Source organism: Urocitellus parryii, chromosome 8, assembly GCF_045843805.1.
Source record: "Urocitellus parryii isolate mUroPar1 chromosome 8, mUroPar1.hap1, whole genome shotgun sequence".
NCBI classification, from domain to species: domain Eukaryota; kingdom Metazoa; phylum Chordata; class Mammalia; order Rodentia; family Sciuridae; genus Urocitellus; species Urocitellus parryii.
This window is the reverse complement of record NC_135538.1, coordinates 61,512,464-61,573,411: the sequence shown is the minus strand read 5'-3', so window position 1 is coordinate 61,573,411 and position 60,948 is coordinate 61,512,464. Positions and strand designations below refer to the sequence as shown.

At 35.6% G+C, this 60,948-nt stretch overlaps 2 protein-coding genes across 6 annotated transcripts; one reads left to right on the top strand and one right to left on the bottom strand.

Annotated features, from left to right (window-relative positions):
- Positions 1-2,398: 2,398 nt before the first annotated feature.
- Positions 2,399-13,178, top strand: LOC113192382 (thiosulfate sulfurtransferase/rhodanese-like domain-containing protein 3). Its single transcript, XM_026402524.2, has 4 exons — positions 2,399-2,808; positions 11,501-11,674; positions 11,761-11,920; positions 12,505-13,178. Exons 1-4 carry the CDS (start codon positions 2,544-2,546, stop codon positions 12,575-12,577), a joined length of 672 nt encoding a protein of 223 aa, XP_026258309.1. The 5' UTR covers positions 2,399-2,543; the 3' UTR covers positions 12,578-13,178.
- Ccnc (cyclin C) lies at positions 2,737-42,763 on the bottom strand. 5 transcript variants are annotated; one of them, XM_026402521.2, is made up of 13 exons: positions 42,521-42,758; positions 38,586-38,692; positions 37,720-37,804; positions 37,478-37,547; positions 34,539-34,590; positions 27,743-27,798; positions 26,876-26,911; positions 26,118-26,209; positions 25,465-25,532; positions 22,545-22,624; positions 21,534-21,652; positions 3,460-3,546; positions 2,737-2,821 (listed from the first exon to the last, which is right to left on the bottom strand). In XM_026402521.2, exons 1-12 carry the CDS (start codon positions 42,550-42,552, stop codon positions 3,477-3,479), a joined length of 867 nt encoding a protein of 288 aa, XP_026258306.1. In that variant the 5' UTR covers positions 42,553-42,758; the 3' UTR covers positions 2,737-2,821; positions 3,460-3,476. The 5 variants fall into 5 exon arrangements, with proteins under 5 accessions (XP_026258306.1, XP_077657865.1, XP_026258305.1 ...); XM_077801739.1 differs by lacking the exons at positions 2,737-2,821; positions 3,460-3,546 and adding exons at positions 4,226-4,434; positions 5,289-5,361 and having other exon boundaries at positions 42,521-42,763; XM_026402520.2 differs by lacking the exons at positions 2,737-2,821; positions 3,460-3,546 and adding exons at positions 4,350-4,434; positions 5,225-5,361 and having other exon boundaries at positions 42,521-42,761.
- Between the last annotated feature and the right edge of the window lie 18,185 nt (positions 42,764-60,948).

The following is a 60,948-nucleotide window of genomic DNA, read 5'->3' as shown; positions in this document are numbered from 1 at the left end:
GGGAAGCCGGTGGTGGCAGTTGGGCTCTGAAGGTTTTTCCTGAGGAGCTGTTTTGTTTGGCATGTGTGGTTCTAAAAATAAAGTTCATTTCTTTTGACAAGTGGCTCCTGAATTGTGCCTAGCCAGACTGTGGAATGAAATACTTTCTAAGTTAGAGGCCATCTCTCTCTCTCTCTCTCTCTCTCTCTCTCTCTCTCTCTCCTCAAGGGAGATGGAACCCAGGGGCACCCTACTGAACTATATCCCCTGTCCTTTTAATTTTTTCTTTTGAGACAGGGTCCTTCTAAGTTGCCCAGGCTGGCCTTGGACTTGCAATCTTCCTGCCTCAGTGTCCCAAATTGCTGGGATTATAGGTATGTACCACCACACCCCGAACGTTCTTTATTGCAAAAATAATACATGCTATTTTAACTAAGTATAAAGTTATGCATCTTTTCCTTCCTATACTCCCATTTCCTCTCTTAAGAGGTAATATATTTCCTTTCTTCTGTACTATGTTCTGTATAGTTTCAAAAGCTTTCTTTGTGTTTACAATATATATTTGTACCATATTTTTCTATGGCAACCTTTTGTGAAAAGAGAATATACATCCAGATTACAGTCTACATCTGTTCTACAACTTGATTTTTTTTTCACTTGACAGTAGGCATTGGACAGAATTCTACATTAACCTCATTCTTTTGACTAGTTGCTTAGGACTCTAGTGCATGGGTGTATCATTTTATTTGAATCAGTCCCTTGCTTGTGTACATGTATCTTTGCCTACTTGTGGAAATGTTTTCACTAGATAAGCTATTAGTAGTGGAAATGCTGAGTCAATACATGTTCACTTTAAGTTTTGGTAAATATTCTTTTGAAAAAGTCACATGAAAGGCTATACGTCTTCTAATTCTTAATTGTTATAAGGGGCTTGAGTAAATTTAGGGAAAAAATAGGAAAAAACACAAATCTCTTAAAAATCCCTTCCATTTCAATAGCCTTTCACTTGCACACATTAAGACAAAAAATGAGTTTGAGAATTAATGATTCATAACAATTCAGCATTAGAGAACTTAAAACTACTTCTCTCCCTTTAATCCCACTTTAAACCTGAAAGAATAACTGAGACTTGTAGGGGAGGAAGATTATCAAAATTCTCTCTTGACAAGGTCTTTTTGCTCTAAGGACTCTTAAATAAGCCAGGTTTGGACTGTGGTACATATAGGGCATATTAATCTTTCAGAAAAAAATTATATAGAAAAATATTTATCAATTATTTATGGACCCTGAAAAAGAATTGTTTAGTAGTATTTCTCTTGCAAAAGCATAAATCAGATTAAATTGACTCATTGAGGCCAAGTACACTGTTTCCATATTGTGTTCACACTACCCGTGGTTTGTGAAAAATAGTCACATTAGGGATGCTCCAAATACATGCATCCACAGTGTATGAGGACATCTTAGTTCAAAGTTAGTTCAAAAAATAAATTCCACAGACTATGGTTTTGGAAAAACATAATTGTGAATGAAATTATGAATATAAAAATGTGGTTTATTAATTATTGAATTATTGAAAACTGAATAAAAGGGCATGCTTAATGAAATAATTCCTTGGACATACATTTTAATGTTACTTAGAATTAATATCTTGTCTTTAAATTATGAATCAATTTTCAGATAAATATAGCTTTTTATTATGCTTGGGAACTAAATTGAGAATAAACTTAAGGTAATGAGAAACTTTTGTAATAGGTTGAATAATGTCCCCACCTACTCCAAAGATGTCCATGTTCTAATCCCTGGAAACTGTGACAGTGTAAAAGAGAATTTACAGACGTTATTAAAGTATCTTGTAAGAGGGAGATTATCTTACATTATGTCATTGTCAGAATGTAAAGGTCCTTCTAAGAGAGAGATATGAAGGTCAGAGGAAGAAGAGATTTGACAACAGAAGCAGGGATCAGAGAGAGATTTAAAGGTCCTATGATGCTGGCTTTGAAGATGGTGAAGGATCATGAACAAAGGAATGAGGCATCCACTAGAAGACAGAAAAGGCAGGAAGTTCTTCCCTAGAGTCTTCCAAAGGAATGCAGGCTTGTGGGCACACTGATTTTATCGTAAGTGTGACTACTGATCTCCAGAACTGTACATAATAAATTTGTGTTTATAACCAGTAAATTTGTAGTAATTTGTCATTGTAGCAACGTGAACTGTTATACTTTACAAAGTTGAACCTAACCCTGACAAAGCTATGATCATATATAGTCAGATATAACCAATACTTGGGGGGGGGGGGAGGATAACACTATGAGATCATTTTAATACTGACCTTAGCTAAACCAGGTATTTAAGTTAAGAAAAATTAGGAAAAAAATCATGTAGTCTGCTTTAAATTAATCCAATGTATGAAAAATCATGTTATAAGTTGCAGTTTATTTACTTTAAATCTTCATATTTAAGCTTTGTCATATTTTTCTACTTTCCACTTTTAAACTATTTTTCATTAAAAAAAGAAAAGAAAAGCAAAAACAAAAAAGAAAGCATAAAACTTAGTTTCTTTTCAAATGATTGAAAGCGGCACGGTTAGGTCAGCAATTACGACTTCCGGCACTACTGCGTTCTGCCGTCCGGCACTACTGCGTTCTGCCGGCCGTTGGCTGGAGGGCGCTCGAGAGCCGGGAGCGGCGCGCCTGGGGCGGGAGGGGGCGACGAAAGGAGGAGGAAGTGGTCAGCAGCGCGGCGGGCGCCAGCGGGCGAGGATGCTGCCCTGGCTGCTGTTCCGGACTGCGCGCAGGGCTGTCCTCGGGTCCGTGGAGACTGAGCTCTGCGGTGAGCTTGACCCCTGGAAAAAGGGAGAACTCCTAATTTCGGATGTCAGGGAAGGATGGCATTAACGAGGGTACTCGATTCTTTAGATTTTTGCCATTATTACTCTTTGGCAAATCTGGGTACCCACTAGCACTTCTTGTGCCTTCAGATCCAAGCCTATGCGGGCCTGGAACTGCTCAGGGAACTCAGGGAGACTGGTAAACACGGCACCAGGATGCTAGTCGGGAGGGCATTTATAATGGTAGAGTTACTTGTTTGATCAATGAAGGTTAATTCGCGACCCAAAGGAGCCAGCAAGATGGCCAGTCCCAGCCTTGCAAGTTACAGGTTGTGACCTACTAGAGAGGAGTGCTCATTGCTGGATGAAACAGCCACCCAGGATTATGACGTATTAAACCATAAAAATACCTCCCTGGTCGTAGATACAGAAGCAGAAGACATTGAAGGTGGTTAGTGGAGAGGTTGGGTCCAGAACTCGGAGCAGGACTTGAGTCCATTTTTTTCGTTTTTGCTTTACATACTGCCTCTCCATCAGCATCCATTCTTTTATCTGGGGATACAGCTGCAGGGGCCCACTGCCCTCCCACTCCTTCTTAACATTCTCTGGAGTTTAAGATGGACTTTTCTAAGCAAGTTGTTGTTTCCTTTTACCTTTATTCAGCAATCATTTATTGAGCCCCTAATCTCCCAGGCCTTCTGCTGGGGACACAGCCTCTGCAGCTCAGGAGTTCACCATTTCTGAGAGAAACAGACATAAGTAAACAATCATCATATACCGCCCACCCTAGTTAAACTGCTATGGAAAGAACAAATCTACCCATGTTGGAGAAAATATTAAAGAGTCTTTTTCATTTAAAAAAATGCTAATATTATATGATTATATTCTCATTTACACAAACCAAAAAAAGTACAGTGTAAGTCCCTCTTTATACATCCCTCTTTATACACCCCCCTATCCTAATCGCTGCCTCAGATCCTTCTAAACACTTTTTTTTTTGGTGGTGCTGGGATTGAACCCAGGGACTTGTGCATGCAAGGCAAGCACTCTACTGAGCTATAGCCCCAGACGCCTTCTAAACATTTTTTGATGAATAGACGTAAAGGTACATATGAAATTATGTAATAGTATGGATATACTTAGTTTACTTAACCATTTATTGATGAATATTGTGATTTCCAGTGCTTTGCTATCATATAAATAATTCTTCAGTAATTATCATTGTGTCTGCCACTTTGTGTATATGAACAAGTGCTTTACTAGAATAGATACTTAGAAGTAGAATTGTGAGGTAATGAACAACATTTAATTGGGTCTTAAGAGAGAGGAAGAGTGTCCCATGTAGAAATGAGGGAAAAAAATAAACCCTTAAGAAATAACAGTGTGTGTAAATCCTGAAGGAAAAGCAAAAATAAGCATTTATTTTGTTTGTCCTGTGTGTATTATCTTTTTGTCACTATGACCAATATACTTGACAAGAACAACTTAGAGTAGGAAAAGTTTATTTTGGCTTCTGATTTCAGAGGTCTCAGTCCATGGTCTGCTGGCTTCCTTGCTCTAGGCCCGATGTTAGGCAGAACATAATGGCAGAAGGGCTTGGTGGAGGAAAACTGTTCAGCTCTTCTTTCCTAGAAGCAGAGAAAGAGCCAGAGAGGAGCCAGAGACAAACTACAATCCCTAAGGGGACTCTTCCAGTGACCTACTTTCTCCAGTCACACCCTATCTGCTTACATTTATCACCCAGTAGCCTATTTAAATTATGAATCCATTATATGGATTAATCCACTAATCAGTTTACAGCTCATAATCTGTTCATTTCATAATCTTATCTATTTCATTTCACGTACGAACATTCCTGCATTGCCACAAGAGCTTTTGGGGGGAGACATCTCATATGGAAACTATAACACATCCTGGATATACATTCACCTCATTTAAATCTCACAACAACTTGTTGAAGGGCATCATAGACTATATTAAGGAGCATAGTCTGCATACTGTAATGTACACTATAAGGAGTATCCAGGTGAAATTAGATTGTACCGGTGTGAAAACAGCAAAATTATAAATTATTCAAAGTTTAGGCTAAAAAAGTAAACATCAGATATAGTCAGTATCACTTTTTTTTTTTTTTTGGTGGTGGGGTAGGGGAACAAACCCAGGGACTTGAGCATGCTAAGTACATACTCTACCTGGTCTCTTTAGTATTACTCTTAAAAATCCCTCAAGAACCACATATCACTTCTTGGCAAATCCCAAACTGCCAGTGTTTCTTCAGTGTAGGAAGAGATTAGTGTCTCTTGGTTGAGTAATAGGTCAAGTGGTTGATTTACAAGTATAGGATATGTTGTACAAAACAAAACCCCCAAAATATTGGTTCACTGATTTAAGTGACTACAGTTGAGTAGAGGCTTATACCATGAGAGGCTTGGGGGAGCTGAGACTCATGATGGGAACATGCTTTCGTTAGGCTTTTGCTCACTGAGTGGAATTGGCAGGAAATCCAGTCTCCAATGATTATTTCCTCCTTCCACTGCCTTCCCACAGGTATAAAGCTGAATTATAGAAAATTAAATGTCAGTTTAATGACTCTACAAGAAAAACATAACTGATCTCATTCACAAGTTATTTCATGTGATTGTTTCCAAATAGCTAAATACCAAAATTGAGTTAAACATAATTTATAAAAGTAGCATAGTTTTCAGGATGAATCTAACTAATGTGTATAACTATAAAGCTCTTCTAAACAAAATAGCATAGTTTTCTACTTCCTAACAATAAACAGTAGAAAAAGTATAAATTCAGCCTGCCAACTCACAAAACAGATAGTTGAATGAGAAATAATTTGATTCCAGGTGTTTTTAGATCTAATCTTGCAGACAAAAATGAACCAAATTTTAAAAATGTAAAGATAGGAAACATGTATTTTTAAAACTTATTTAATGTGTTAAAATACATATAAAATATGCCATTTTAACTTTTTTTTGTACCAAGGATTTAACTCAGGGACACCCACTGAGCACATCCTTACCCCTTTTTATTTTTTATGTTTTTTAGACACGGTCTCATTAAATTGCCTAGGACCTTGCTAAGTTGGTGAGGCTGGCTTTGAATTTGTGATGCTCCTTCCTCAGCCTCCGGAGCTGCTGAGAAAACAGGGATGTACCATTGGGCCTGGCTTAACCACTTTTGAGTGTACAATTTGGTAGTATTAATTACATCCACAATATTGTACCACATCACCACTTTCTATTTTTCTTATTTGTGGTGTTGGGGATGGAGCCCAGGACCTAGTTCATGCTAGGCAAGTGCTCTGCCCCTGAGCTCAGCCCTGCCCCACCATCACCATTTTCTATTTCCAGAATTTTATCATGGCAAACAGAAATTTTGTTCTAGGAAGCAATAACATCCTTATCCTTCCCCCTCCAACTCCTGGTAGCCTTCAACTAGTGTCTTTGAATTTGTCTATGAATATATTTTCATATAAATGAAAAAATATATTTGTCCTTTTGTGTCTGGACTGTTTCACTGGGTAACTTCATTCCTTCTTAATGGCTGAATAATATCCCATTATATGTATATGACATATTTTATTTGCCCATTTGTTCATGAACACTCAGGTTGTTTCCATCTTTGGCTATTGTGCATAATGCTATGAGCATTCATGTTCAAGTAATTGAGTCTCTGTCTTCGATTCTTTTTAGTATATAGTTAGGAGTGGAATTAATAGAAACCTGTGAATTTTGTTTATTTGGTTTTTCGATAATGGGGATTGAACCCAGAGTCTCACGCATGCTAGGCAAGCACTGGGTACTGAGCTATGTCCCCAGTCTTTTATTTTGAGACAGGTTCTTGCTAATTGCCCAGGCTGGCCTCATATTTACAATCCTCCTAGCTCAGGATCCCAAGTAGCTGGGATTATAGGCATGCACCATCTCACCTGGCCTGAAAAAACCTGTATTTTAAAACAATTATAGATATCTGTCCTTTTTTCCATCACTTTGCCATCAAGAATGTCAAAGAAAATGGAGACGTGTCTGGTATTTACAGACAGCTTTTTGGCAACTTACTTTTGGCTTTTCTTAACTACTGTACTTAATAAATACAACTGTTAAGCATCCTTTTGGCTTCTGAAAAAAAAAAATCCCAAGACATTTAGGGCATTGTGAACTAAGAAAGTTTGGGAACCTGAAGTTTACCCACAGTTTTCCAACTAGTTTTTTCCATTTAATTCTATATTTTGGGCAATTTACATTAATATACCATTGTAGAATGTACCACTTGTAATATAACAATTTCCTTATAGATGGATGTCTAACTTATTTCTACTTTTTCAACATTATATAGAGTTCTGCCAATGAACATATTTAAACATATCTCCATTTGTGTTTATTCATACTAATATTAAGATCAATTCCTAAAAGTAAGATCATGAGGCAAAAAAGATGCAAACTTTAAATATTACTGCTAAATTTCCCTTCAAAAGTTTGTTAACATTATATACTCCTAATAACGTCTGAGAGTACTCAGTTCCTCACACCCTCACCAGTACTGCATATTATCAGTCCTCTTACTTTTTTATGAGCCTGATACAATTACAAAGTTTTGTGTAACTCTCGTATTTCCTTGGTTAGTAGTGCAGTTAGACAACTTTTCTCATTTCATTGGCCATTTGTATTTCTCATGTCAATTCCCTGTTCACTTTATTTTCACCATTTTTCTATTGATTTTTGTCCTTTTCTTAGGTATTTTTGTGTGAGCTCATTAATTTGTCCTTTTTTTAAAAAATCTTTTCTGGGGTTTTGTGTTTGTTTTGATATTGGGGAATGACCCAGGGGTCCTTTACCACTAACCTACATCTTCAGTCCTTTTTAATTTTCTTTTGAGACAGGGTCCCACTAAGTTGCTTAGGGCCTCACTGAGTTGCTGAGATTTTAGGTGTGGGTCACCATGTCTAGCATTTTTTATCTTTGCTATGTTACAAATTGTTAAGGTCTGTAAATAAGTCAAAAATAACACCTGGTATTTTGCCAGAGAAATGTTAGAGTTCGTAAACAAGTCTGGATGGTGCCTGGCAAAATGTCAGAGGGAGTGGTTTGAGAAGTAACAAAAGTGAGCCATTAAGTGTGGAGATTCCTTATTGGTTGATTGATGTATCTAGTTTATGCTAATTAAGATAAGCTGTGCAAAATGTATAAATAGCTCTGTTGCCCTACAATAAACGGCTCCTATTCCTGCTGTATCAACGTACACGGGTTATTCGTCACCCCCCGGCTATTCTGCTGCAGCCGGACTGCGGCAACAAATATTTTCTTCCTGCCTGCCTCTTGTTTTAAATTCTCTGTACTTTCCGGACTGCGGCAACAAATATTTTCTTCCTGCCTGCCTCTTGTTTCAAATTCTCTGTACTTTCCCATATGTAAATTTAGCATTTTTGTTAGAACAAATCTTTATGATTTCTGATCTTTGTGTCATGTTTAGAATGGCCTTCCTGTCCCAATATTTAAATTATTCATAGATGCCAGCATAGTGGCACACACTTGTAATCCCATCCACCCAGAAGGCTGAGGCAGGAGGATTGTAAATTCGAGGCAATCTAATAATTTCCTGCTTTAAAATAAAAAATGAAAAGTACTGGGGATGTATCTCAATGGTAAAACACCCCTGGGTTCAATCCCCCCAATAAATTATTCATTCTTGTCTTCAATTAGTATTTCTAAGATATTAGCTTATAGATACAAAAGGAATGAGATAATAGGTTGCTTAAAGTTTTCTCCTAGTTAGTTGTCCTACATATTTATTAAATAAAATATCATTTCCCTGCTAATTCGAAATATCACTGTTCACAAATACAGAATTCTCAGTAAGTTATATTGTGGGTCTCTTTCTGGACTTAGAACTTCACACCTTTTTCCTACAACAGGTCTATAATATTTAAATCAATTTCACTTTATATTTAACACTTAAAATTTGAATCATTATTTCTTCTACCCCTGAAGCATTATTTACTTTTCTTATAAATAGTCAGTTTTTGTGAAATACAAATATTAACAATGTCTTGGTTATTTTATTTTTAAAATATTTTTAAACCTATACAAAAGGTTGTAGACAGACACAATACCTTTATTTTATTTATTTGTTTATATTTGGTGCTGAGGATCAAACACAGTGCCTCAACAAATGCAAGGCAAGTGCTCTACCAACTGAGCTACAAGCCGAGCCCTAAAAGACCCATACAAAAGTTGGAAAAGTAAAACAGTTCCCTTTATTCTTACCCAACTTCTCCTAATGTAATCATCTAATAGTATAGTTACTAAAATCAGGAAATTAATATTTACAAAAATACTAATTCACAGACCTTATTTGAATTTCATCAATTTCCCGTTTATATTCCTTTTTTTTTTTTTTTTTAAGTACTAGATTTGAACCTAGGAGTGCTTTACCACTAAGCTATGGTGCCTAGCCCTTCTTCTTTTGAGACAGGTTCTCACTAAGTCACTGAGGGCCTCACTAAATTGCTGAGGCTGGGCTCAAATTTGGCAATCCTCCTGCTTCGGCTTCTCATGTTGCTGGGATTACAGGCATGTGCCACTGCACCTAGTCATTTTTATAGTCCCAGTCCAATTCAGGATTTACATTACATTGTAATGTTTTCTTAGCCTCCTCCCATCTGTGATGGTTCCACAGTCTTTGTCAGGATAGTGACACTTTTTAGGAGTACTAGTTATTTTGTAAACCAAGTTTGTTCTGATTAGACTCCAGGCATGCATTTTTGGCAAGAATACTAAGCAAATGATGCTGTGCTTTTTTCAGTGCATCATGTGAGTTCCAGGAAGTGCCTGTTATCAACAAGGCTTATTACTAATGAACTTTGTCTTTTTTTTTTTTTTTTTAAATTTTAATATTTATTTTCTAGTTCTCGGCGGACACAACATCTTTGTTGGTATGTGGTGCTAAGGATCGAACCCGGGCCGCACGCATGCCAGGCAAGCGCGCTACCGCTTGAGCCACATCCCCAGCCCCTGAACTTTGTCTTTGAATAACTGATGACAGCGGGATCTTTCAACTCTTCCCTTTATAACTAGCATATATCTTATGGGGAGATATTATTCTATTTCTCATCATACTTTCACCCACTAAGTCTTGTATTCATCAGTGGTTTTTACCTGCAACAAACATTACTGGAGCATCTGTAGTGATTTTCTATTTCCATTATTCATTCTACTTTTGTCAGTTGGAATTCTAATATATGATCATTCCTTCTCCTGATTTATTTAAATATACTTATTAATATCAATGTGGACTACCACATGATATGAGTTACTGTTCAATACCATTATATTACTATTTACTTAGCAGTAGCAGTACCATCAGGTATCTACAAGTGTAGTTTAAAATGTACAGTCCTTAGGGGTTGGGTTTGTGGCTCTGTGGTAGAGCACTTACCTAGCATGTGTGAGGCACTGGGTTCGATTCTTAGCACCACATATAAATAAATAAAAGATCCATTGACAACTAAACAATATTTTTTTAAAAAATGTACTGTCCTTACATCTAATATATGGCTTACTATATTTGCTTACAAAGGGAAATGAGATTAAAATTCTCTTAATATTGTAACTTGGATTAGAATAAGATTTTCAAGTTACTTCCATAATTCAGTTACCAAAAGCTGCAGGTGTATTTATAAGCTCCTGCCAATTGAAGGGCTTGGAGAGAGAATACGGAGAGAAAATGCTAGCATCAAGCATTCAGGGAAAAGGAGAGCTGCATCCTGCCGCTCAGAGATAGGATGAAAGCATTAAGTGTAAAAAATATTTTTCTATATTCTGCTCACAACACTTTTACCACCAAACATGGATTTTTCTACACCAAGCAATTCTTCAACTCCCTGTGGAGCAACTGGGTATCTTACAACTTAATTCTGAACTAACTACCCAAAGATACTGAAAACACAATAGATTAAGGGCTCAGTCCCATAACACTGCTCTCACTTCAGACGAAGTGGCAATTAAAGGCCTCCCACAGTTGTGACAACTGGCTGTAAATGAAGGATTCCCACTACCCCTTCTCAGATTGAGTAATTTGCTTGAATGGATCAGCAAACTCAGGGAAACACATTTATCTGTTTATTTTAGATATTATAATAAAAGGTACAGGTGGATAGCCAGATAAAGAGGTACTTAGTATGATCAGTAGCTCTATGCATAGAACCAGAGTGAAAGACCAAATATTAGAACAAAAGATGCTTCTAGCACTATCATTCAGGAAATTATACGGGTTTTAGGAAGCAGGAGCAGAAAGCAAATAATGTATTTATTACATTACAATCCAAAATGAATAGTTTTTTTTTTTTAAAGAAAAAACACCAACTATAGTTAGATGACTGACAGTAGAGAGGAAACACTTAAGCTACTCTTTCTGGCTGTTAATAGTTAATTTTTTTTGTTGTTGTTGTATTGGGGATTGAACTCAGGGGTACTCCACCAGTGAGCCACATCTCCAGCCCTATTTAGTATTTTATTTAGAGTCAGGGTCTCACTGAGTTGCTCACACCTCACTTTTGCTGAGGCTGGCTTTGAATTCATGATCTTCCTGCCTCAGCCTCCCTAGCGGCTGGGATTATGGGAATGCACCACTGTGCTTAGCATGATGTTACTTTAAAATTGTCCAAATTATTTTATTTTTTTCCAGATTTGAAGTCAATAAAGGAAAACTGTCACAATTTTTGTACTGCTACTTCTAAGGCTGTCACTTATAAGGAACTCAAAAACCTGTTGAATTCCAAAAACATTATGCTAATTGATGTCAGAGAGACATGGGAAATTCTTGAATACGGAAAAATCCCAGGATCTGTCAATATACCATGTAAGTGACATGTGTCTTTAAGAAATATATTTTCTCAATAACTCTGTATCAAAAATTAATTGAAATTCTTCACATATTTTCCCCAGTGAATGAGGTAAGTGAAGCTCTACAGATGAACCCAAGAGACTTCAAAGAGAAGTACCATGAAGTAAAGCCATCCAAATCCGATAGTCTAGTGTTTTCTTGTTTAGCCGGAAGGAGAAGCAAAAAGGCTCTGGACACAGCAATATCTCTGGGCTTTCACAGGTGAGTAAAATGAAGGAAGAAATAGATTCAAGAATGTATATTGTGCCAGGTGTGGTGGCATGTCTCTAATCCCAGCGGCTCAGGAGGCTGAGGCAAGAGGATTATGAGTTCAAAGCCAGCCTCAGCAATGGCGAGGTGCTTAACAATTCAGTGAGATTCTGCCTCTAAATAAAAAACAAAACAGGGCTGGGGGTGTGGCTCAGCGGATGAGTGCCCCTGAGTTCAATCCCTGGTACACACACACACAAAAAAAAAAAAAAAAAACCTCAACATACTGCAATGTTTCACACATTTATTGAAACAGACACTTTGAGGAGTAGATCAATGTTCTAGATAAGTGCCTAGCATGCATAGGCCCTGCATTTGATCCCCTAGCATCAAACAAATTATTTTTCCTTATAATTACTGTCAGTAAGTGCAGGATAGCAAGACAAAGAGCCTCTCTCTTTTCATCTTACTCAAAAGCAACACAATTTTTAAAAATAGTCTGGAGAGTCTAATATTAGTTTCATTACATTTCTGAAATTTCTATCAAACCCTGTTATAAAACAGGAGAGAATGTTCACTCTTTACTGTCTTTTCAGGGCTCAACACTATGCTGGAGGATGGAAGGAATGGGAAACCTATGAATTTTCAGAAAACAAAAAAGGAAATTGAGTTTTGTAATACAAATTGGCTGTTTCCTTGTGCACCTGCAACCTGGAGTACTTCAATGAGCAAAAGAAAAATATATTTCTGGAAGCAGTTGGTTAATTCTAAGGGGTATTATATTTCAACAACTTGTGCAGTCTTTTTCTCATCTGTAAATTGAGAATACCACTCCCCCCATCCACTTTCAAGGGCTACTGAGGATTAAGAATAATGTATATGACTTGCCATGGAAATATGAGTTTGGATTCTAGAAGTTAATTTTTACTAATTCAGGATAGTTCAATATTATTCTAAAAGACCAAGTTACCTGTATTAGATATTACATACCTGTATTGCATGTGACTATTAATGTTAGTATAAGTTTTTTTCATCAGAGAAGCTTTAAACTAAAATACTAGATTAAGAGGCAGACTTGACCTTAACAAAAATAAATAAATAAATAAAAAGAATCTGGGGTCAATTTGGGTATGGTGGTACATGGTCTATAATCCCAGCTACTGGGGATGCTGAGGCAGGTAGATGCCAAATTCAAGGCCAGCGTAGGCTGTTTAGCTAGACCTTACTTTAAAATAAAATTTAAAAAAAAAAAAAAGGCTGTGGACATAGCTTAGTGGTAGGGTAACTTATCTGGAATGTGAGAGGCCCTCGATTTGGTCCCTAGAACCACACAAAAGGCGGGGAGAAAAAACAAATCTAGAGAAGCAGGTAAAATTTGAAAAATGAAAATATCAGTAACACCCAGCAACTCATAGTAGTGTTTTAATTTGCCATTTAAAAATTAATGATTAACATGGGGATAAAAATCAAAACAGTGATTACTTCTGTGGAGGGTAGATTTAACTAGAAAAGGCAAGGAATGAACTTCCAAAGGTGATGGAAATGTTCTGTACCTCCACTGAGGTACTGTATACATAGGTATAAGTATACGTGTTTGACAAAACTCATTGAAGCAAGGACAAAAATGTGTTTTTCTATTAGTAATTATACTTAAAAAAATAATGAAAATATATAAAAATGTCTAAATATAAGTGACTCCCAACACCATGGATGTATATCTTTGGAATATTAAGTCCTATACTTGTTACGTGCTAGTGCACTGATGGCAAATAAACCTGCTTTCTTATTTATGCCTCTTTTGACCCTGTTTTTACTCTCATCCATGTAGTCATTCAGAGCATGTAAGGCTTTAGGACTAACTATAAGGATTTGATCTGTCCTAAATGAGACAGAAAGATTTCAGAATCTGGAGATGTGATACCTTGAACTTTGACAATGTCAGTCTAGTTTCTTATAGACTAAACTCCCTACAAGAATCAGGAAAGTTGGAAAAGGCACATATGCATGTGCACGTGCACGCACACACACACACACACACACACACACACACACACACACACACAAATATATATGGTCAGTTTAAAAGCGTTAATTTTGGAGGCAACAAGGATTTGAAGTTATGATCTCAGGGAGAAGGAAAGTTATTGAGAATGAACCAACACTGGACCCAACAAGGAACGGGAACCTGAGTAAATACACCATGCTTTTAGTTAGAACTATCAACTATAGGTGAGCCAGAAATTGACCAGCCGTCACAAAAGCTTAAGATAAACTTTGAATCCATTAAATCCTGAATGAATTAAGGTGATCTTCCTGATACCCTAAGGACCTATCAGAAGTAGAACTTGTCTGGAGAGAAATATTTTCTAGTGAGAGCAGGGGTTGGCAATAGTTTAGAATATTGTAGGCTCATTGTCATTAGGTTTGTACAGCAACTACTCAACTCTGCTATTGTATCACAACAAAAGCAGCCACAGATAACACATGAATATTTTAAGTGTAATTATATTCTATTAAAAACTTTGTATGGGCCCTTAGGTTTGAATTTTATGTTAAGTTTCATGCGTTGCTAATTATTATTATTATTTAGATAATTTTTCAAACATTTAAAAATAACACATTTTTAGCTCAAGGCCAGACAAAAACTGGTGCCTACAATTAAGTAGGAGCTCATGATTGAAGGAAAAAAAATATAAAGATAATACTTTCCACAGAAGATCTATCATATATTAGAATTTTCAGACAGACTTTAAAATACGATTAATATATTTAATAGCTTAGATAAAAGGAAAAATTTATCAGAGAATGGAGACAAGAAAGTATCAAATAAAATTCTAGAACTTAAAAATACAATAACTGAAATTAAACACCTAACAGATGGTAAATGGATTTAGCAGATCAGACACAGCTTATGACAAGATTAGTGAAAATGAAAAAAAAAATAGAGGTATAGGTATTAATATGGATGACTCTCACAATGTTGAGGAAAAAAACATTAAAGAAACACTGTGCAACATAATTTTAAAACATACAAAATAATATTACTTAGGTATATGGGCATATATAATATGAGTAAATTATGAAAATACCAAATTTAGGATATTTTCATTGAAAGCAGAGGAAGGGGCACATAAGCACTAACAATATTGTTAACACTTTAATCCCAGCTACTTTGGAGGTGAGGCAGGAGGATCTCAAGTTCAAGGCCAACTTACCAAGACCCTGCCTTAAAATACAATTTTTTAAAAGTACTGAAGATGTAGCTCAGTGATAAAGCATTTGCTATCATGCAAGAGGTCCTGGAATTCAACCCAAAATACCAAAAATAGATAAATGAGTAAAACCATTATTGAGGTCTGTGGTATCAAAGGCCTCAAATGTAAAAATATAACATGATTTAATATATCACTCAACAAGTAACTGTTTTATTTCAACCATGGGAGTATATCACTCTTACTTTGATAATACAAGGATAGATTGAAAGTTTTAGAGAAAAGCTAGATTATATATTTAAGTGCCATTATGTACCCTACAGCACTCTTAGAATGGAAGAGAAGGGAGAAATCCTAGAAAAAGTGGCAAAAATTGACAGAATTCTGAGTCAGTGATTCAGGTTTCTTTTATTCACACTGCCTTTCTTACCTGTTTTTGATCTCAGCAGGGTCTCTTAGATTCTGTGGTAATGTATCTTTTTGCTATTTAGAATGTATATGACATGAGAATACTGCATGGAGGTATGATCAGCAGCTACTTTGTGAGGAATTTTACATTATCAAAGAAAATGAAAAACTTGAATGTTATTCTCACCATTTGGTAAAAAATACTGTTCAATATCTATAAGGGCTGCAAAAATAGTGTCATCACCACTTTTCAGTGCTATGGGTTTCTCCAGGAGCAACATAAGGAAGGAAAAAGGAGGAATGTTTAAAGGCATTATAATAGTAGAGTCTGATTCAAGTGTATCAGATAATAGGTGCTGAATATTTAAAACTCTTTTTATAATCATCATTATTATTTCTGTGAGAATCTGTACCATATGGTATCTGGTTATAGGTAGCTGATATTTTGGGTTGTTGTTGGCGTCCACTTAGCATTTATGGGTAGAGAACATAGGTGAAATTTTCAGCTAAATATTCTCTAAGGGGTTACACTGAATGGCAGTGTAACCCCTTAGAGAAAACAGGAAAGTAAACTAAAATTCTGAATATTGAACAATGAGATAACTAGCTTCTTGCTAGTTATCTTGTCTCCAAGATCTCAGACAATTCACCTTCTTCCACCTGAGATAGAAAGCTAGAAGATTCCTACCTGGAAAAACTGATCCATCCCAAAGGAAAACCAGAAAATGATGGTGGAGTGAGAGGATGGCCCATGAAAATGTTTTGTTGATCCTTTACATTACAATGAAGCCCACCACTGAAAAGTCCTACGTGTGTACAGAGACCTTCCAATCATCTTCCTTTGTTCCCCTCTAATATAAAGGATCCTCAGACAAATAAGGCATTCTAACATGAAAGATTATAAACAAATCATATAGGAAAAAAGGAACTTCAGGTAAATGGTGTTAATACAGGGATCAAAGAAAATTTCAAAAGAACCAAAAACCCTAAATATCCTTATAATAACAAAAACACATTGAACTCTCAAACAAGAACAAGGTGTTACATAAAAGACTTAGATATCTAACCATACGAGAGAAAAAAAAAGGGAAGTCCCAATAAATCAGTTCTATGATTATAATGGTGCTACTTTCCCTACAATGTAATCAGTCCAGACTGGAGAATGAAGGGCTCAGGAAAAATATTTCCACATGAGTGATTTTGGGGAATAAAAGAATAGTAACAAATGGTTTTGGGATAAATTAACAGATAAAGTAAAGCAAACATATTATAACCGAGTTAATCAGTCACTAGTTCTAGAAAGACAAAATATTTTAAAAGAAATTTAATCAAAGTAATATAAATGACATTATCTAAGTATGCCTAATATATATTAAATATGAATTTACCAAAAATTGTATAATTACATGATAGGAGAAGTCCCAGTACAGGAACAGGTTTGAAAAGGGGAAGAACAAAGGGAGATGGATGAGAAAGCAAAATCTTCATCTTCTGTAGCAGGAAGTTAGTAGATAATAATATTTACAATTGAAAAAAAAAACTGAATTAAAAAAAAAGAGAGAAGGCTAAGCAGAGGAGGCCATACAGTATCTGGAGCTCAGACACCCAGGTTTTAAAAACAAGAACCTAAGCTCCAGCATTTACATCTTTAACCCTCCTGTTTCTGAATCTCCTCATTTCTAAAGTAAAACTGCTCTGAGAATTGACTTAATAAACAGAGAGAATACAATATACGTACCACACAGTAACTACAATAATGCAATATCAAATGCCTGTCACTTAGAAATATCAAAATAAATAGCAGGGAAGTTAAAGTGTGGAGAGTAGGAATGAAATGTGGGTGAAATGGGACAGGAAATTAACATTTTCCTTATATGGTAAAGAAACTGTCCAATGCAACTGTCCAAATCATTATGTGATATTATGAATATGTAATTTAAAATTTTTTATATTAAAAAATTAAAGAAACATTGAAATTAATTTTTAAAATGTTTTATTTAATCCTATGTATCCAAAATATTATCATTTAAAACGTAATCTTTATAAAACAAATTACTGAAATTTTACATTCTTCTGTTTTGTACTAAGTACTTGAAATATAACATGTATTTTTACATTTACAGCACATCTTGATTCAGATTAGCCACATTTCAAATGTTCAATAGCCATAGGCACTAGTGGCTATCATACTGGACAGTGTATCCTATTTAATAACTGATTTTTTTTAAACCATACATATCTTCAGTGGTTGGTAAATTACAGGAAGAAACAAACAGCCATTACATGCCTCCTGATGGAAGACTACCATCTTATACAGTAGTCTATACCCCAAAAAAGAACCTGAATGTAATCAAGTCTTTAGATTCAATTACCAATTTATATAAAATACATAGGAGAAAACATGTTAAATGGCATGTAAAGGATTTAATCAACAAAATTCATGTCATGAGAAACTTTTAGTAGACAATTAAAACAAAAAAGGGGAATTTTTAAAGTGAGATGAAGAACCCATAAATTTAAAACAACTTAAAGAATTTGTCAATGAATTGCAATGTGTAGTCCTTATTTAAATCCTGACTATAATCAATTAATATTTTTGTGATATTTATGAGATAACTGAAAATTTGAACTGAGTATTTGATAACCATTTTTAATAATTCTATACAGCATGATACTGTACAGTTTTTTAAAAGAACCATTATCTCTTAGGAGTAGGTCCTAAAATATTTATAGATGAAATGAAATACAATATCTGGGATTTGCTTCAAAATAATATGCAAACTGAAGACAGCTTGAAGTTTAGATAAAATGAAATTGGCTATGAATTAATAATTGCTGAAGCTGTGTGATAGGTACATGGACATTCACTATACTGCTCTGTTCTTGTATATTGTTTTAAGTTTTCCACAATAAGAGGCTGCAAACAAAACTGAGGCATATGTATTAATTTTAAAAGTAAACTTTTTAAGATAGGTAAGTTTAAAGGAAAACTTTACAATTAATTATTGTAATAAATAATCACTCTGCCCAGCCATCCCAAACCCAACATTAATTCCTTCAGACCTGAGGAGAGTTTGTTTTCTTATTTTTTACCCTACCATAAGCTTAGGAGATCCATACTGATCTTTGGTACTGATTTTATACATTGTCTCCCTTTCTGGCTCATCTAATACTCTCCCTAAGAAAATAGGACTTAAAGTCTGTTTATAAACCATTTGAAATCACCCCCTTGATAAAATATAGAAGACTTTAATACTTATCAAAGAAGGATTTTCAGAAAATAAAAGGCAAATTCAAAAAGATGAATTCAAGACACTGGTCAATATAGCTGAAGAATTTACTTTTATTCTTGCAGTCTTATACTAGGAAGGAAGTCAACATTTAATAATCCATTGTTCACAATTTATTTATAGAAAATTTTTTAATCCTTAAATTGTACATTAATATCCTATGACTCCAAGTTTTATCACTCTCCTTCAGGTCTGAAGAAAATGATTAATTTATTAAGTTCCACAGACAGCATAGTCCACTGACATAACATTTAATCTGATGGTCCTACACTCATGAAAATTAAGAATAGCCAGTTTCAAACTGGTCTGAAACCTGATTGTATTCCTGGCTCAGGATACCTGCAGTAAATCTGTAAATCCACATGAAGATACAAAATTAAACTAGGGCACGTATCTTATAAAAAAATTTTTTTCACAGATTAAAAATCAACATTAAAAATTTATCAAAATTTCAACCTCATTATGGTATTTTATCCAATTAAACTTTCAAAATGTCTCATTAATTGAATTAATTGCAAATAACTTCATGTATGATTCACTTTTTTAAAAAAGTTTGCCCAGCATTTCAAAATGGTTACGGAATTAATATAGCTTTTAAAATGTCAAAGTATCCTATACATATTGCACTTTTCTGCTAGGCCAGGCTATTATTTTCCATGGCAAGACACCCAAACTACTGAATAAAATACATTTTAAAATCAATAGGTACTTGATTAATTTCCCTGAAATTATCAACATCATTATCAAAATCTTCCAGGATTTTGTAAGATTTTATACAGTTTTTATACAGTTTTAAAGTTTAACTTCCAGAGAGGGGGGCGGGGAACCCTCATATATTGACTGTATGTCCTTTTTTGATCCCTCAATGACCACAGAATTTTAAACAAATTATGTTTCATGTTTTCTGGCTTAATAAAAAGCTACAATGTCTTTCATCCAAATTAAGAAATATACTAATCAAAAGCTATTAATCATGAAATGTCTATGTATGTCTGTCTGTAGGTCCCCATAGAACCTTTCCAAACTTTTATAATTAAGAGATTTTTATCAATTATGTACTAGAATCAAATTAGGTAAAGAAAAACTTATTTTGCAAAAATAAAATCAATTCCCAATATGCTTGACAGAAACAAGCTATTCATTTTCATTTGTATTCCACTGAAGACATTACTGAAATCTGTCCAATGGTTTATTTCCAAGTGGTCCACTACGGAATTCTTCGGAATGTTTTAAGATTGACTGTAGCTAGAGTTCTGACTTCCATTTGGACCCTGCTCTCCTTCACTGTTCAAATGGGGAAGAAAGAGATTTTATACTAATTAAAAGATTCATTTTCAACACCCTGATAAGCCTATTAATTTCTGAATCTGCAGCATAACTCTACAAAGACATTTCTGATTAAGACACAGATGTGGAAAAATTAAAATCCAGAAGACTAACATTTGGTTTTATGTTTTTATTCTTATGCACTTTGTACTCTCACACATTACAAGCAGTATGGAAGTTAGTGTTCATATACACTCAAAAAATTTAAATTAGGGTTATGGATATCATTGTTATTACAGGTATCACTCAACATAGAGATCACAACTTCTGAACAAAAGTCCTACAAAATTAAATCTTACATATAAAATCCTATTTCTACTATTTAGGAAAATAAAAAAATTTTTTTTTTCTAAAAGTCTGCTGTTCAATGGCATAATAAAATCAGATGTAATTACAACAAACCTTGTAAGTCAGAAAAAATTAAGTAATTTCCTGGAAAATGCTACATATTTAAAAAGAACTAAAGCTGAAAATACCAGTAACTGTGGCAATAGGATTATTGCCTTATCTTGTCCACCATCATCTTGCAGCTTCAGGCCCTGCCACTAGTGGAGAATCACTCAGGGAATTTCTGCAAAAAATGCATCCAAAGGTAGCTGTTTGAATGACTGCCTTGAACAGCTCCTTGTTATAAGTACTATTTTTTTTTCCAGACTGTAACATTTCATCAGTAGCAATCTATAAATCTATCTTACTGTTATACAAATTATCTTTCTAAATAAATTATTAAGATGGGTAGCATTTATTTTCCTCCTCACCTTTCTTCCTACCTCAAATAATCTGGCCTGATATATTGTGAGGGCTGAACCAAAGAACTAAACAAACAGATCCTATTAAAAAAAAAAAAAAAAAGAAAAGAAAAAAAAGAAAAACTCTTTAGCACAGGTGATTAATACTTAGAAAAGGTATGTTGTGTGCTGTGGTTCATAGGATCACTTAAAAACCAAAATTCTTATCTTTATCATATCATTTATCAAAATTTTAAAAAACTGCTACTGAAATTCATAAAATAGAATAATAGCCAGTAAGTGGAGAAGAGGAATGTTACTTAGTCAAATTGACTGCAGAATTCCTTATCACTGAATTTCAAATGACTTTGTATAATACTGTTCTGTTTAAATTTATGTATAGTATGTGGCTATATGTTGAGGGATACCTGTAACAGACCTCCACTGCATTTGGAAAAGTTATTAAATAGATCAGATTAATGTATTTTTTAAAATGAGAGTCTCAAATTACAAATTCAAAAAAATAGGATGAATCAAGAAATTTTGATAGAAGTTTTAAGAAAAAGGTACAAAACAAAATCTAAGAAAGAAAAAGATAAATGAGTACTATATATGTATATATATATATAATTAAGTCAATAATTAAAAGTTTACAAAGTACCTGTTTGGAGGTGGTTTTGGTTTCGGCATCTTACTAAGAATAGTTGCCATCTCTTTTCTCTCATCAAAATTCTTCCACTGTTCATATAGTTTTAAAATAACCCTGATTATTTCCAAAATCTACAAGAAAATATTTGAAAAGTTCTCAGTGGCAAAAAAAAAAAAAAAAAAAGAGCAATATTTAGTACCTATAAAGAACAGACATCATATATGAGGCACCCTTCAAAAATGGTAAAAAGATGAGTCTGTGTCCTTGAGAATTCAGGTTAGATAATCCTAACAAAAAATTTGAGAACAGTATTTTCCACCACACTGTTATTTAGGCTTTATAGCCACTTACCTTTCAACATGTATGCCCTATCCATCCTTATCTCATATCTAGTTGATTTCTGTCCTCTTAAGCCAAAACAAACTAGCAAGGTACAAACAGTAAAGGTTGAAATCATGAAGGTATATACCACTATTGAGTATTCCTTTAATATCAATTTTCTCAAACAATTTAAGGGGAAGTATTACACATAAGACATTGTTTTGATTGTTAACTACTCTACATATCAGTTAAGATGACCTAAAACTGCAACTGTTATTATGTCATATCTAGTTGCCAAGTTTAGCTCTTTTTTCTCTACCCACACAGAGTTAAAGTTGGATTAATTGTAATGCTTTCAACACTTGAGCAGAAAAGGTAGAAAATAGGGCTTTGCCACCAATGTGCTGTTTTACAGAAGTTCCTGGTAGTGTTTAGTGATCACTAGGTAGCTTTTTATATAATCCTGGAAGTTAGAGGCTACTCTGCAACAAATCGAGCCAAAAGTTTACCATTCTATTTAACCTAAAGCCAGAAAGATAAATATAACTTAAAAAAACTAATATCAACCTTTCATCAAGCATGTATTTCTTAATATTTAATCAACAATCTTCTTAGCCTGGTGAGCATCATAAGGTTTTAAGCTGAAGGTAAGTAAATAAGACATGAATTTGAAAATGTTGAAATTCAAAAAATTTTAAATACCTTTTCCATATCCACAGAAAGCTCAGCAAACCACTGTCTGGCATCTTTTTGCTGCACAACACAGGCAACATGTAGGCAAGCTGAAATGAAAAGACAATTGCTCATGCTTAACTACAAACATGGTCACATAACTAAAGATTTTCACAAATTTCAAATACATATATTTTCTAAAACTGTTTTTAAACTTTACAAAGCTATATTTAATAGTACTAACTATCTCATCAATTTAATTTGATATAGACAGAAAAATTTACTAAACTACACTAAGGTTCTTGACATCTGCTCCTTTCGGTTTACTACTTGGTGCAGATGCTCTGAAAGGGCACGTTAGAGAGGAAAAATCATCTAATGAGATTAAAACAGGAATCTGAACAGCAGTACAATATAGTCACAAAGGTCAGTTTGACAAAAATAATCAATATACTGATGTTTCAACAATGTTGATTATATTTAAATTAAAAGCAACATTGCCTCTACTATTTTTTTATTTTGGCTTTTTAAAGTCTGATCACAAGATAGATATTATTAAACAACTGAGCACACTGGTGCAGAATTCACTGCTGTAATCAAATAGGGATTAGAAAAAAATGTGACACATCATATACAATTATATACATTACATAAAATTAAAACTAACAAAGATAGTAAAAGAGCTCAAAGACAATGACCTATGTCACAGTTTTGACTGAAACAATTTCTACTGCACAGATTATCTATCCTGATCCCACCCCAGCTTGTTAAAAGTTATATTCCCTGTTCAGGTTACCGTTTGACTTTGCTAAGAATGACATTCTGGGTAAACAGCCACTCAAGCAGATGGTCAAGTAGCTCAGTGGTAAGAGCGCATATAGACCATTTGTGAGCCTTGGATTCCATACCCAATACCACAAAAAGAACAAAAAAACAGCCATTCAAATGTGAACTGATATATTAGTTGTTCCAAGTCAAATGATGCTAGAGTAGGGCTTACGTCCAAAAGGAATTGAGAAATCAAAGGACTAAAATAATAATAAAAACAGTTACTTAAAAGAGTAGGAAATGCCATGAGAGGGGAGCATGTAAATCAGAGATAGAGAAGGCACCATACACCCAGACTGAGGCAATATTGAGAGAGTGGGGAGGTGCGGTGTCACTACAAAGGTGATATCTGAGCCAATCTCAGAGTAAAGGGAGATAATGGCTTATCCATAAGTGATAGAGATGCTTACAGATTTTATTCAGCAACTGGGAGAGATTCTACATTTTAAAAAGCTTATTCTAGCTCAGGGTTTCTCAACCTTGGAACTACTGTCGTTTGGGTTGGATTATTCTTTGAAACTGTCTTGTGCACTCTAGGACGCTAAGCACCACCTCTGGCTTCTACTCACTAGATGACAGTAGTATCCCACCTTGGTATGACAATAAAACCATCTCCAGACATTGATGAATCCTATGGGAGGCAAAATTATTCCCCATTGAGAACCATCAGTGTAGTTCAACAGAATGGAGAATAGATTGGCTCTCTGATCTCTGAGCACAAGAATGCTGGAGACCAATCAGGAAACTGCTGTGGTAAACTAGTTGAAAATGAGAAAATGGTTATAATATTACATAAGGGACAGATAATTGAAAGGAAGGCATGAAAGGTACTGATAACCTGCTGGATGTAGCTACTGAGGGAAATGAAAGAACCTAACTGCTGGGTTTCCAACAAAGGCAAATACCTATTGCTATTTACCAAGCTAGCAAAAACATTAAATGGAAGAGGATATCTGAGAACAAAGCAATGAGCTCCTGATCATGAGTCTGAAGTGCCAGTTAGATGTCAAGTGGAGTTATGTATATGACTGATGGATATAAAGAACTGCTCAGGAGCAAGAGCTCAAATAAAGAAATTGAAATGTTTCAGCATATAAAAGACTACAGAAGCCCTGGGCCTCAGCCAGCAAGTACAAAGATCACAGGTTTGGCAAAGACATGGCATGTGTCCTGTTATCCCTTCCTTCCTAATCTATATATCCCAGCACTTCTTCCCACTGACTGGATACAATTTCAGAATCCTGCCTCCCCAGTTCAGTACTGAATAAGAGCCATCAGTGATACAAAAGAATAAATATAACCTGTCATCCCTGATAAAAGGTGACTTTTAACATCAATATTTAAGGAATACTTGAAAAAAAGAGAAAACAGTAAAAATAATTCCGGAATGATAAAAGAATGGTGTGAGGGGGGAGGGGTTAAGAGGATAGAGTCATAGAAATCAATAGAAGGACAAAAAGGAACAAGTACCTGGATATAGCAGGCATTATTTGGTGCTCTATAAGCTATTAGATTTAACTCTTAAATGACTGAAGTTTTTAGCACTCTGAAGTTTTTACTCTCCTTTTTATAATTAAGGAAATAAACTCAGAAAGTTAAACAATTTCCCCTCAATTATAAAGGAAGCAAAGTTTAAACCTAGGACTACCTAACTCAAAAGACTGTGTTCTAATCCATTACTGCACTCTCTTCCATGGATAATGGAATGGTAGCTAACTTCTCCATCTACCAAGACAGCTAGATGCTCCTTTGTTTAACTCTGAGTACTTAACTGGGCTCAGGAAATGAAAATCTGGTATAGTTATTTTATAAGACTTACAACTAATATTAGCAGGCTTAATTCTGAACTTTTCCCACCAAACAAAAGTACTCATAGACACCGATTAAAATTGTTTTAAATGATTTGTTAAAAACTCACCAAAAAAAGGGGTGGGGGTGGGAGGACTATAACCCTGATTTGTGACAGTTACAGTTCATATTATTGAAAGTTCACATGCAAAGATTAGTCTATTACTTCATGGAAACTTAAAAACCTAAAGTACAATAGGGTGAAATTTATTTTAGGATGACCTAAATAGATTTATAACAATTTAATTAATAAGGGCACATCATGCTTACATACCTAAAGCTATCATGAAAGGAGGATACAGTAGGCAAAGATCCGTTCTGTAGGTATCATTCACAATCCTCCTATAGAAATATAAATCATATTATTACTGAAAGTAGAATTATTTCATCTGATTGTACATTTCCACCCAGAGAGGCACAGATTTCCCATCTTTGTACACACATATTTCCCTTTTCTATTACTGAACACAGCTAGTAAGCTAAAACATTTAAGCAAAAAGATTGACTCAAGAGTGTGACAATGAAGTATGTATTAGTACATTTAATATGTGAATAAAACATATTTTGAACTTTGAGCCCTCCAATAAATTATAAACATGTTCTAATTTTTAAAAAATCAGAAATAAACACTACCAAAAAGTATACTGATTATTTTAAAGATAAATTCATTCTTAAATTTTATGTTAAAAACATAAAATCAAATTTTAACTAGTTAATAAACTGTAAATTTAAGATGCTTATCATTTTAGCACATCATTTTAATCACCATCATAGTTATTAATAAGTTCAACAAGCAGATATTTTGCTTAACATAAAATACCTTGGGACACTAGTTTAATGTCTTCAAAAATATCAAATTTCATATTTAGTTGGCAATCTTCCTATCTAATAACATGTTACACTATTAATAACTTCTGTTCTAATTACCATGCAAGGGGAAGCAACATGTCTTCTTGGCCCATGTCCTGCACATACTGGAGCAAAGGTCTATAAGGATGATACACTATCAAGCAACAATCCTAGAAACAGTTTAAAAAATGTGTATGTATAAAAACAGATTACAACACAAAAACTTTATCATTACCCAACTAATTTTTAATAGTGTATTTCAAAGTGAATTTCTGTAACTCATGCTTGCTTCTCTTTTGTTCTCTTAGCAAGCAGTATAGCAGCCCTAAACTCTACTACAATATGAAGGCAGTGCTCTCTCTGGAATATACCTTGGTATATCGGTTGGCAGTCAGTCAGCATCCATTCATTCCCTTAGAGACTCAAAGTGTCACATCTGCAACACACTGAAACCTCTTATTAGCCTATAAATCCATGATTCCCAATTGGAGGAGAATTCTGCCGAAGACATAATCTATCTTTTAAATTATACCACACACATACACAAGTTGTGCACATAATTTACAGTGGTTTAATGTCCTGACTTGTTTGCTTATAATCCTTTTGTTATAGTTACTATAGAATAACTTTTCCATCCAGACTAGGATATACAAATTATTTTACAGGCTTCAGAGAGAAAATAGGTAATGTTACTAGGTTACTATGATTTCAAAATCACAAATCACTTAGATGACTTTAAAATGTACCTGCCTATAAATAATTTCTGTAAGTAATTTCACTTCATTAAGCTTGAAAATAACTGTTCCTCTATTAAACACAGGAAAAAACATACTTACCATTAGTTCTAAAAGATAGAATTCACATTCTAATATCTGTTTTAAAAAAAGTCAACAAGAAACCTAATTACATAAGTCTGCTTAGTTTATAGTAATTTGTCACACATTTTTACAAAACAGAAAATAAACACAGCTTATATTAGAATATATATAATTAAATTACTTTTTACTATTGCATAATTCATGCAACTATAATTACAAAGCAGTTAAATCCTTATAAGGAAAAGCCAGCCTCTTGTAAGCATTTTGTTTGTTTGGTTTTGGTGCTATAGATTGAACCCAGGGTGTCACACCGCTAATAAGCAAACATTCTATCATTGAGCTGTATCCCTAGCTCACTTCTATTAAAATATCCTTTCTATTCAATAAATGTAAAATGAAATTATCTCCATTTAATTAAAAAAAATACCAAGTAGAATGAACAATTCCCTTTCAAGGTGGAAAATGGCAGACATGCTTATTAAAATGGCAAATATTAACCTTTTAAAAATATAACTTATCAAATATAATTTAATACTGATCCATTATAGTAGTTATCAACCCCAGATGCACATTAGTATCACTCACCTGGAAGTTTTTAAAAAATACTAATACCAGGAACTCTAAGCCTGAAAATTCTGATTTAGTCAGTCTGGAGAGGACCCAACATCGGTATTAAAAGGTTCCCAAGGTAATCCAATGGGCAGAGATGGTTGATAACCACTTCTATGAAATGTTTTTAAAAAGATCAACTATTGATCTTTAATTTAAAATAATGTCTATATTCTTGTGGAATATTATATTTGAAACTGATATTTCTAAAAGGCTAGTAAGTTCAGCTTGTTTATATACAGTTTAACAAATGATTACTTTGTATAATATACTTACATGGTTCATCCTATAAGGAAATTCCTTTGGAAAGGCATATGAAAATCTAGTTTTTACTGCAAAATACAAACAAAGAGAAAAACAGTTTAAATGGAGCAAATGTCAAAGTTAATTAAACCAACATTATTTTAATTGTGTTAAAAGAGTATAGAATTTTAGAGAGTAGGGCTAAATAATTATCAATAAGCACTCTAGGCAATGCTTAAGGACCTAGATTTTTGTTATCAAGGGAGGGGAAAGACTGAGTATCTTTGGGAAGCCCTAAGCCCTCATTTATACTTCTATTACTACAATCAGAGAGCTTTGATTTTAAATTAACATACCAAGAAATGGTTCTGCTGTTCAAAAAAATAAAAGATTGAGAAAAACAATCACTGGCTTTTGTCATTTCTAAAGTCTTGCTAGTTCTAGAATGGTACTGTTGTGTTCTCCAGTGATTTGGCTTAGAGGGAACACAGGGGTTACAAATATGAAGAAAGGGAGAGAAAGAGAAAAGGAAGGGAGGGAGGGAGGGAGGAGAAAAAGAAAAGGAAAAAGGAAGGGAAAGGGGATAGAAAGTTGTAAATATATTTCACCAAAAACCTATCGGCAATGTTCATCTCTGAGACTTAAGGATTTCTTTTTACTCATCTGTACCTTCTGAACTTTTCAAAATAACTAAGGATTTATCAACTAAAAATTGTTACTAAAAAGTCACTAAAAATGCACATGAAAAAACATTGTTAACCACTGATCCCCTATCTCCTCAAAATGGTGTGAGCTGTACACATTTATGTACTATTTGTGAAAAATTGTATTCAAGTCATTATAATGCAACATATTATTCCATCAAGAATCTATTGATAGGGCTGGGGTTGGGGCTCAGCAGTAAAACGCTTGCCTAGCATGCGTGAGGCCCTGGATTTTACCATTAGCACCAACCACATACAAATAAAATAAGGGTACTATGTCCACCTACAATGAAAAAAATATATATATTACAAAAAGAATCTATTGATAGGTTCTAGAATGTTTTGTACAAGTGACCTCACTGAGATTAAAAGGAAATCTACTTATTTTATGTACAATATTTCCAAAAAGATGGCCTCATTGAAATTAAAAGGAAATACTTATTTTATGTACTATATTTACAGAAAGATTTGTTTTGTAAATTAAGTATCCTACAGTTAATTTAGATAGGTAATATCTACCAAAGCATAAAACCTAGAACCATTTAAAATTGACATTAGGAAAATTATATCTTCCCTTTTCCTTTAATTAATTCTAAAAATGAATAATGTTTCTGAGTTTTATAACACCTTCCCTCTACCCCTTTTTGCAAGTACTAGGAATTGAACCCAAGGACAGTCTACCACTGAGCATCCCCAGTCCTTTTCCCCCTGGGATTTTTTATTTTGAGACAGGATTTCACTATATTGCTGAGGCAGGCCTCAAATTGTGATCCTCCTGCCTCAGCCTCTCAAGTTGCTGGGATTATAGGTAGGCACCACTCTGCCTGGCCTGATTTTCTAGCTTCTAATCCTATTCTTCCAATGAATAGAAAAATGAATCCTTCCTCTATTTTATTATCCCTATCATTTGTACATGTTTTATTCATTGATTTGTTCATTGTTCATTCAATTGATCATTCCTACTATTTTACTCCCATCTTTAACCTTTCCTATTTCAGTAAATCTGTCTCATCACTTGATAATATGCTCAAGTTTCCCTAAAAAGAAAACAAACTCTATCTAATTAAATTCCTCTACCTTTTTTTTTTTTTTTAAGAAAGGTTTTACGTATACAGAAAAAGAAATAGTGATTACATGGTACAGAGTTCCCTGTTATGGACTGAATGTCTGTGACCCCTACCCCTGCAAATTCGTATGTTGAAACCTTAATTCCCAGTGTGATGATATTTCAAAGTAAGGCCTTTGGGAAGTAATCAAGTTTATATGTAGGCAGCATAATAGGATTGGTGTTCTTATTTAAAAAAAAAAGGTATCTATAACATGGAATCATGACCATTCAAAGAATTGATCAAGGTTAGCACCATGATCTTGAACTACTAAGACTTGAGAATTTTGAGAAATGTGTTATTAAAGCCATGCAGTCTATGGAATTTTCTAAGCTAAGCAGACTATGATGCCCTGTGGACCAGTTGACCCTAATATTAACACCTTACATCAGTATAGTTCACTTATTTTATAATTAATGACTCAACAACAACACATTAGTATTAATTAAATTCCACAGCTTATTCAGATCTTAGTTTTCACTTAATGTCTTTTTCGGGTCCAGGAACTCATCCAAGATATGTCCATTAATTTTAGTCATCATGTCTCGTTAGACTCAGTTTAATTACAAGACTTTTCCAAACTTTCCTTGTTTTTGATGACTTTGATGGTTTTTAGGAGTACTAGTGAAATATTTAGAAGATCACCCTCTATTTGAATGTGTCTAATGTTTTCCTCATGATGAGGTTAAGGATTTCTTTTGAAAAAAAAAATTATTTTTTTAGTTGTAGTTGGACACAATACCTTTATTTATTTATTTTTATGTGGTGCTGAGGATCGAACCCAGGGCCTCGCACGTGCTAGGCGAGCGCTCTACCGCTGAGCCACAACCCCAGCACAGGTTATGGATTTCTGAAAGAAGACCACAGAAGTACTATTTTCATCACAACACATCAATGGTCCATACCATTAGTGTACTTTATTACTGTTGCTACCATCTTGAGCATGTGGCTGGTATTTTGTCAGATTTCTGCACTATAAAGTTACTTCTTTTCTCAATTTCCATAATACATTATGTTTCCCTTACTTGAGAAAGAAGTGGCTACTTAAATTATTTTAATTTTTCTGAAGGGAATATTTGTCTCTTCCCTCTATTTGATTTATTCAGATTTCTATTTATATCAGTATAAACTCTCCTAGAACCTTGGTCCCTTTTACTGGAAAATGGTTATTAGAAATCAAGATGTGGGTATTAACTGAGCTTACTGCTACTGGGATTTCATTGCATGTAGACCATTTCAACTGATAGAGCCAAGAAATACACCTATTAATCCGTGTATATACATTTATCTATAAATATTTATACATGTAACTATTTGTGTCTATATCAAGGTAAACATTATTTCATACTCATGTTTCCATTTCTGATCTTTACCACATGGACCATTCTGGTCTTCTCCTCTTATGTATCTGCAAATTCTCACTCGGATAGTGAGAAATCTGGCTCTCAACATGTCATACATTTTCAATTCTAGTATGCATGCATAACACTATCAGAATAGGTAACTTCTATGTCTGAGTTACAATTTTATCAGCTAAAATACAATGTGTATGTGCAGATCCTACTGCATTCAGTCTTATAGAATCTATTCATTTCCACAGTAGTTTAGATAAGCATCCACTCTTCACTAAGGTTATTTTGTTTCATATAAAATACAGTAAGATTTTCCTTCTCAGAACCTACAAAATTCTTAATTCCTTGCAATTACCTCCATCTCTAGTGTCTGATAACACTCCCAAAGATATGACTTTCTTTGATTCACAGCTTTCTCTGTACAGCACAAGCCACTATACAAGTCTTTTTCTTAAAATGTGTCAAGTTCTAAATTTCTTCCACTGTTCTTACATTTTAAGAGGATGTTTTACTAATACATTTACATTTAGAATATCCAATGTCAATTTAATTCTTTTCAGAAGTATCTATTTCAGTGGCATTAAATATATTCATATTGTTATATAACCATACCACCATGCATCTCCAGAATTCTTCATTTTGTAAAACTGAAACACTGTGCCCATTAAACAATAATTCCTTATTCTCCACTCTCTCTGGACAGTAGAAACTACCATTCTACTTTTAATCTTTATTATTTTTAATATTCCAAGCCTAATAGAAGTGGGATCAGAGTATTCGTCTTTTTGTGATTGATATTTGACACTTATCATATCTTCAAGGTTCATTCATGTTATAATGCAAACAACTTTAAATTTTGTCTGTCTCATTCTACCCACCTTCATCTTAACTAATTCTGTACGATTTTCCCAATGCACAATTCTGGCATCACATTTAAGTTTAAAAATAAATAAAGCTTTTAAAGATACAACAAATGTCAGGTGTGATGCCATTGGGATTACACACACCTGTAATCTGAGGCAGAAGGCTGAGGCAGGAGGATTGCAAGTTCAAAGCCAACCTCAGGGGACTGGGGTTGTGCCTCAGTGGTAGAGTGCTCACCTAGTATGCACAAGGCACTGGGTTCAATCCTCAGCGCCACATAAATATAAAGATACTGTGTCCATATAAAACTTCAAGAATAAATATTTTTTTAAAAAGCCAACCTCAGCAATTTAATGAGCCCTAAGCACCTTGGCAAGATCATATTTCAAAATAAAAAATAAAGGGGCTGGGCTCAGTGGTTAAGCTTCCCTGGGTTTAATCCCTGATATGGAAGAAAAACAACAACTATCATCAAAACAAAGTGTAGATCCCTTCCTCTATCACTGAAGGTCCTTAACTGATACTAACCAGGTAAGGATTTCCCCCCACTATTTCCTTACTCACCATTTACTGAATGTAACTTGCTAGCAATTTCTATTTTTGAGGAAACTATGCACTGTTCCTAGACTGCTTTTCTCCTACATTTCTGCAGGTTCAAATCCTTTCTTTCTTCTTTAAATTATATTATTTAGATTCATTCCTCTAACACTCAAAACACAGTATTCTCTGTTAACTCCCCTATAACTCCCTTATTTATACCACTTGTATTCTTCTGTATTAATACTTTTACATGCACGCCTTTTTATCTTGTCCTTAAATTCCTTGTATTTATTTTGATACCCACCATTGCACCTGGAAATGTTTCCAGAGATAATGATGCTGTTATTGATGATGACAACTGCTAGTAAAGTTTCTAAGTGTTATAAACTCTGTCCCTCCAAAATTTTTATGTTGAAGCCTAACCCCCAGTACTCAGAATGGGATTACATTTGGAAAAAAGATCTTTTAAAGAGGTGATTAAGGTTAAATGAGGTCATAAGAGTGGGGCTTGTCCCTATATGATGAGGAAGTCACGACTGGGGTGTTTGTGCCCAGAGAAAGGGCCATGTAAGAATAGCCAGAAGGTGACTATCTGTAAACCAAGCCAAGTGATTTCAGGAGAAACCAAACCTGTTGGCACCTTAATTTTGGACTTCCAGCCTTCGGAACCATGAAAAAATTAATTTTCGCTGTTTGAGCCACTGAGTGTGGTATTTTGTTAGGGTAACCACAGCAAAATAATACAATTAAGGCATTGTTCCAAGTTTTATAGATATTAATTCATTTGAGACTCACAACAACCTATAACAAAGATAATATCTTCACATTGCAGATGAAGAAAAAGACTTTGGAGGATTTATCACAGACCAGAGGTAAAAATCTGAAACCCAAGTGGTCTGGGCTTGTGTAATAATACACTATAAAACTTGTGAAATAGTCTACTATAGGATTTACCTATTCATTGATAACCAAACTTTTTATGAATATATTTTCAAGCCTTTCTATGAAAAACAAGTTTCCAAAAAAGCAATGCAATACTTCATCAATGACATATATGGTATATTAAACTTTTTTGCAAAACTAATTACTAATCTTTTACCCTTAAGAATAAAGATATCTCTTCCCTTTTGCAGCCATCGCTTAAGTGGCAGCAGCCAAAATGAAGTTCAATCCTATTGTGACTTCTGACAGAATCAAGAACCATAAAAGGCATTTCAATGCACCTTCCCACATTCACAGGAAGATTACGTCCTCCCCTCTTTCCAAAGACCTGAGACAAAAGTACAATGTTTGATCTACGTCCATCTGAAAGGAGACGAAGTTTAGGTTGTGCAGGGATGCTATAAAAGTTAGCAGATTGGCAAAGTAGTCCAAGTTTACAGGAAGAAATATGTGATAAATACTGAATGGGTGCAGTGGGAAAAGGCTAATGGCAAAACTTTCCATATGGACATTCATCCTAGGATCTCACTGAATTGCTTAGGGCTTCATTAAATTGCTGAGGCTGGCTTTGAACTTGTGATCTTCCTGCATCAGCCTTCCAAGCCACTGGGATTATATGTGTGTGCCACATCACCTAGCCTTGTACCATGTTTTGTGATTTGGAGGCCTGAAAAGATGTAATTCCCAGCAAACATACACATTACAGTTGTTAAAGGAATAGTTTATTCTATCCACAAGAATGAAATAATGGCCAATCCTTAGGAAACCCTAAAATACAATAAATTAGGAAATTTTTTTTTCTTTAATCTTTTTATAAAAGATCCAATGAGTTGATATTTATGGATTAATAATTACTATTTTTTTTTTTTTTTGTACCAGGGATTGAATCCAGGGGCACTTAACCACTGAGCCATATCCCCAGTCCTTTTTTTGTATTTTATTTAGAGACAGGGTCTCACTGAGTTGCTTAGGACCTTGCTAAGTTGCTGAGGCTGGCTTTGAATTTGCAATCCTCCTCCTGACTCAGCCTCCCAAGTGGCTGGGATTATAGGCGTGCACCACTGTGCCCAGTTTACTATTCATTTTTAACATTAAAGAAATGTCCTAGAAATATTAATGTAAGCAAAAACATCTTTTTAAATTTTATTTTTTGACAAATATGTGAGTCATAAAGGCATACTCAGGAGATGTTAATAAACCCAACTCATCTTTCATATATTTTATAAACTAAAAATCTATATACTATGGAGAGTTTGTTTTTTTTTTTTTTTTTTTTTTTTTAGAATTACATCCTTAAAGCAGATTATACTTTTTCACTTACATACAGAAGTAGCAGCAGCAATCAATCTTGTATTTGAGACTACTCCAAATTCCTAGAGAAAGAAAAGTAGATGAGATCAGGTACATATTAACCCAGTAGACCTAAGCAAACCTGAGGTGTATTTAAAACAGTATTTCCAAGCTGTCCCCATGTTATAGTCTGTCCATCTTATACCTACTTGAGGTGCAAAGTATTTTAAATTTCTAAATATATTAACTTTCCTTGAGATCATCACAATTCAAGACAAATTTTTAAATAATTTTATATTTAATCTCAGTAAACATACCAAATAAGAAACCAAGCCCCAAAGTGACAATGCCACTTTTTTTTGCACTTAGGTTTGTTTCCAGGACAACTTTTAGATTCTATACTTAACTGTAAGAATAAATATTAAGTATGCTTTCTATTCAATTGTACCTGCTAACGTACAGAAAGGTCATGCCATTTAGTAATAAATGTCAATTCTCTTAGGCTGGGGTTGTGGCTCAACGGTAGAACACTTGCTTGCCTAGCATGTGTGAGGCACTGGGTTAGATTCTCAGCACCACATAATTAACTAACTAACTAACTAACTAATTAATTAATTATCTTAAAAAAATCAAATTTCTTAAGTAAGATAAACTTGAATATCACTGCCCCCCCGCCCCAGCAAAAAAAACCCCAAAATACCAAACAAGCACCTATCATCCTTTTTGGAATAGAAAAACAAGAATGATATAGTATAAGACTTCCAAGATTAGTTCCCATTTCCTCTTTCAACCTAACATACCACCACCATAAAAACAACTAAAATTTATCAGATGATCTATTTTACATCCATTCTCCCATTTAATTTCAAATAAAACTTACAAGATTCTAAAGCCTTCACTTCATCTTAACACCAAAAAAGTCAAGAATTGGCTTCATATCCAACAAAAGAAACTAAAAACTGTTCAAATTATCTTCAACTCGCATCCTTAGCGTGTATAGGGGGAAATATATGTGTGTCTATTTTTATATTTACATTTAAACTTCAATCCTGGTAAGTGAAAATAAAAAAATTTTAGAGTCTAAAACATCCTCTTAAACACCACTTGTATACAACTGCCATACAACTGGGCAAAATACAGAAAGATTTAATCGTAGTAAAGAGTGAAAAAATGCTGCAACCATATTTGAAAAGATACATTTCCCCCTGTACCACCTACAGGAATAACTAATTTTCTAAAATTCTTAAAGCACAAACTTTTACTCAGTAAGTCATATAACAGACTTCTGCTCAGTAAATCAAATAACAAAAATTGTTGTTTTTACTTTTGTTTTGTGGTACTGGGGGGATTGAACCCAGGACCTTCCACATGCTACAACTAGGTGCTCTACCACTGAGCTACCCCCACAACCAAGTAACAAAAAAGATATTTAACAAATTAAAACCCCAAAATTAATCTACAAGAGTGGAAGTTTATACAGATTTTTATCTTAGCACCCCAGAATGGTTGTGTTTAAGATATATAAAATTAAATATTAGATGGTCATTTCTAAACAAAGTCAAATATTACATAATAATATTTGGGAAAATTACCCAATAATAAAAGGCTTTTTATAAACTTTCTTTTCCATTGAACAACTCAAAAACAAAGTTGATTCTGACACTTGAAAATATCTTTCACAATCAAAAAACCTTATACCTTAAAATGCTTTTGTTAATATTATTTCTAATACCGTTAAGCCTCCACATCCCCAGCCCTTTTTATTTTGAGATAGGCTCCCACTAAGTTGCCAAGGCTGCCTCAAACTTGTGATCCTCCTGCCTCAGCCTTGCGAATTGCTGGGATTACAGGCATGCACCACCTCACCCATCCAATGAGAATTTAGGTAATAGTTGAGAAAGAGAGCATGGATAATCTTAAATAATGGCTAAAACAAAACTCAATCATAATGGGTACAAAAGGAATGCAAACTTACTAGGTTAAAATCACAGTTCTCAAGAACATAATTCCTATTCTAAAAAGCCAGTCAAAAATAGAAATATAATTCAAAAGTTTTGTAATACTAAAGATTACACAGGGCTAGGGTTGTGGCTCAGTGGTAGAGCACTCGCCTGGTATATAAGACACTCAGCACCATATAAAAAGGTTCGATCCTCAGCACCATATAAAAATGAAATAAAGATATTATATTCACCTACAACTAAAAAATAAATATTTTTAAAAAAGGATGACATGGATTATTTATGAAAAACAAGCAGTTTTTGTAAAACCTGCTGCAGTTGCCTGAACTATAGCTTGAAAGCTGAGCTCAAAAATACGTAAAAGTGGGACTGGGGCTACTTTTTAATTCTTGTCTAGCATGTGGAAGCCCTGGATTCAATCTCCAGCCACTACCATGCCCTCACCTACAAGTTCCTATCTTTCTTCTCTCACCTAATTTTTCTACCCTCATTATTCAAACTTTTACTTGTTAGAATCTATACAGCTGTAACATCTCCTAATTCTTGCTTTCCCTTTTGCTTTCTCTATGGCTTGACAGGAAGCCAAACATCAGAAGGCAGAGAAGGAAGATAGTAAGAAGCATATGGGTAAGGAGAAGAGACATTCTCAGGTTATAGTAGACAAGCTATGGCACTTGTCTCTATGACTCAGTCCCCTCTTTGATAAAATGCAGACACTATTACTATATATTCTACAGTTTGTTATGAAGATTAAGTCAGAATTTGTAAAAAAAAAAAAAAAAAAAAAAAAAAAACAACTTACAGAGCCCTTAAAATATAAGAAGTGCTATATAAGAGTTAAGTAAATACATAAAATAAAGATAAGATTTGCATACATTTCGATTTTGTACAAAATATTTTGCATAAATTACCATCTATTATCATCCTTACATAGGCAATGTAAAAACTGGGGAAGATTAACCAATATACTTGAATAACACTTTGACAGAGAACAGAAATTGTTTTATACCTCTACTTTGGATGCCAAAAAGACACATGTCGGAGCCATCAACACAGGATCTATACTTTTCAGAGAATACCTAAAATATGATAAAAAAAAGTTAAGTATTACCCACTTAGAAAACACAGGGGGTGGGGGGAATCACAATTTAACTCTATTGCAAACAACTGATTCATTTATACTGAAGCTCCTCAACATTAGACAGGAGTTACAAATAGATATAACATATTCTTAAAATAAAACAGTCTTACCTGGCATAGAATCTCTTGAAATAGACTGTAGCAGTGGCAATAACTTGCTGTCTTAATTTAAGATGTTCACCTAATGCCTGAATAACTAAAAATAATAAAAGAGTTTTAAATGTACCATCTGCCCTTATTTGTAATAATATTAACCTTAAACAGTAACTTCCACGTGTTTAAATCACAACTACACTCACTTTTAACAAAAGAAAAATTTATACACGTTAATTTGTTTAAAAAAATAGAGCATTATGCATAAACTAAAAAGAGAAATTGTCCCATTGCAAAAGTTGGTCTTGCAGTAAAGAAGCCAAATGGCTGACAATCCTCCTCTTAATTCTAAATATTTTTGATGCTTTTCACATTCACATTATGATAAATATGAAAAAATAAGTTACCTATCAAACTCATTATTACTACCATTTTATATACTTCACCAAAAAAAAATCCATAATGAATCCTCAAAACAACGGAGGATTAGAAAGAATATGTGATAAAAATATACCAAGACATACTACAGGTCTTCTGAGTAAATCCTCTTTCCTTCAAAGCAAAGTTCTAAGGTAAAAATGACAAATACAGGATGCCAATTCCAAGAATCATTTATCCTCAAAGTACTTTGCTTTAGCCAACCTTAAAGTGGGTTGCTTTATAAAAGCTTGGGGAGATTACTAACACTTTCAAATTGTCCAGTGTCTCTGACGTTCACAAAAACTTTATTCAGATCAATAAAAAGATAAATGAGTAAGTTGTAAGAATACATATATAAATAAAAATGTTTAAGTACAGATTATGACAGTTCATCATAAATTATCATACAAAAACATTCTTATTCAAAGGTAACTAATATTTCAACCAATTTAAAAAATTTTTACCATTTGTAAAAAAAATCTGTAGTTTCCAATATTCTTCTTCTGAGAGAAATTTTAAGTCCTTTTGGCGCTCCTTCAACAGATCTTGTTTATCCAAAATCCATTGCAAACTAGAAGGAATACAGATATTAAAACATGCTGTAGAAAATAAACAAAGTCACAGAAAATCATAGTCATTTTAAGACTAAAGAGGCTACTCATATTCTGAGAAGTACAAAGTGCAAGAAGTAATCCTAAAAGACAATTTCCTGAAATGCAAACTAGTAAAAATTATCTCAAAAACATAAATATGCCCTGAAAAATATTCTGCTCTCATCTTTTCCCTCATCCTCCTCAATCTTTCTATCACTAGTTTATATTCTATTTCATTGGTTCTAAAATTGATATCAAGATGAATCTTACAATCAGTGATGTCTTTTAATTGGTAGCATGTGTACTCACTCTTTCTTGGTAAAACATAAAATAATGGTGCAACTATTTTGCACCAACTGATGGTGCCTTAGATTTGACGAAGTATAGCTTTTCTCAGTTGTTCCTGATTGAAGAAGATATTTAATTTCCCCACTTCACAAATTCCAATCATGTTAAAAGCTGTTTCATAATTACATTTATAGCCCCCTCTTCTTACCTAGTCAAGCAAACTATTTAACCAGATATGAAACTGACATGAATAAAAACAATATATTCTACAACCTGCTTTTGTCGCTCAGTATATATAGGGAGTCTTTATAAGTCAATGAACTTGTTATTCAGCATCTTTTTAACAGCCTTAAGGAAGGATCAGTATTTATTTAATCCCTATTAACATACATATAAGGAAATCATTTTTCACTATTACAAATAATGGTTCAACTAATATGTATTTTTTTTAAAGAGAGAGAGAGAGAGAGAAGAGAGAGAGAATTTTTTTTTAATATTTATTTTTCAGTTTTCGGTGGACACACATCTTTTATTTTACTTTTATGTGGTGCTGAGGATTGAACCCAGCGCCCTGCGCATGACAGGCAAGCGCGTTACTGCTTGAGCCACATCCCCAGCCCTATTTTTTAAAATATTTATTTTTTAGTTGTAGTTGGACACAATACCTATGTTTATTTTTATGTGGTGCTGAGGATCGAACCCAGGGCCCGGCATGTGGTAGGCAAGCACTCTACCGCTGAGCCACAACCCCAGCCCTCAAATAATACCTTTGTAATTCATCTTTGCATATTTGGTTAATAATATATTTGAAATAATTTCCTATAAATAGAGCCAATGGGCCAGGCATGATGGCACACACCTATAATCCAGTGGCTCAAGAGACTGAGGCAGGAGGATCTCAAGTTCAAAGCCAGACTCAGCAAAAGCAAGGCACCCTTGCTAGATTTTTCTATCACTGAGATCATGGCTTCATAAAGAAAACTGGAAAGCTTTCCTTCTTTCTTCATTAACTGGAACAAATTCAACAGCAGATGCTCTTGAAAACTGGAAAGAATTTACCCATGAAATAACAATGTGCTTCATAAGGATATCTGTCTGGTAATTTTCTTAATTTGGTTCGGCTTTCAAATTTATTACCACAGCAATAACCCAAAAGTACTCCGAGTTTATTTACTTTTCCCATTCTTAATTTTCTATCATCCCTTTTTCCTTTGATTTGATTAGCAGTGATTTAGCCTTCTTCTCTTTTGGTTCTCCTAAAGAACCAATTCATCATTTTTTTCCTTTTAATACGTTGATTTCAATGTTATTTTATTAAGTCTTTCTGTATTTTTTGGCTTATTTCACAGTTCCTTATAATACAGTATTTTTAAAGGCTATTTATATTCTTTCCCACTTATGCAGGAGTGGAAAATGTTGATTTTCTAAAAAATTGGGCTTTGACTACATCACATATATGTTGATCTCATATTTTTTTAGGTATAATTATTACAGTTAAGTTTTCTCTCTGCTACAATAAGGTAGCCACTGTTGATTTTGTGATTTTTTATTTTTGTTACCTGTTTGTTCATTCAATCAACTAGCAAATCTGATGACCTTTGACTTTCATTGTGTTTTGGTCACAATATGTTTTTCTAATTCAACTTTCTAAAATATACTATGACTTGTGCAATAATTTCAACTCTACAGTCACTGTATTTTTTTAAGATAAATTTCACTAACAAATATTTTAATAGTTTTTCTCACAGTACTTTGCAAAATAAACCTAGAAGACTTATAAGTACTCCCATTTTATCAAAGATCACATGTAAGATTCACAGTTATTTTCACATGCAACTTCGAAAAAACCTAACACTAATGTAAAAATAAGAAAACCTGAAATACAGCATATTTCACACCTGTTTTCCGTTCTCACCATATTCACATAAAACAATGACCTTTGGGGTTTTTTTGTTTTCTTCTGGTGGTTGTTTGCTTTTGTGGTGCTGGGATCAGGACCCAGGGCCTTGTGCATATTAGGCAAGTGCTCTACCACAGCCCTGTTTATTTTTTCCAAAGAACTGTCATATCTTTCCTACTTATTACCTTGGGTAGATCAGGAATTCCATGATTCTCAAAGGATTTGAGTAAAGCCAAGCAGCCCCTTCCTCTGGGTCAATTCAAATTGGGAGGCAAGGATAGTTATTGAAAAGCCCATTTAATTTTATAATTGTGTATTTGAAAAGTGAAAAAAATGGTTTAGAATAATAACAGTAAGTGAAAGCATAACAAAAATGCTCTTAAAAGGGGAGGCAAGATCTTTGTTTAAAAAACTGAAAAACCTCTGACAATCAACAGGTCAATTTCTCAGGTTCTTTCAAAGTTTATCATAATATTTCTTCTCCACTATTTGAACTTTCTATTTCAACTGTCCAAGTAAATATTTCAGAAGTAAAAGCAATACAATATAAAAGTGATATGGCCCATATGAAAGCTTCTATGGCACTTCATATCCCCAGAATGATGTTACAGCAAGAAAGAACACACTTTGGGGAAAACAGATTTAAGTCCACTGTTTCTTTTTTTTCCTCACACAAACATAAAAAATCGGTGAATAACAAAAACCGATCCTACTCAAAATAAAAATTTAAATTAGTTATTAATGCTCTTGGCATTAAAATTATTCACACTAGGATATTTTCTTTATCAAGTTCTGTTCATCTTCCAACTATATGGTGGAAAAGTCTAGTCCAGGTTTAATTAGTCCCATCAAGCACCTTCTTGCCTGCTTAAACAAATATATTTAGAGGTAAATATTTTTACTATCACTCCAACTCGTCCACGGTGACCAACAAACAAAAACCTATACATGAAAAAAGCTAAATGTACACGTAAACAAAAATCAATGGAAAGCCTGCTTTTAAAACAAAATATAAAATAAACGGCAAAGAAATGAATAAATTTTGAGAGGCCTATACCCTGTGAAGGTAAAACTCCATGAAGGCATTACTGTAAAGGCAGCAAACAGTTAGCAAGCAGAAACAAGCCTGACTTCCTCCTCTCCTCGAAATATTAAAACCACTCAAAATAGGTAAGTGACAAAAGAGCCATTTCCCTGAACGCATCCTAGGCAAAAACAAGCCACAACTATGCGGAACCGGCAATATCACAACCGTAAACTGAGTCACACCTCACATATCTGTGCCCACCTCCTCTCACGCTCGGGCCTAGATAATCCAAGAACCCGAAATGAAAACTCCTGAATCTTCTTTCCAGGATATTGAACCCCTTTCTCCATCCTTCCTGCTCACAGATCCACCACCGCCCCGCGCCCAAGAAACTCGGCATGTGTAGGGAGGAGAGTCGCCTCAACACCGTGCATTTCACTTCTGGTTCTGCGGCCTCTCGGGGACACCCCGAGGGGCACCCCTCATCGGCGCTTGGGACGTAGGCTGGGTTCCAGGCCCAGGAGAGTCCAAGGCCCCGTCCTCACCACCCACTAACAACCGCCCCGGGCGAGAACATGGAATATCACTTACTAGTGGGAGCTCTGCCAAAAGTTCCCTGCCATGGAACACAGTTTGCCCTGATAAAAAAGCACCAGCCGGCGGAGCGGCTCGCGGAGCGACCATAGACCCAGCCGGTCGGATAACCGCGCTCCTGGATCAGATCAGCTCGGCTCCGCTCCGCCGCTACGACGGCGACAGGAAGAGGACGGCACCCAATTCTCCTCGATGCCGGCCAGCAACACTCAACTGTATAAACCCGTTCCTACCAACAAAAGTTCCGGCGCGGCTAGCAGTAGAGGAGGAAGGAAAGAAGTGTGAGTGCTAACATAGGAGACCGGAACTAGTGATTCTGTGGGCTCGCGGTGGTGGGAAAGCTCTCGCGAGACCTTATGACGGTTCCGGCCAAGAGCCTGCAGGGCCTCGACTTCTCTCCTTTAAAGTGGGTTGTGTGACTGCTGTGCCTTGGAATGAGCGTCCTGGTTTGAGGTCTCGTTATTTCATCGTCCTGACCTCCAAAACAGCATTCTGTTATTGTAATAAAATATAAAATTTTGTGGTTTCACTTCTTTTTCCTGCAATTGGAAAGAAAGAAATGAAGATGATTTTGGATCAAGTGGTGTTAGTGGCGTTCCTGCTAGCACAAAGCTTGGCGTATTCTTAATGGAGTTCTTTCAGAGTGATGAAAGCAGTTTCAGAGCAACAGTGTTTCAGTGCCACAGCAAGTTTTGCACAATATCTAAAACATGAACACATATGCACATGTACAAGACGAAGTAATATGTTTCTGCGTTTTCCATTTCTGTTATCATTGTAATATTGCATTTAAAACATTTTTTTCCAAATGGAAACACCTAAAGTTTGTTCATGGAAGAATTCTAAGGCAGTTTTATACAATAGTTTTCTCAGGTAGGTGGAAATCAATTAGGATATGGTTAACCAAATGAGATAACCGTTTTCCTAAATGAAATGGAACAGAATTATTAGATATGTCAGAAATAGTAAGAGTGTATTTTAATTTGATTAAATTGTACAAATATTGTGTCAGGATGTGAATGCATTTATTATTAGGTGAATTAGTCTTGATGAGCTAGAATAGGCTGAAGTAAGGCAACAACTCCCCATTCTTATTGCTGGTATTCATAGCTTAACATTAAAGTATTTTACATTTATATCACTCCTATGAATTCCCATAAAGTTGGTTTGCCTTCTTTGATTCCATCTTGATAATCTTTGCTTCCAACTTAAAAATCTTTCTAGAGAGAGCACAGAGGACTTAACTGGTTCTTAATCAGAAGCATTGAAGAAGAAACCACAATCCTTATGACACATTGACCAGAATACACACCTGCCTCCAACTTAATTATCAGGGATGCTGAGAAATGTGGGGGAATATATATTATATTTGTGAACACTGCAGATCATAGTCAAAATGTTTGAAAGACATTATGTTAATGAACTGCAGTCTATGAGCTCTTCTCAGAGGTTTAAGATTTCTCCAACTCTATTTTTTGGGTTTTTTTTTTTTTTTTTTTTGGTTTTTGTTTTGTCAGCCTGGCATCATCCAGAAGATGAGGATTCTGTGAGAAATTACTAGTGTTTATGTGTACAATTAAAATTTTTTTCTGTCATTGTACTTAATTCTGTTTTATGCCTAATTCTGCACTCTTTCTTCCACAAAACAACTTATTCATCTCTGTATCCTCGTTAGTTCAGGGCATAACACAGAGTAGGCACAGAAAATACTGGAATTTGAAACTTATGTAATTAGAGAAAGTGTGGGATTTTGTTTCATTTCATTTTGTTTGGTGTGTGTGTGTTTGTGCTACTGGGAATTGAACCCAGGACCTTGCACATGCTAGGCAAGCACTGAGCTACATCACCAACCCTTTTTATTTTTTATTTTAAGACAAAGTCTTGCTAAATTGCCCAGGATGGCCTTGAACTTACAATCCTTTTGTCTCAGCTTCCTGATTAGCTGGGATTACAGGCATTTGCCATCACACTTGAGGAACTGGTGGTGTGCTTTAATGTAATGTTACAGATACAAAACTAGGTTGAAAGGGTGACAGCTTAGTGCTGTAATGCGTGCCTGTAATCCCAGGTTCTCCAGAGACAGGAGGATCTTGAGTTCAAGGCCAGCCTCAGCAATTTAGCAAGACCCTGTATAAAAATTCCTGTCCAGAAATTTAAAAAGGGCTCTAGCTTGGTGGTAGAGTACTTCTGAGTTTAATCTCCAGTACCAACACACACACACACACACACACACACACACACACACCAAAAAAAAAAAAGAAAGAAACCACAGCAAATTATTAGAATTATGAAAAAATCTTTCTGTGAGATTTTTTAGACATTTTACCAGAAGTCCAACATAGAACTTCTTTCTATTTACAATGTTGTTGCTCTACTTTCCATCCAGAAAACGAAATGTCCAGCAGCACCCAATACCCGCAGGGACCTTGCAGGTTAGGGACCTGAGGGTTAGGCTTTCTTAGTTCCAGGGTAAATTACCCTTGAAGTAAATCACTCTTCATTCAGTAAATATAGGATGAATTAAACTTATTTAACCCCCCCCCAAAAAAGTTAACATTGTTTAAGGATAGCTTTGTTAGAGCAAATTACAAAGTTGTAAACTAAGTTCTATATGCAAAAGAATTGATGAGCCATACAGATTTGCTTTTTTGACCAGATTTTCAAACTTTTCTTTATAATGTTAGGAGTATTCTTTTTCAACCCTTTCTATCCACATAATTTAAACAATAACATAAATCAATATTATCCTTTTCAATTTTCAATCTACCTTTTTCTTTTTAAACAGAGATGTGTTCAATAAATTCCTAATAATTCTTACTAGTGTTTATCCTCTTGTGACAAGAAAGCACTTATCCTTTTTCTTCTTCAAGTGCTTTCACCAACAGCATGAATACATTTATAGTGTCCTTATCAAGTGTCTTTGAGAGCAACAAGCACAGTTAGAATCCAGTCCTTCTGATTCCTAGTGCAATGAATTTGTACCCAGCTATATAGCTTTAATAGAACTATCAAGACTATTTATTCCAGGTGTGGTATAAATTACTTCTCTGAAAAACTATTGTTAGAAACTGTCTTCTCATTTTTAATTAAACTATGATCTTAATTATTTTGTTTGTACTTTTAGTCTTTATTGTAAAAAATATCCCCTCCTCTACTTAGTCATTCACTGTTCCTCTCTTTATTCCTGGGTACCTATATTTTTTTGAAGATGACTAAACCCCTAAATTGTGGTAAAGTGTACTAGTGAAGAATTCAGTCTTTATACTAATCTTCAGGATATACAAAGAACTCAAAAAAAACTTTTGAGTTTTTGAAACCCAAATAACCCAATCAATAATTGGGCAACGACTGAAGAGACATTTCACAGAAAAAGAAATACGAATGACCAAAAAAAAAAAAAAAAGAAAGAAAATACAAATGTTAAACATTTCTAGCAATTAGAGAAATGCAAATTAAAACTACACTGAAACTCCATCACACTCCAGTCAGAATGAAAATTATCAAGAAAACAAGTAGCAATAAATGTTAATGAGAATATGGCGAAAAATGTTCACTTTTACATTGCTGGTGGGATGGCATATTGGTGCAACCAGTCTGGAAAGAAATATGGAGATTCCTAAGAAAACTTAGAAAGGAACTACCATTATATCCAGTTATCTCACTCCTCAGCTTATAGGACTTAAAATCAGCATATTGCAGTGATGCAGCCACATCAATGTTTACAAGAATTCAATTCACAATAGCCAAATATGGAACCAACCTATGTTCCCTTCAACAGATAAATAGACAAAGAAAATGTGATATATATATATATATATATATATATATATATATATATATCATGAAATATTACTCAGCCATAAAAAAAATAATGACTTTATGGCATTTGCTGGTAAATGGATGGAACTGGAAACATCGTGCTAAGTGAAATAAGCCAATCCCCAAAACCCAAAGGCAGAATGTTCTCTCTGATATATGGATGCTAACCCATAACAAGGGAGGAGAGGGAATGAAAATATAGAAGTTAATTGGATTAGACAATGGGGAATGAAGGGAACGGAACAGGAGGGGAATAGAAAAGACAGGATAAATCAGACATAACTTGCCTATGCTCATATATGAATACATGACCAGTGTAACTCCACATTTATGTTCAACCACAAGAATGAGATCAAAATTGTAATGAGTTGAACTCCAAGTATGTATAATATGTCAAAATACATCCTACTGTCATATATATCTAAAAACAACAAAAAAATTACATGGAGGAAAAAAAGAACTCATTCTCTAGACTAGACTGACTGAGTTCAAATAATAATTCTGCCACAGATTAGGTGTCTAACCTTGATTTAAAATGTTTAGCTATTCTGAACCTCAGTTCTTCATCTGTAAAACAGGGAAAATCATAGTACCTAAGTAAGTCATGTGGATGCTGTAAGATTTAAATGAACATTAAATGAAATTTAAATAGTGCCTGGAACATGGTAAGACCTCAACAACTTTTAGCTCTTTATTATTTAAAACAAGTCTAGACTCTATAATGTAGATCATGAAGAACTTTGTTTTTAGAGATACTGCTACCTTGGGGGAAAAAATTTTTTGCTCTGTCGTACCACAAACCTTTGAAACTGTAACAGAATTGTAGTCTGCAAATAAAATAATCAAATATGTTGATTTGCAATGTGCCAACTTTACACATGCCACTGGGCATTTTTTCTGCCCTATATACTCCCAGATTTGGAGTCCCCAGAGAATTTAGGGAATTCTAGAATTCACCTTTTGTTCTCAGTCCAGAATGGCTTTTGAGAGAATAAAATGCATGAATTAGAAACCTTAGAACTAGAGCCCAGGATTCTTATTGTTGGAAGATCCCAGGACTAAAATATGGTTCATTACTAAGAAGATTCCCAAGAACATGGAACATCCACACAATTGGTGAACATCTGCAATTCAGTCAAGGTGATTCATATAGGGAAGTCTATTTGGATTGTGACTGTAACTAAAAGATTGCACCTAATCATTGTATTATTTTGCTTTTTAAAAGATGGAATTTAAGAAAGGGAAATTTATGGAATCTATAAGTGGAGGTCAGAAAAATCAAATTTTGGCAAGATGTCTGTATTAGTTTTGTACTATTGCTATTACAAATTTTGAGGCTTAAACCAACACAAATTTATTATCTTACAGTTCTAGAGGTCATAAATCCTAAATGGGTTACAATCAAGGTGTCAACAGGTCGGTTCAGTTCTAAAGTTTCTGGAGGATAAAGTGGTTCTCTGGATTTTCCAGCTTCTAGAGGTTCCCACATTCCTTGACTCTTGGCCTCTTTCCATCTTCAATGCCAGAAATGGCTGGAAGCATCTTTCTCTCATTGCATTACTTTGACATTGACTCTTACACCTCCCTCTTGCATACTTAAAAGTAACTTTGTGATCATTACACTGAATCCGCCTGAATAATCTAGGATAATCTTATTTTAAATTCTGTTGATTAGTAAACTTAATTTTATTTGGAACCCTAATTACTCCTTGCCATGTAATAGAACATATTCATAGGTTCTGGGGATGAGGATGTGGACATTTTAGGAAATCATTACCATTACTTTGACTACAAAAGGTCCAGATTGTTCAGTGGCTCTGCTCCACAGACAAGTATCTAGGTTCTTCAATAGGGATAGTCTTTTTTTTTTTTTTTTTTTTTTTGGTACCGGGGATTTAACTAAGGGGGTACTCAACCACGGAGCCACATCCCCAGCTTACCGCCATTCTGTTGCTGAGGCTGGCTTTGAACTTGTGATTCTCCTGTCTCAGCCTCCCAGTAGGGATGGATATATATATATATTAGTATATATATAATATATATATATATATATTAGTTGTTGATAGGCCTTTATTTATTTATACATGATGCTGAGAATCAAACCCAGTGCCTCACACATGCCAGGCAAGTATGCTACCGCTGAGCTACAGCCAGAGCCCCCGGTAGGGATATTCTTAAAATAGAAATGGTTTTTATAATTTGATAGCGTAGACTTCAATTTCTATTGATCTAATTTTATATACCAAGAACAAAGAACTCTTCCCATAATATTTCAGCTTCTCACATGGACTTGACTATAGAAGCATAACATTTTGAGCAGTGAACAAAAGTAGTTGGTAAGATTGGCAATCATTATTATCCTTATAAATCAATAAATTCTTACTGGTTTTTTAATATATGAGTTTCTGTGGGCTTGATTAGTGTAAATTCACATCTAGGAGATAATGTAGACCTGGTAAACTAATAGCTCATTTTTTTGAGTCTGTAAAAATAAAGGCCAGATCTCCAGACCCTGGGGAATCCATCTGCTCAGTATTCTTCCCAAATTATTGAAATCTGACTTTGATACATTTTTCTCTTCAAAATGATGTTCAGAGCAGATCTCACCACCTATATATGAACTAGATACCCTCTTTACATCCATTATCCCTGGAACACTGGAAAGTTTCCTTCCTTTTCATTTATTCTTATTTCAAACCTATATGTTATTATTAGCTTCTTTAGGTTGAAAAGTTAGTTCTATAAATTTATAATTCACTATAAATAGAAATATGATTGGCAATAGAATTATGATTGGAAAAGAGTCCAGAAATGAAGAATATCTTTGTATATTTCTTGGTTTTTGTTTCAACTGGCCTATGCTATCTCCTCATTTGGGGTATTTTCTATCTACTACAAGTCTCTACTATTGTAACTTTAGTTTGTACGTTGCTTAGTATTTCTCTACAACATGAACTTTCAACTTTATTTCCACTCTACCTCCCTTCTCTCCTTATTTCTTTTGTTTGTTTGTTTGTTTATATAGGGGCCTCATACATAAAAAAAAAATTTCTGGCATCCCACACATGTAGGGGGGGCAGCCCTGATCAGAAAGATCATGCTTTTCTTAGAATGGTCAGTGATCCTTAACCTTAACTGTACTTGGGAGGTATGTGGGGTGCTTCTAAAATGTTCCATTTCTCAGACTCTACCTCAAGACCAAATGTCTTCTATAAAACAAATACACAGGGGTAAGACAAGATAATACAAATGGAAGAAATGATTTACAGTAGAAGGGGTAGAGAGAGAAAAGGGGAGGGGAGGGGAGGGGAGGGGAGGGGGGATAGTAGAGAATAGGACAGACATCAGAATACATCAGACACTAGAAAGGCAATATGTCAATCAATGGAAGGGAAACTGATGTGATACAGCAATTTGTATACGGGGTAAAAGGGGGAGTTCATAATCCACGTGAATCAAACCGTGTAATATGATGTATTAAGAACTATGTAATGTTATGAACGACCAATAAAAAAAAAATTAAAAAAAAATAAATAAATAAATTTAAAAAAAAAAAACAAATACACGTAAAAATATATACACACATTTTGTGCTTATTATGTTTAAGCAAGGAGGCATAAGTGGAAGGATGTGTGTGAAGACATTAAAACGATAGGTGATAGGAAGGGAGAGGGTGTAACTCAGTGGTAGAATGCATATTTATCATGTGTGATGCCCAGGTGGATTGATCCTCAGCACCACAAAAACAAATAAATAAAATAAAAAGATAATAGGATTAGTGGGATAGACTCAATAGAGTCACTGTTAGGGTTTGAAATTTGGGGCAACTTTTTTGTGGGGTCACTTTCTGTATTTGTATTTTATTTTAAAATGTATTTTATGGGCCAGCACAGTGGTGTACACCTGTAATCCCAGTGGCTCAGGAGACTGAGGCAGAAGGATCCCAGGCACTAAGCAACTCAGTGAAACCCCGCCTCTGAATAAAAAATACAAAAGAAAAAAAAAAAAAACGGGACCTGGGGATGTGACTCAGTCGTTGAGTGCTGAGTGCCCCTGGGCTCAATCCCCAGTACCAAACAACAAAACAAAACAAAACAAAAAGTACTCTATGGAAAATTTTAATGCTAAAGACAAAAAACAACTGTGTATAAATACTGTACCCTAATTTTTAAATTTCTCACAGAAGTATGGATAAATAATTCTCTGCCTGCTTTACATGTATAGTAAGTAGATAATGGAAGTCAGGTTTCTCACTATCACAGAAAGAAGGGAGGAAGAACAGAATAAACCATGGAAATAGATTGGAGTTGAGATTATATAATAAACTCATTTTTATAGATGAGATAGATAGATAGATAGATAGATAGATAGATAGATGCTGTCTTGGTCTGGCCACTATAACAAAATGCCTTAGAATAAATAATTTATAAACACAGAAATTCATTGCTCAAGTTGAAAAGTCCAAGATCAAAGCACCAGCAGATTCAATGTCTAGTGAGAGCTCATGCTCTGCTTCACAGATGGCACACAGATGGCACACTCCAGTCATGTTCTCACATTGTATAAGGGGTGAACAAGCTCTTTCAGACATCTTTTATGGGGGCACTAATCCCATTCATGTGGATGGAACTCTTGTGACTTAATCCTCTCCCCAAAGTCCTACTTAATGCTACATTGGGGATTAGGTTTCAACATATAAATTTTAGAGTGACAGAAATATTCAGACCATAGCACATACACAGTAAATATAGAAATATTTATAGGTGTGTGGGTATACACATATATATATTTCCTAATGCTATCTGCTGAGAGGGACTAAAAGTAATGATACCCCTATTGCAATGAGCACACTCACATCCAAATCTTGGTTTCTAAATACCATTATTTAATAAAAACAAACCAAAAAAAAATAACATAGGAATGTCTGAAGAAAGTATTAATTTTTTATTTTAAATTCTTTATTTGAGAAAGGAGAGGGACAGGAGTCCTGGGTGGGTGCAGCTGGAACAGGAGCTGGTGAGAAGGCTTTCCCTCCCTCCTTTCTCTTCAATCCAATGACTCCCACCTCACTTCCATACCCACTTGGATAGCATTCCTCCAGCAAGGCCTTTCTGTTTCCATCTAAGAGGTCCACCTTAAGAGAGGCCAGGACCCTTAATTTTTCCTAAACCACAAGTTTCCTTTGGGATAACACTCCTTTCTCTGTTGACCAGTACCATGGGGCACACATACTTTTTTGTCCCTGTCTTGAGCATCACCCAGAAAAGGTTAATTCTAAGGCTGGACAGAGGAAATACAAGCTATGTCTGATATATCTTATACTGCCAGAAAGTAAGAAAAGAAGTGATCCAAAAACCAAAAGAATGGGAATGTTTCAAAAGGACACTTGAAAGAGATCCCAATAGCTTAAACTGGAACAATTAGAGAAACATCAACTATATCAGTCAGAGCTCTCCTGAGAAACATAATGAACAGGAAATTTGTAAAGTTTCACTTGATTTTAAAAGCTAAAAAGCACCCCAGTCTTCTGTCTGCAGCCAGAGACCCAGGAAAGCCAGTTCTACTTCAAACCTGAAGTCCTGAGAATAAGATATATGGATGTTCAAGGGCAAGAGAAGATGGATATCCCAGCTCCAGAAGACAAAGGGAATTTACCCTTGTTTTGCTTTTTTGTTCTGTTTAAACTTTTAAAATATGATGAGACCCACACTGATAAATTAGGATTATCATCTTTGCTCCATCTAATGGGTCAAATGTTAATCTTTTTCAGAAATGCCTTCATAGACACATCAGAAATAGTGTTTTGCCAGTTATCTAGGCATTCCTTAATCAAGCCAAGTTGACACATAAAATTAACCATTACCATACAAAATACTGTAGTATTATAAGCAAATAATAAAATAAATATACCTAAATTCATACTAATATATATGGCTTTCTTGAATAAATAAATTAAAATTGGTAAAAAGAGATGAATCTTCCTTCCTAAAGACTTTCAAATAATACATATACAGTGGTCTCTTATCCACAGTTTCACTTTCCATGGTTTCAATTACTTGTGGTTGATCACAGTCCAAACATTCTAAAATTCATCTTGACTCTTTCTTTTTTTTTAATATTTAGTCTTTAGTTTTCGGCAGACACGACATCTTTGTTTGTACGTGGTGCTGAGGATCGAACCCGGGGTGCACGCATGCCAGGTGAGCCACATCCCCAGCCCTCATCTTGACTCTTTCAAGAGAAACCACATTCACATAACTTTACTAGTGTATATTGTCATATTGTTCTATTAATAATTGTATTAATTATCATAGTTAAACTCCAAGCCTAATTTATAAATTAAGCTTTATTATTAATATGTATATAGAGAAAAGAGTATGCATAGACTTGGGCTTGTCTTGCTGTTTTAGGAATCCACACCTTGGAACATCTCCCTGTAGATTACTATTATAAATACTCCTCCCTCCATGAATTGGAACTTGATCCATCCCTCCTTGAGTATAGGCTGAATTCAGTGTCTTACTTCCAAAGAACAGATCGTGGAAGGGGAAAAATTATAACTTTATAGTGAAAACATGAGACAAATATTACCTGAAATTAATCTCGGTTACTATCATACACAATGAAGTCATGTTGACAGGACAATCTCAAGTTTGAGGCCAGTCTCAGCAACTTAGTGAAACCCTCAGGAAATGTAGGGGATGTAGTTCAGTGGTAAAGTTCCCCTGGGTTTAAACCCTAGTACCAATAAGTAGATTGATTCATTACTTAATCAATTAATTAAAACAGTGGGTAAATAAGAATGGGAAAAATGGAGGAAACTTGACATATTTTTCTTTCCTTTTTTCCTCCTCTTTCTGATGCCATTGGAGAAGGAAATCAAGGCATATAGAGTATAGTTGAAGACTTTAAGTGGTCTTATGGGAATTATTTATTTGACAGACCTGAGTAGTGGGAACATGAGGAGATAACTCTATAGACTGGGCCTACTATGCTGATCCCCACATGCTTCCTTTTAAGAAGTAATTTACCTGAGACCACTCTGGCCTCATTCTGGCCTAAGTCAACAGGGTATGCTACATTCTTTAACCTGTTATCAAGAAAAATGCTGGTCCAAACACTCCTCCTTGCTTATAAGAAAAACACAAGCAACCCTAAAGGAGGGACATCTGTAACCTTTACACAGACCAGATTCAGGGAGACAGGATGTTTAGAAGCATAGTGCCCTCAAACATAAAGTCTATAAGAACAAGTTCTAACTAGAACTGGTCAGCATGGGTCAAAGTCACCCAGACTTGCCTTGGATCTTTAGCATGTAATTATAATAGTAAACTCTCCAATGCTGCAGTGGGGACTTGATGTAATCCTATTGTTAGTCAAAAGATGAAAGGTGGATCTGGATGGTACATTCTAGAAACTTCTCCTGCAACTCCCAATAAAACTGGAAGGTAGGAGGGGTGCAAGTCCCTTTCCTCTATGAGAGCACCCATTTTTCTCCCTTTCTCTTTTGAAAGTGTCTCCCCTTTTTCCTTTTCCTTCTAATCAACTCCTGCCTGCTACTATTTGAGATTCACGTAAAATTCTTCACAAGATTGCAAGAACTACAACCAGTGATCATAGATACCCGAGGGTTACTTCCTTTCTGCAGGTGGATCTTCCTCTGTAAAAGTAACACTGGAACAAGAGAAGTAGGCATATATGACTAATAAGAGAAGCGCCTTGAATGCACTGATTTAAAATTTCTCCTTGATAGTAGAGGATAGGGACCAGCAGGGAGGAGGACAAGCAAAGGGGAAATACTGGGGAATGATGTTGGCCAAATTTTATTGTTATGTAGTATGCATGAACAAATATGTAAAATTCCATCTATTATGTATAATCATAATGCATTATTAAAAATATGGAAAAAATAGTTTGAAAGCCATGGTTCAGTCATGTTGCAAAAAGATATTTAATTTGGTAAGTAATATCGCCTTATCCAGGGTTTATTTATGTATTTATTTGCTTATTTATTTACGCTGGAGATTGACTCCCCCCAGAGACTCACACATGATAACCACATACTCTACCACGGAGCTATACCCCAATCCTAGAGCTTTCTTTATTTATTTATGGTACCAGGGATTGAATCCAGAGGCACTTAACCACTAAGCCACATCCCCAGCCCTTTATATTTTTTAAAAGACAGTAACTATTTTAAAAAGACTAGGTCTTGCTAAATTGCTAAGGTCGTTGCTAAGTTACTGAGGCTGGCTTCAAACGTACAATATCAGATTCCTGAAAGGTTACCATAGTTAAAAATGATTACATGTAAAATTTGATTTAGTCCTAGTAACAAGTCTATTATGTAGATAGTATTTTTTTTAAAAAATTCTTGTAGATGAACAGAATGCCTTTATTTATTTTTATGTGGTGCTAAGGATTGAACCCAGTTCCTCACACATGCTAGGCACATGCTCTGCCACTGAGCTACAGTCTTAGCTCTAAGTAGGTATTATTATTACATTCCCTTTATGGATGAGGGTTAAAACAGGAAGCAATTCCAGTCTATGTGCCTGAAGTGTTCATGATTTCTGTACTATATTGTCAGTGCCAAGAAGGAACACACTAGGTGTGCATCAATGTAGAACATAGTAAGTACCAATAAATATCACACTGCCATAGGTCCTTCCAAGGTACTAATCTACTAGGAGGTCTTCAGTAAATACTTATTAGGTAATTAAAATTCTTTTCTTTTCTGAAATGCAATTATACTATTTAGAAATAGTGGACAGAAAAGTTGACCTAAGTGTCAGACCCAGTTGCTAACAAAGGCTCTTTAATTTAACTAACCATGTGGCCTGTACAAATTATTTATCTGATGCTTAGTTTTTAGATCAGAATAATATAATATCTGCTGGGACTGACTCCCAAGGTTTGAACCATGTATGGAAAAAAATGTAATTTGTTGAACAAATGAAAGGTTTTATAGTTTCAAATGCCAGGTTCAAGGAGGTGCATTGGAAAGGGAACCATACTTATAAAAACTAGTTCAACCTCTATTACACAGACTTGGTCATAGAGGATACCTAGCTCAACATTCCAGAATAAGACTGGATAATATCTTGGGAATCCCAGTTTGGTTCTACCTCTCTGGATCTATTTTCCCAATATTTTCTTTGGATTCCATTACCCTAGTACCTGAATAAATCAGCTTCCTTTCCAAAATATTGAAGAGAAGAAAGTATACCACTTAGAGGCTAGACTCAGGGGAATTCTGTTCAAAGAAATCTCCATCCTTTCTCTCTTATCCAGGCCCAACATGGTCTTATCAAAATCAGAAGCTAAGACCATGTAAGAGGAAGTAAGAGGTATTGGGTAACTGGTATTATTACACACTTCTCATTTTAGAATGAGATTGTTGAAATATATTTATTTTATTATTCTTATTCCTTTGGCAATCTTTTACCTAAGTAAAAAAAAATGCCACAGTCTGGCTGGGCACAATTCACGAGCCACTTGTCAAGCAGAAACAAACTTTATTTTTAGAACACACATGCCGCACCACACGAGTTCTTCAGGAATTCCCTCAGAACCCAAGTGCCACCACCAGCTTCCGGTGAGCCTCTCAACCCCCATTCCTCCCACTCTTGAGGCCGATTGCCTGGGCTGTGTGGATGGAGCCAAAAGAGTCCCCCAATGAGCAGCTCTGTGGTCTGAAAGGGCAGGGAAACAGCCCAATGAGCATCACCACAGAGGAGCTAATCAGCTGGAAGTTTGCTGGGGCCTTGGTGAGCCAATCAGCTGGAAGTTTGCTGGGGCCACTTCGGCTGTGGCTCTCAACATCTCCCCCTCTCTGTTTAATTAAACAAGCATGTGGCTTAGGGACCATGCCTGCCTTAGGTTGTCCAATACTATATGTGGTCCTTACCCATCATTGGATGAGCTGACCTCAAGGCGTCAGCCTCCTGTCTTAGGTTGGTACCGTTGCAATTGGATCTTACCCGTCACCAACTACCGGTCCAGCATACAGCCACACCTGTGGATAAGCCTTTGTACTAGTGGGGGAGTGAGGTTCTTTGCCTCACCTCTGTTGGCCACCAAATTTTAGCTGAACGACCATCACAAGCAGAAGGGAGGAGGATACACCAAGCCAATTGACAGCTCCTTTTGGAAAAATTGTACCACCGATGATACCATCAGCAAAAATACCCCGGCACTACCACAAGTGGCTGCACCAACAGATAGTTCACAATGCATACAAGTGATACGTAGTCGAGGCAAGTTCTGCAAGCAGTTCAGTGATAGCTATTGCAGAAGCTGTAGGTTGGTTTTATCTTTGTCTTCACCGGCACTGGGATGAAGATAGGAATTCTGGCAATGATAGCTAAAGAAAAAATTATGTAACATTCCAGCAGGCACTAAAAGAAAGCAATTTTCTGAACAATTTACATTATCCTGAATATAATTATTAAATATAATGAAAAGGAAAAGTGAAAGTAAACAGATATGTTAACCTCCTTTTTTGTTCACATATTAAAACAATCCTCAACAGCTGTTTGCCCAATTTAAATTAAACCATTTAAATCACATGAATAAGAAAAAAAATTTGGATCCATTTTTTCATGAGCGCTCGTCATATATGATATATGGACATATGCACATACAAACATACAACACAAAATACAAGTGTGCACACATAATATAATACATACAACACATAATAGTAAAGGCCTTGTAACTTTTTACAGGTGAAATCTCCATTGCAATGTTTAAAAACTCCATAGTCAAAAAATAGAACTGATCAGCAAAACATTAACCTAGGTCTGTATAAGCTCAAAAAACAAAATAGAACTTCATGATATGGGAAAGGGCAATAATAAAATAGATATTGAAAAAAGCATCCTGGTTTCATTGGCCTCCAGGTGTGGGAGAACCACTGTCGCAGATGTAAGGATAGCCAAACTGGAGTTCTGGATATCAGCTGTTATGGATTTGAGCCAAATCATCTTCTTTTTGGTCTGTAGAATCGCTTTAGTTTGTCTCTCTGGAATCCAAATCGGCTGCTGTTCTCCCTGTGGAAACACACAAACAGACCCCCGACTCCAGACAATCACTGGGTCAGGACCTTAGTTAATCTCTCTGGAATCCAAATCGGCTGCTGTTCTCCCTCTATGGCATCGTGGGCAAATACCCGGTATTCTACCCCTTTGATACCTAGTATTGTTAAACCGTCCTTCTATGGGGGCAATTCCTTTTAAAATGTCCTGTTTGTTCATAATTGTAGCATGTTTTTGGCCTGGCATCTAAAGCCTGTTGTACTGCAGCTGCCAAGACTTGCCCTTGTTCATTAATGTCTCTACATAATTTAATATATGTGTTTAAATCTTCATGTTTCCATGGTCTAATGACCTCTCTGCACCAACAATTTGCTTGCTCATAAGCCAGTTGTTTTATTAAAGGCATTGCTTGTTCTGTATTCCCAAAAACTCTGGTAGTTTGAATAAGCCTATCTACAAATTCAACATAAGATTCATTAGCTCCTTGTATTACCTTAGATAATTGACCCTGTAAACCTTCATGTCCTTGTAAAGTTTTCCATGCTCTAACGGCATCTACAGCAATTTGTGAGTATATGGCAGGATCATATGCAATTTGTTGCTGCTGACCCTCATAAGGTCCCTTTCCTAACAACATATCTAGATTTCTCTGAGGATAACCAGCTGCTGCATTTTGCCTAGCCGTCTCCGTGCAAAATTCCTCATTGGCAACCTTCCATAACAGGTATTGTCCTCCATTTAGCACAGCTTTACACATACTAGTCCAATCTGCTGGCGTCATGTTCAAATTGGTAATGAATTCGTCCATGCTTACAGTGAAGGGTGCTTGAGGACCATAGGTTGTTACAGCCTCTTTTAGCTGCTTCACTGTTTTGAAATCTAAAACATGGTGAATTCGCTGCCCTCCTGCCTGTAAGCATGCTAATCTTTGAGGTCCTGTCTCAGGATCCCATCTATCAACTACGGGGGTTGGGAGCCTCCCAGCATATGGAGGTGGAGCTGTTGGTTGGATACTTACGCCCTCTGGTGATAGAAATGTGTTAGTAGCAGTCTCCTGTTGTAACTTTTTCCCTGATGGCTTTTTCTGCTCTAAACTTTCTTCCTCTGTCTGACTAGCTTGAGAGACCTTCTCTTTTACTTGAATTTTTTTCTCTGTCTGACTAGCTAGAGAGACCTTCTCTTTTACTTGAATCAATATGTCTTCTCCTTCCTCTACCATTGTCTGAACTGAAGGCTTTGGACTAAGCAAACAAGATACGAACATCCACAATGGCAATGTGCCAACTGGCAGAGTCCCTGGGCTTTTCTATTCTTTTTAAATCTTCACCATGATGGTTCTATTGTGATATATTTAACAACTCCTCCTTAAAAAGCCATGGGCTACATTTTTGTATTGTATCAACGTATGCCCTGACTGTTCTTGATTTTACTGAGATGCCTCCTTCCTCTAACAATTTACTTAACACTCTTTCAGTTTGTTTTTTACTAATTTCTGATTCCATATTTCTACTATAATACAACCCAACAAGATAACACCAAACAAAAACGAAATAGAATGGAACAAAAATTCATTATATCAGCCTTTCTATCCTCCTGAAATGTCCATCTATCCTTTCTCCCTATCCGTTTCTCAGACGCAAATAGTTTTTCCTCAGATGTGAACGGTTTTTCTTCCATCTCACCCATCTCCAGGGACAGGCAACTTAAAACAAAAGTGAAACAAAAAGAAAGAAGAATCTTAAAATGGCTACCCATCCTCTCACCCTGCCCTCAGGAATGAGCAGTTTACCTTATCACTTACCCTCAGTAGTTCCCCGTGGGGGCCACCAAATGCCGCAGTCTGGCTGGGCACCATTCAGGAGCCACTTGTCAAGCAGAAACAAACTTTATTTTTAGAACACACACTGAACCACACAAGCTCTTCAGGAATTCCCTCAGAGCCCAACTGCCACCAGCGGCTGGCGGTGAGCCTCTCAACCCCCACTCCTCCCACTCTTGAGGCTGACTGGCTGGGTCACATGGGCAGAGCCAAAAGAGTCCCCCAATGAGCAGCTCCATGGTCTGAAAGGGCGGGGAAACAGACCAATGAGCATCACCGCAGAGGAGCCAATCAGCTGGAAGTTTGCTGGCACTTGGGCTGTGGCTCTTAACAAAAAAACAGAAAAGTTCATATGTCTCAAAGTCATAATGCTGCTTTGTGAGAAGGGAAAATAGGACATGATGTTAGCCCTGCCTTTCTTTTTGTTTGTTTTTAGTCATTGGACTGTCTGGGTGCCCCTTCTCATTCCCTCCACTTTTTAAGTTTTGTATTCTTTGGGTCCTCTTCCACAGGACTGGAATGACAGATTTTATTTATTGTAAAAGACATATCTTCCTCTGTAGGCCAAGATGAAATATATAGAATAACCATTACAAAGTAGGTAATTCCTCTGTAGAACACAGAGCAGATCACTGTAGGAAATCCCTCCAATCATGCTTTCATGCCTTACCTTCTCCCCTCTTCTCTCCTTATCTGTCACCCCTCTTCCCCCCCATATGCCTCCACCCTCTCTCCACAGAGAGAGACATAAGTGAGGGGTAGGGAGAGGTGCTGAGCTGGGGGATGGGACTAACTCTTATTCTCACAGAGGGAGTGGAGGGTTTTAATTCTAATTCCCTGCCCTGTTTTCCCTCTCCTATTCTTTTTGAGGTGACCATTTTTGAGATGTCAATTTGATAATTGACATCTATCCCACAGCTTTTCTTGATACTCTTTTTTGTTGTTGTTATTGTTTTCATTTTTATTTTCAATCATCTGGAAATGTATGCTTCCTGAAGTCAGAGGCTGTTCATGGCTGTATGAGGCCTGGCATGGTGAAAGCTCAACAAACAATTTTTTAAGTGAAAGAGCCAGTATTTTATTGTGCATTGCTGTGTGACAAAAAATCTTGCTCTAGGAATGGAGGAGGAGAGTCCACTGCGCTTCCTTGTGAGACAGACAGTCTACACCTGAAATCAGTGCGCGAAGTGCTCTCTCTAATCCTGAAGACGAAGTCCGGATGAGACCACCTCTAGGCGAGCGCTGGGTGGCGTGCAAGTCTACAAAGTCAGGCGTGGCTGGGTTGGCCTCCTCGTGGCTGCTGCTGCGCGGGCGGATCTGCGGAGCCCAGCAATACACGGGGGAGCAACTTTAATGCCAGATGATTTCTTCCAACGGACGCGTCCTAGGCGTTCAGCCCTGGCTCCTAGCCGCATCCCTGTGCCCCAGGGTTCGACCGCACACACCTGTCAACTGCATTTGCCCAGCTGCGGCTCAGGCCTGTGGGACTTCAAAGAGTAAAGCAAAGCCCCCTCCCCCGCCCCCTTGAGGCTCCAGCCTGAAAACCAGAACTGCAGCCCAACCTCAAAAAAGAAACAAACTTCTTCCCTCGGGGTCGCTGCTTCCTCTCGACTTTACCTACTCCGCTCTAGTCCGGGGATTGAAACTCCAGGAAAGCGCACAGAGGGAAACCTCCTGGACAGATGGGGCACTGTGGTATCGAGGGCTGCCCGCCCCCTGCAAGCGGGTGCGGGGCGACTGAAAGGCCC

Bases quoted from the DNA above. Each gene is read 5' to 3' on its own strand.
- Ccnc (XM_077801739.1), bottom strand. From the start codon at position 42,552: ATGGCAGGGAACTTTTGGCAGAGCTCCCACTA. The intron at 38,693-42,520 runs GTAAGTGATATT...TATTCCTTCTAG, and splicing joins TTTTGGCAGAGCTCCCACTA to TTTGCAATGGATTTTGGATA. The intron at 26,912-27,742 runs GTAAGTATATTA...TTTTTAAAACAG, and splicing joins TTCCTTATAGGATGAACCAT to ATATTAGAATGTGAATTCTA.
- LOC113192382 (XM_026402524.2), top strand. From the start codon at position 2,544: ATGATTGAAAGCGGCACGGTTAGGTCAGCAATTACGACTTCCGGCACT. The intron at 2,809-11,500 runs GTGAGCTTGACC...ATTTTTTTCCAG, and splicing joins CGTGGAGACTGAGCTCTGCG to ATTTGAAGTCAATAAAGGAA. The intron at 11,921-12,504 runs GTGAGTAAAATG...CTGTCTTTTCAG, and splicing joins ATATCTCTGGGCTTTCACAG to GGCTCAACACTATGCTGGAG.